The sequence below is a fragment of the Cryptomeria japonica genome, chromosome 9, assembly GCF_030272615.1.
Source record: "Cryptomeria japonica chromosome 9, Sugi_1.0, whole genome shotgun sequence".
In the NCBI taxonomy this organism is placed as follows: domain Eukaryota; kingdom Viridiplantae; phylum Streptophyta; class Pinopsida; order Cupressales; family Cupressaceae; genus Cryptomeria; species Cryptomeria japonica.
In genome coordinates, this window is record NC_081413.1 from 44,377,565 (window position 1) to 44,449,653 (window position 72,089).

Genomic DNA, 72,089 nt, shown 5'->3' on the forward strand with positions numbered 1-72,089 from the left:
CAGGCTATTATATTTGAGCAGTGAGCTCTACTCAGTGTGACTGAATGCATGTGCATTCCTCATTGTAATATTTTCACATACTACTACAGAGTATCATCTTATTGTGGGTAGGTTCCCACCATGGTTTTTTCCTTAACTGGATTTTCCACGTCAAAATATTGGTGTTGTGTGTTGTGTTCTCAATTTGCTTATCTTTGTTGTTACTGCAATTTATCAAACTATGTTTTGTGATTCAGTTTGTTTTTCTGGTGAAGACTGATTGCCACCCCCCCTCTTAGTCTTCCTTCTTGGCTGCTGCTAACAATTGGTATCAGATCCAGGTTTTCCAGTAGAAGCTTAATCACTTAAGGAGATCTGGGATGGCAACTCAAGGTGTTATCTTTAAAAAGGATAAACTGAGATTTGATGGGAGTAACTATGCTATACGGAAGGACCAGATGGAAGTGCACTTGAAATGTCTTGGTGAAGATTATTGGAAAATTGCAAAGAATTCGTATGTTGTTCCTCTGAATGGACCGTCTACTACTGATGAGATCAAGGAAGTTGAACATAATATTAGAGTGAAGGAAGCATTTATCAGTGCGCTGACTGATTTTGAGATGACAAATGTGATGGGACTTCAGACTGCACATGAGATCTGGGTGAAGCTTGAGATCTTGTATGAAGGTGATAAGCAGCTAAAGGTTACTAAGTTGTAGAGTTTAAAAGGAAAATATGAGATGTTGAAGATGGGAGATGATGAGAATATACACTCTTTCATGGCTAAGGAGAATGATCTTGTCCTAGGTATCAAATGTGTCGGTGGAACCATTAAAGAAGATGAAATTTTTGTTAAAGTGTTGAGATCTTTTCCTCCTACTTATAAACATAAGGTTGCTTCAATTGATGAGATCCGAAGTGTGACTATAGTGAAAAGAGATATGTTGGCTAAAAAGATTATTGCATTTGAGCTAAGTGAATTTGGACAATCACATGGAAAGTTTGAGACTGCATTTAGAGCATTTGCATCCGTATTCGGTAAGCATAAATATGATCCTAATGAGTGAAGAATATCTATATATGAAAGAGAGAGAAGAGAGATGGAAGAGTGAGTAAGAGAGTTGGATAAACTTGAAGCATTGAATGCCCAGAGATTGCCTAAAGGATTCAGTAAGTATGATGGAAAGTTGCCTTTGAAATGTTTCTCTTGTAATAAAATAAGACATTTTGCTTCTAGATTCCCAAAGAGAATGGCTAAGTATGGCAAGAATGATAAGTTTGATAAGCATAATAGGAATGATAGATATTAAAAGCATGAGAAGTATGATAAGCCTTACAAGCCTAACTGGAAGTATAGGAATCATAAGAACTTTTATTATGATGTTGATGAAGGTATTACAGATGAAGAATTAGAATGAGATGAAGTTGTATTCCTTGCCATTAAGGAACATGGACCTGTACCTATTGATTCCACTAGATGTACTATTGAGGAGAAAGCTTTAGTTGTTAAGATTGAAGAGAAAGATGAATGGGTAATTGACAGTGGTTGTTCACATCATATGACTGGTGATAAAGAAAATTTGTGAGTATGGAAATATATGATGGTGGAAAAGTTATATTTGGAGATGAAAAAGCCTGTGTAATCCGTGGGAGAGGGTCTATTACTTTTGATGTTAACCATAACACTGATGATGTCTTGTATGTTGAAGGTTTGAAGCATAATATTTTGAGTGTTATGCAAAATCTTAAATGCCTCTGGTATAGAAATTGCATCTGGAACTAAGACTGAAGGTCAAATATTGGTGAGAAAAGCTATTTGATTGCTTAGATTGATGAGAGTTGGTTGTGGCATAGGAGAATGTGTTATGTAAATTTTGATTCAATGATTAAGATCTGTTCTACACATATTGTAAGAGGTTTGCCTAAGATTATTAAGCCTGCCAATCCGGTATGTAAGGAATGTCAGTTGGGTAAGCAAACAAGGATTTCTTTCAAGAGAAAACAATATACATCTAATAGACTTCTAGATCTTGTGCATACTGACCTATCTGGACCTACAAATGTTAGAAGTGTGCAGGGTGATAGATATTTTATGCTACTGATTGATGATTATTCTAGGATGATGTGGGTTGTCTTTTTGAAGGAGAAATCAGAAGCATTGGACAAGTTCAAGATATTCAAAGCAAAGGTTGAGATTGAGTCTGGATTGAAGGTGAAGTGTCTAAGATTTGATAGAGGTGGAGAATTTTGTTCTCGTGAGTTCAATTCATTATGTGAGAAGCATGGGATTAGAAGATAATTATCTTATCCTAAAAGCCCTTAGCAGAATGGAGTTGTTGAAAGGAAGAAAATAACTGTCTTGGATGTTGCAAGGACTATGCTGATTGAAGGGAATGTTCTGAAGATCTACTGGAGAGAAGCCATTAGCATTATTGTTTACACATTCAATAAAGTTTACATCAAAGGTGATACCAGTAAGACCCCTTATGAGCTATGGTTTGGTCATGTTCCTACTGTGAGATATTTTATAGTATTTCCAGTAGAAAATGTTATATTAAGAGAGATGAGGATATAGGAAAGTTTGATGCTAGAAGTGATGAAGGAATTTTCTTGGGATATTCAACAAAGAGAAAAACCTACCAGTGCTACAACAAGAGACTAAGAAAGATAGTGGAGAGTGCAAGTGTGAAGGTGGATGAGAACCTTGGAAAAGAGATTAAAGCATGTGGTTATGATGATGGACAACATATTGTTTTAACTTCTACTCAGACTGAAGAGCCTAAGCAAAATAATCTGGTAGAGAAAGTTAACCCAGATGTTGTTGCTGCCAGTGAAGAAGTGCAGGAACCTAATAATCAGAACAATCAGAAGACTCTGAGGTATGTAAGACTGAATCATTTTGAAAATCAGATTATTGGTGATAAGAAATAAAGGTATATTGACTAGATGAAGGTTAGTTGTTGAGGAAGTATGCTTGATTTTTAAAGTTGAACCTAAAGATGTTGTTGAAGCTTGCAAAGATGAAAATTGGATGAGAGCAATGGAAGATGAACTAGATGAAATTGAAAAGAATAATACTTGGGAACTTGTGCCTAGACCTAAGGATAAGAATGTTATTGGTACTAAATGGGTATTCAGGAACAAATTGAATGAAGTTGATGAAGTTATCAGAAATCAAGCTAGACTGGTTTGCAAAGGATATTCATAGAAATAAGGAATAAATTATGAGGAGACTTTTGCTCTAGTGGCTAGACTTGAATTTGTTAGATTGTTGCTTGCTTAAGTTGCTTATAAAGATTTAAAGGTATATCAGATGGATGTCAAATATTCCTTTTTGAATGGTGATCTTGAGGATGAAGTCTACATTGAGAAACTTGATGGATTTTCATTGTCAAATGATGGAGGCATGGTATGTAGATTGAAGAAATCTCTTTATGGATTGAAACAAGCCCTAGTTAGAGCCTGGTATGCTAGATTAGATAAATATTTGTTGAAATTTGGATTTAGTAAAGGTGTTGCTGACAGTAATCTGTACTTTAAGATAGAAAATAATAACATCTTGATTGTTGAAGTCTTTGTTGATGGTATTATCTTTAGAGGTGATGATGACTCGAGCATGAAGTTTGTTAGTGATATGCAAAAAGAATTTGAGATGTTTATGATAGGTGAAATGAAATTCTTCTTAGGTTTACAGATTTCACAGATTGGAAAAGGTATATTTATATCTCAAACTAAGTATGTGAAGGAATTGCTGAAGAATTTTGGGTTAGATGACTCCAAACCTGTTGGAACTCCTATGGTGACTAGTTGTAAATTGTCTAAGAATGATGAATCTCTGAAATCTAATCAGAGTTTGTACAGATCTATCATTGGTGGACTACTATATCTTACTCAAACTAGGGCGAACATTATGCATGTTGTGTGCATGACTACTAGATATCAAGTTGATTTGAAAGAGAGTCATGTCACTGTTGTGAAGAGGATATTCATATACTTGAAAGGAACTGTGAATTATGGTTTATGATATTCAAGGAATGATAATTTCATGCTATGTGCCTACACTGATTCAGTTTGGGATGGTGATGATGATGACCAGAAGAGCACTATCGATGGAGCATTCTTTTTGGGTGAGAAGTTGGTTTCTTGGGCTAGTAAGAAATATGATTTAGTGTCCTTATCCACTGTTGAAGCTAACTACATTGTTGTTGCTAGTAATTGCACTCAGGTAGTCTATATGAAGCAAATGTTGAAGGATATCAGACTTATTTATGATGAGCTTAATGTTATATACTGTGATAATCCAGTGCTATTAACATGTCAAAGAATCTAGTGCAACATTCAAAGACTAAGCATGTGTCAATCAAATATCATTACTTGAGAGATCAAGTCAGTGAAGAGAAGGTGAAGCTTGAGTATGTATCTACAAAGAAACAAATAGTCGATATTTTCACTAAGCCTTTGCCTATAAATACATTTGTCTATTTGAGAGACAAGTTAGGGGTATCAACCCCTCTTGGTGAGCACTAGATGCATTAAGTTGCATCAATACGATGGACTTCACACTTATCCTTTTATATGGATTGATGAGTTGGTGTTGCTCCTCTGCTGGAGTAGTTTGTGTTTTGGGGAGAGAGATTCATGTTTCATATTCTAAGGGGGAGAGTAAGTTTAATTTTTTGTTTTGAGATCTTTGGAATTATTGTCAAAGGGGGAGAGAGATCATGTGAAAAGTTGCTTTATATGTCCTGATCTTAGGGGGAGTTTGTTGGAGATATCTTCTTTCTTTGCATTGATTGTTTTTCACATTCATATGTTGTCATCAATTCCAAAGGGGGAGATTGTTGGATATTGTTGGTCGTTGTTGCTGCCAGGATATGTTATTGTCATTGATGTCAACATATTCCTATGTATTGCTCTGGTGATTAGAGATTGCAAAGATCTTATGATCTCGTTTGTTGTGTTGTTTTGTTGATCACTGTTTTGTAGAGTTCAATATTTCCTTTGGTATATTTTGTTGTGATCAGATCTTGTGCTGAGTTTTTGGGATATTTTTTGGGATGTTCTTTTGTATCTTCATTTCAGATGGATCGTGATTCGGTGCTCTACAAGTTATCTTTCTTTGTGACAGTTACTGATTGGTTGTGTTCTTGAGCTTTTTTATGTTGATCGATGAAGATTTGATAAGTGGTGTTGGTGTAGCTATTTATTTTTATGATTCTAATGTGCTTGTTGGTGTTTCCTAGTTGTGTCCCATTTGTTTTGATTATCCATGTTGATTGTTGTGCAAGTTTTTTGTGGTTTCTATCAACCGGCGATGATTTTTGTGTTATGCAATTTTCTTGGTCGTGTTGTGTGTTGTGGTTGATCTTGGCATGATTACCAGTGGAGTTCAACATTTGGGAATTTGATTTAGGTCCATGTTATGCTATGTAAATAATTATATTGGTTCGGTGGTTGATCTTTGTATTGTGTGATGTAATTTTGTAATTGAGGGTTGAGGGTTTAGCTGACCTTGTTGTCAAGGTTGATGAATTGTATATATAGGTGATATGTTCATGTAATTTAGGTTTCGATGTGATGTTTTCATTATAAGAGAGAGGTTTATGTGCAAAAAAGAGATTTATCCTTTGGTGTTGATATTGTGGAGAGATTGGTGTTGTAGAGAAGACATGTGTGCTTAATCGCAACTATAATCAGGCATTTGGTCATGCTATTCTTTCAGTTCATTTCTTCTGGATTGTAGTCTGAATCTTATTGTAAGTTAGTGAGACTTCCTTGAGGGTTGTAGCCTTCTATGCCATTATATTTGAGCAGTGAGCTCTAGGTAGTGTGCCAGAATGCACGTGCATTCCCCGTTGTAATATTTTCACATACTACTATAGAGTATCATCTTACTGTGGGTAGTTTCCCACCGTATTTTTTCCCTTAACCAGGTTTTCCACATCAAAATCTTGGTCTTGTGTGTTGTTGGGTGAATATTTTGTCACTAGTGTACCAATGACAAAATATATGTTTCACACTCAGCTATCATAAGACAAAGTCTTTCCTCTCATCAAGGGGAGGTTCCCTATTGAAAATTTTGGGTATTACAACAACTTATGCAAAACAAAAATTTGGGTGTAAGCTTAAGGCATGTAATTCTCTTTTTTCAGAATTAATGTATTCTCCCTTCACTTGGTGATATTTCTTACAACTAAATAAACTTAACCACTGAATTAAACTTCTTGACAAAGGTACAAAGATACTCAATATTTAGACAACCTTGTAAGCCCAAAGTCTTATGTAAGTACAACTACTTAAATCACCACTATTTCAACTTGAATATCAACTTGTAGCTCAAAGTCTCCAAGATGTGATCAAAGATTCCTAAAACTACAAGTAATTTGCAGCAATACAAAGCTTCCTACGCAATTAATTAATTATCAGAAGATTTCCCAAAAATGTAGATAGCACAAAGTCTATTTCCACAATTAGAAAGCTCTTTGATAAACTTTCACAATTTCACCAAAAGATTCAAGATCATAAGGAATGATTATGAGAACTAAACATAAGATTGATTCCAATCACAATCATAATCTTGAGTCTAACACAAAGTTTGGAAACTGTCGGATTGCTATCTTTGTTTCCTTGAATCAACTTTTACATGAAAAGCACAAAGTCTTAATTGAGATTAAAAATTTGGCAAAGTTTTGCAAAGAATAAAAAGATAAATATTTACAAATGAGGTTCCTCCTTATATAGGAAAAAAGTGGAGAAAAATGTGGGCATAGTTGACTAATTCAACTGCACAGTCCCAATTGACTACAACTTATGCATAAAGAAAATGTGCATCTGCAAGAAAATTTGTAGCACCTAAAGATGCATCTAAATGAAAAGATAGTGTCAGTGAGATACTTTATTCTACTTTCTCCTCCTCATTACATTTCTAAAATTATTCAAACTGAGCCAAAGCAGCTTGCATCTTAGCTTTATTTGACGCCATATCAGCAATCTCATCAGTGTATATTCTTTTCTCTATTGATTTGTTGGGAGAGGGCTCAGACATTTCAACATGGATCATTAGTGTTTTGAAAATGATCACCATCAAATGAGCAAATTTAATTGATCAGAACAAGAAACAGGAGTCAAAAATGACTTAGGGAAAAACTAGGAAAAACTTGCAGGTCGGACTTTTAAGTCGGATCTATAAGTTCAAACAAACATCATACGTAGGTCGAACTTTAAATTTTAACTTGCAAGGGAAAAACTTGACAAGCAGATGCATGTCAGGTATTAAAGTTCGATATGCAGCCTAGGTAGGAAACTCAATATTCAACATCAGACTTTAAACTCTGATCTGCAAGGAAAATCAATCACAATTGCCATAACAACTTTGCAGGTCAGAGAAAAAAACTCTGACCTGCACTCTGCATCAAACAAAATGCACGTCGAACTTTAAAGTCTGACGTGCAAAAACACAAACTAACTCCTTCATACAGGTCAAACTTTAAAGTCCAACCTGTAAGTTACAAAAGCAACCCGACTACAGGTCAGACTTTAAAGTCTAACTTGTCAATCACTTAACACAAGGGAAACTGGCACATCAGACTTTAAAGTCTGATATGCTGACATGACTCACTGAAGGTCAAACTTTAAAGTCTGACCTGTCAGTCAAAATATAAAGACTTTCTAACTTCTAAATGACCAAACATAAAGACAAAAAATGAAAAAGTGACTAATTGATGAGGTTGATTAATCTTTTTTTGATGACGTGAGGTATGAAACAGACTAGTTTCGTAGGGTTGCCTCACAATTTTGACCATGCTGAAATTGAAGACAACATGTGTTGTGTTCTCAATTTGCTTATCTTTGTTGTTACTGCAGTTTATAAGATGTATATTTTGTGATTAAGTTTGTTGTTCTAGTGAAGACTGATTCACCCCTCCTCTGAGTCTTCCTTCTTGGTTATTGCTAACATGTATATCTATCATGGGAGTCATTTCTATAGTCATGAGTGCTTGTAGGTAGTATTAATCATCATCTCCTAAATCATAAGACTAATTTGCATCTACATAAGGTTGAGCAAGAGGATAGAGAACTAATTTCTTAGTCATATTTGCATTGGAAATGATTATGTTACTAGATTTGTAGCTAAAAATATATATATTTAATATACAGACATGGTCATTCAAGAATTAATCTTCAATAAACCTCAAAATTAGCTTTTGGCTACAAGATAACAAAGCTAGTAAGGTATTCTTACAAGGAAGTTAAGGTAGTAGAACAACTTCCTAAACTAATATTGAGAGGAGGGTAGTGCATAAACTTTTTAGAACTTTACATCAGTTATAGAAACTTAACAAGAATAAGCATAAATAGCATGCATACCACAACACAATGATTCACATGGGGAAAACCCTTTTAGGAGAAAAACCTTACACTGCAACAGTTGCCAATATATTATTCAAAAACCACCAACATATTACACTATACTTGCAGAGAAAACTTCTCATGGGAGTATCACCAACTGAGATCCAAAGGCAACTCGATAGTTATCAAACTTACAAAATACATCACAATACACAACCATAATATAATGCCCTCATAAAATAGGGTTTCCTTATAGGGCAAAAAAAGCACACAAAATATCCACCATTAGATCTATGATCTAATGATAAATGATCAATATTTATAATAATAAATTATACATAAAATGTGGCTTCAAAGGTGTTGCCCCCGAAATCTCCTGCCTAGGCATACAGCCCCTGGACTCCCCACCAGGGAGGCCACCCACCTAGACCTTGCAAGGGTGATACCCCTTCCTCCCCTGTTGGTGGTAATATTGTACGGGAATAAAACATTAGTTAATTAAGTAGTACTTGTCTTTGTTAGTATGGTAACCCAGGGATGGTAGTTATGAGTGCGACGGTTGTCCCTCGCACCCCCTCGGTTCCTTTATATACCATGGAAGGTCATTTGTAAAGACATGCATGATTATGAATGGAATAGTATCTCTTATATTTTCTTGATCTTATTTGGTATCTATGGAATTTTTTTTTGCATTAAGTATTCTAAATGTATGTTCTAAAGTATTCACCCAAAGGGTAAACATCTAGTGTCGTTGCCAAAATTTATCCGAGCATAGGAGTATGCTACATGGCACATAGATAATAGGACAACCATTGGCCAAGGCCAAAGGGATAAGCAATAACCTGGATGAAGAACTTGAAGAACTATTTGAGGGAGAACTAGCACTCACGAAAGATTTCTCCTGCGTCCTCCAGGTGGCGATTGTGTAGCGTCGTAAATTGTACGCACTTGCTAGGGTGGTACAATTTCACACCTAGTTTAGCACCCGCCTTGGCGCATTTTGTATTTTGCATTGCATTTCCCCTTTAGCACTTAATTAATTAAATTAATTAGGTCTAAGGTCCTATTTTATCATCTCCCATATCATAAAGTTGGGCCCTTTCATTAAAGTGTGCCCCTTTCAATTTATTCCTCCAATACATCAAAAACCCTAATTAGGTCCTATTTTGAACTTGGGGGCTTGATTTCAGGGGTCAAAACATCTCAAAATCACTTGTCGGGATTCTCTCTAAAATCATCATATCCGATGGCCCTGAAAATTTGGTGAAAAGTTGCCGGGACCATGGCGCCCGGAGTGCACACAATCTCGGACATTTTTCCTGAAATTTTAGGAGCGCAATCCAATCATAAAATAAAGCTTAACCCCAAGAAATTGGTGGGAGATTCAATCTCTAGGTTGGCCAAAAGTTGAAATTAAGACCTAGGGTTTCATATATAAGAGCTCTCTTTCTTCATTTGAAAGGATCCAGAATTTTGGTTTTAGGGGCCTTCTATGCAGCGAAAGAGCAGATCTTTGAAAACTTCAACAACATTCAACATCCATCCATCAAGCATTCATCAATTTCATTCATTTAGGGCTTTGAAGGCATTGAAGAGCAATAAGGGATCACCGACTGAAGATTGGCTTGTACCCCTCCCTTGGGGTTGGGTATGATTTCATGTTGTTTTCATGTCTTTGCATAAGCCTCATTATATCATTTGTATTCATGCTTTAGATCACTTTGCATCTTGATTTGGAGCATTTACATTATCATTTACAAGCAATTAGGGTTTACTTTCTAGGTTGCTCTAGTTTGCTTACTTGTATTTTAGGATCTTGCACACACACAAGGTCTGCACACACACTACTTTTACAATACAACTTGGCTATTCATGGAGGTGGAAATCACCAAAGAAGGGGTTTGACTAAGGTAAAACCCTATATAGCCACCCACCATACCTTTTCAGATATAAGTGCAGGTTTCAGGATTCGGACGACGCCGCAAGTTGCAGATCTGATGGAAGCAGACAGAGACTAAACTTCACACAAAATTCCAGCCCAGAAAGATAGGATAGGGGCGTGGGGCACCCTGGTCCTGCTAGGACAGGGGTGTTGGGTGCCCTGGTCCCTAGGACAGGGGCGCTGGGCACCCTGGTCCTTCTATCAGACAGCAGTTTCAGCATTTTTGACAGCTTTCCAGGTTGCAAAACAGTAGTTTCCGGAGTAGTTTCAGGGGCAGAATCAGGACAGTGGCGCCCGCGCCCCCGTCCCAAACATTTTCACTCAGATTTTAACTCCAGGTAGACATTTGAATTCTTATCTTGTCCTTGTGTTTACATCTTTCCATTGTTTAATCTCAATTCTGTAATCTTGTTACTAGTTCATACTTACACTTTAGGGTTAATAGTTGAACTTGCATCATTCTATCTATCATTTGCAACAAAGGAATAGAAATCCTAATAGGTAGCCCGTGGCTCTCTCTTCCACAAAAAGAAGTAGCCAATTGTGTGATACCTCTAGGCTCTTTCGTATTCCACAAATGTGTGATGGAAAGTGAGATTAGGGCATGTTTGCTTAGTGTCACTTTTTCCCCCACAAAGATTGAAACACACATATGAAGGGAAGCCACCACTGAAGATGTTCCAAAGGATGTTGTGTGGAGTGCGCTTGGTGTAAGCCCAGCAGTAAATTGGTTGATGAGAAACTTGCCCAACATTCTAGCACAGGCATTTTTGGCTCTCCAAAACCATAGGGAAGACACCTATCGGGAGAACCGACGCCAGCAAATCCTACGAGAGTTTCACGAGCGCCAAGACAAGGAGCACAATGAAACCGACTGAGGGATGAATAATCCCTGAATTTGTATGGGTGAGGGAGAATAAACAAGAACACCCCCACTATATTCACATGCATTGTATACTAAGGATGAATTAATAAAAGTGTTCTTTTCAATATGATGTCTTGTTCTATTGCATAAAGAGAATTTAGAATTAATGCCCAATCTGCTAAATAAGGACAAAAATAAGAAGGAATACATAGGGGACTCTGAAGCCGCTCAATGAGCATTAATTCTTGAGCAGCAAGTAGAATGAAGAAGAAGATTCAGGAGGATTTCTGAGGAAGGAAGCGGTGGAAATGGCAACAATGGCTCTGGCGAGGGCTAGGTTTCCACACCAATAGAAACCACCAAGAAATGGTTGCTGACCTTTCCCTAACATTGGAGGAGATCGATGATGGGAGTATGGTAGAGTCGTACACACCATACAAAGGTGCCGAGACCAAGAGGGAAGACAAGACAGAGACCAAGGACAGAGAGGTCAAGGATACCGGTGCGACAGAAGGTGTCGGGAGGACACAAGGTCACAGTAGTCGAAGCAATCTGTTCGGGGCAGGCTCATCATACCTTGGTAGTTAGAGAAACTTAGTGGGACCCAATGGACCAAATCTCGATGGAGTACCTTTGGGAGGACCAGTGTCTGAGGGAGGAGTTCCTGGAGGGTTAAATGCGAGTTCCAGAGGGCAGACCGAGCCGCCACCAAGAAACGTAATGGTGAATCGACAAAAATTACCGAAGTTCACCGAAGATGGGAAAGAAGACCCCGTGCGGCATTGTCATAGATGTGAGACAATTTGGTCGGCCAATCACATGACTGATAGGGTGGAATGAATGGTGCAATTTCTTGCCACCCTACGAGGAGTAGCCATCGATTAGTGCTCGGATGCTGATAAAACCAAACTGACAACTTGGGATGAATTGTACAAAGCCTTCGAAAAGGAGTTTCAACTCCTCAGAGATGATAATGAAATCATAGCAGAAGTCCTGAGCACCAAGCAAGGGAAAAATGAGACCATCCGAGCATATAGCCGATGCCTCAAGGAATTGTTGGGAAGAATGGATAACCAGCCCGACGATGGGTTGAAGAAAAGGTAGTTTGTGGAGGGCCTACAATCGTCACTCAGAAGAAAAATGAAAATTGTACCCCCCACATCCTACGACGGTGCCTATAACCGGGCAATGGACCTGGAGAGTGAAGGGAAGACATGCAGGAAAAAGAAAGACAGATACTCTGAAGAGGAGGACTCCTTCGATGGAAGTAGTAGTGATGAGGGTTTAGTAAAAAGGTGTAAGCCCTTCAAAAGGATATGCACTGCATGATGAAGGAAACAAAGAGCATGAAGGGAAGCACCAGCAAAAATGAAGAAGTATGGTGTGCAGAATGTAAGGAAGAAGGTCACACAAGAGGCTCTTGTACAAAAAAGGCCTTATGTGATATTTGCCAAGTGTTAGGACACTCTACCCATGAGAGAATGTCCCTACAACTTGAAGACATGGGGGAACCAAGTGCTCTTCACCCTGGAGCAGCTATCAGCCACAGCAGGCACATCGCAATGCCAAGCCAACACCACGGCATCATCTGGCAGTTATAGAGGTCACCGAATGGGAGGAAGAGGCAACAATAATAATAGAAATAATCAGAGTTGAATGCAGTATGATACCAAGGGATGACTGATGATTCAGTGTCGAGCATGCAACTAGTGGGGACACTTTGCACAGGATTTGCAGAAAGAGGAGGCATCGCAACACTTGTGCAGATGGTGTAGTCCTGGAGACCACGATGAGACAAATTTCCCTAAGCTAGGGGTTAACCTCCTCAACATTGAGAAGACTAGCAAGAAAGAAGTACTGGCAATCACCCATACCCAGACCAAAAAGGCCACTTATCCCGACCCCCATACAGAGAAGGAGAGATTACGGGAGGCAAAAACCAACATTGAGCATGAGATTACGACCGAATGATAAAACAAAGAGGTGGTGAGTACATCATCCCGTACTGAAGCCGAAAATAACATAATTGGGCAAGTACTATAGATGGAGGTGTCAATAAGGGTGAAGGACCTTCTAGACACAATGCCACAGCTAAGAACAGCCATTTTTAGTTCCATACAAACCACTGGCTAGCACCTTCGGGTGCGACACGGGCGGAAGTTCCCATCAGCCCCTTGGCTGACCCAATGTTGTTGACCTTAAATAGTGGTCAGCATCCTATGGTAGTAGAGATAGGAATTCTCAGGGCTATCCTCAAAGACACCATCATGGATGAAGGTTCAGGAATGAATGTGTTCTCTAAAGATACATGGAAGAGGCTCGAGAAGCCAACACTATGGCCACCCACATTCAACTTGGTAGGTGCAGACCAGCATGACATCAAGCCGCTCGATACCCTGATGGCCCAACTAGTGACCATCCACATACAACCCTTCCTATTGTATTTTATGGTAATCCCACTCAAGAAGAAAGGGTATGATGCCATCTTAGGGAGAGGGTGGCTGGTTACAACAAAGGTGAACCACGACTGGAAGAAGAACACCCTTTCCATGGAGAAAGGAGGGCGAAAGTAGACCATTGATCTGAGGACCTAGGTTGTCGCCAAAGAACTTGCGTCATTTGACTTGGATTTAGAGGATTCAAATAGATGGGAGTGGGACTCCTAGGTAAAGATGAGAGGGAACCAAACAACGAAGGAGTGCTTGAACTCGGTGGATGCTCAGCAGATGACACTTTCTCATTGAATGGAATCTTCCACTAGCAAATGGAAGACTATGAAGTGTTTCACCCAGCTTGTCACATGCTACAGATTGAGGACGAGTTAGATGAGAAGGAGGAGTTCTCGCCAGAGTACACGAAGTATAAGGAGGGAGACACCAAAGTAGATGATGTCTCGACGTACAATTTTTCAAAGGATAGACCAATGCGGTATGAAGACCCCACTGTGAAGGAGATGATCTTAGGAGACACTGCCAACCCTCAATATATCTGGGTAGGCGTCGATTGGAGCCCGGTACTGAAGGTCATAGCATTCAAAATCTTCATGGAATACAAGGACGTATTCGCCTGGTCCTACAAGGATCTGAAGGGGGTCCTGCCAAAATTGTGCATCCACCAAATACCATTGGTCCAAGGAGCCTAACCGGTATGGAAGAGGTTGTATGAATAAGAACTATGCTCACAAAGTAAATGAAGAGATCAAACGGATGTTGGAGGTTGGCATCATATTTTAGGTGGAGACAAGTGAGTGGGTCTCACCGATTATGATCTCACTCAAGAAGGAGGCCAACGAGATCCACATCTGCATGGATTTTTGGTGCCTCAACACAGTCACCATCAAGGATCTATTTCCTATACTCTTCACAGATAGCATCTTGGAGGAGGTGGTTGGCCATGAAATGTACTCATTTCTTGACAGCTTTTCAGGATAAAACCAGATTTTGATAGCTGAGGAGGACAAGTTGAAGACAACCTTTGTGGTGGAGGATGGAGTCTATGCGTACAACCAAATGTCATTTGGGTTGTGCAATGCTCCCACGGCCTTCTAGAGGATAGTCCTTCACATCTTTGATAAGATGTCTGTGGGAAATTTTAAAGCCTTTTTGGATGACTGGTCGATTTTCAGTAGGAAAGACGCTCACTTGGTCATGCTAAGAGAGTGCATGGAGAGATGTCGAAGGGCCATGCTCACCTTAAATCCATAGAAATGCAGATTCATGGTACCACAAGGGAAGTTGTTGGGCCATATCATTTGTAAAGTTGGGCTAAAAACTGACCTGGATAAGGTACAACTAATTATAGAAATGGAGTTTCCCATTGATGTGATGAGAGTCAAGTCCTTCTTGGGACACACTGGATACTACCGGAAGTTCATCAAGAAATTTTCCCAATTTTATTTTCCACTGGACAAACTAACAAGGAAGGGCGAACCGTACATATGGGAATCCACACAAGGGGAGGCATTCAAGGAACTCAAGAGGAGACTGGTGGTGGCACCCATTCTGGCCTATCCAAATTGGGATCGAGAATTCCATGTACACGTGGATGCCTCAAACTATGCCATTGGGGCTACACTGGCATAAGAAGGGGGAAATGGGTTGGATCATCCCATCTATTTTGCTAGTTGGTTGATGTCGAAAGTTGAGAAGAACTACAGTGCCACTGAGAGGGAAGCCCTTGGAGTTGTTTATGTCGTACAGAAATTTTGGCACTACTTGTTGGTGACACCCTTCACTTTCTATGTGGATCACCAGGCTTTGATGTACCTGGTAAACAAACCCATCATCCAAGGCAAGATAAGTAGGTGGCTACTGCTCCTTCAGGAGTTCACATTCACAATAATTATACGGCCAGGCAAGAGCCATGTCATTGTAGACCAGTTGTCCTGGATTAGGTCCGGAGAGCCACCAGAGGGGGTGAATGATGACTTTCCAGATGCTCACCTATTCAAGATTGCAATACTGCCACCATGGTATACTGCCATCGGGGAATATCTCTCCACCTCCGTGTTTCCGCAAGGTATGTCACCGGGAGAGCGGAGGAAACTCGTGTTGAGAAGCTGCACGTTTCAGTTGATCAATGGATTGTTGTATAAAATGGGACCCGACCAGGTGTTACGCCGATCTATGATGGAGGAAGAGGTGCCAAGCGTTCTGAGGGAGGCACATGAGGGGCCCACGGGAGGCCATATGGGACCAGACACTATGGCAAGAAGGTGTTGCTAGCGGAGGTATGGTGGCCCACATTGTATAATGATGTGAGAGAATGGGTAGTAGGTTGTGATATGTGTCAGAGAGAAGGGAGGTCGTTGAAAAGGGATTTCATGCCCCTCAACTATTAGAGAACTGGGGGTTGGATTTTATCAGGCCACTCAAGGCCAGTTAGCTAGGAGGTGTTGCTACATTGTGGTAGACACAGAATATCTAACTAAGTGGATTGAAGTGCGGGCCCTACCTGACAACTCGGTTGTAAGTACAACAAGATTAATTTATGAGAAAATCATCACATGGTATGGTATCCCTATGCAGTTGACCAGTGACAGAGGTGGACATTTTGTGAACCATGTTATTAAACTCCTCACTACTGAATTTAAAATTTTTCATTCATTGTCCAGCCCCTATTATCCACGAGCCAATGGGCAGGCTGAGGCTACCAACAATATTCTCAAGGGGGTAATCTAAAAGTCATGTGGTGTCAAGGGAGAAGAATGGGAAGAAAAATTACCTTCAATCTTGTGGGCCTATTGCACAACCTACAAGGTGACCACTAGCCAGACTCCATTCCAACTCATGTACAGGAAGGAAGTTGTTGTGCCAAGCCTCTACATTTCATCGAGAATAGAGTAGCGGACATGGAGAGCCTAAGGGAGAGATTGTATGTCTTGAACAAGTTGGATGAGAAAAGAATGATGGCCTAGTGGGCTACGGAGGTAGCCCAACAAAGGAGGAAGTTGTGGCATGACAAGCACTTGAAATAGAGTAGGTTTGCTCCAGGACAACTGGTATTGAAATATAATGGGCATAATGAGATTAAACCAAGCAAATTCAAGGTACAATGGTTAGGACCATATAAAGTCTGCAAGGTGGTAGAGAACGGGGCAGTGAAGTTGTGGACACTGGATGGACGGGAGGTTGCAGGCATCACCAATGGGTCAAAATTGAAACTGTATCTCGAGCAAAGGAGATCGACCAACCCTAAATCCTCCTGAAGAAATAATAATTAAAAAAAAAAGCAAAAAAGCACCATACGGTGAAACTGCTTTGGAGGCACCATGTGCACACCATACGGTGGAGCCCAACATGCCCACCATGTGTTGGATACCATGTGCTCTCATGCGGTGGCATGACGTGCTCACCATGTAGTGGAGCCCGCGTGCTCCCACGCAATGGCATGACGTGCTCCCATGTGGTGGCATGACGTGCTCACCGTTTGGTTGAGCCTGCGTGCTCCCGTGTGGTGGCACAACATGCTCACCGTGCGGTGGAACCATGTGCTCACCGTACGGTGGAGCCATGTGCTCACCGTATGGTGGAGCTCGTGCTCCCATGGTAAGGGGATGTATATTATACCCCATAGAAGTGTTTAAAACAAAGGAAAAAAAATTGAGGGGCAGCAGCAGCTGGAGGAAAAGTTCCCAGAGGAAAATAGGCACGTGAAGCTTATTATTCTAACCTTATTGTTTTATTAAAGAGGGCACAAAAGACAAAGGAAGAATTATTTAATGGACACTAGCAGTGGGAAAAATTGGTAAAAGCAGTTACGACAGTTACCTGCTAAAGTGTCGTCAACCTCTGGGAATAAGAAGGTTGTTCAGATTCTACCTTTGGGTGTGAAGGTCAAGGGCGGCATGGCTGACAACAACAAGAGTAAAGGGAAAAAAGTGCAACCCAAAGTGCAGCAGCAGATGGCAGTAAAGAATGATGTGACGATGGACACCATTACCTTTAAAGATTTGGCTGGAATAGATTGTAGGAAATGGTGGAACAAGACCCCACATGATGACCCTATGAAGACACAACTTCGACAAGCATAGGTATAGTGGGCCATCCAAATGCCCATTTTTTGTATTAAGGACTTTGAGGTCGTGTTGTGGGCCATGATTGGTTCCTATGACCCACACAAGAGATAGTCCATATTTGACTACAAGCACCAACAGATTACAATGTCCTTCACCTTAACAAAATTTACAAGAGTTTTTGGTATTCTAGGGATGCAAGGAAAGAAAGTGGACAAGGGCAGAAAATCTCCCCAGATTTAAAAGATAAACTTCTAAAGCTGATGTGTCGCGATGACCTCACACAAGTGGAACTTGATAGTCTCCAGCATGCAAGCAAAGGAAGAGGTCTGAAGAAGTCATTCCTAAGAGAGGTGATATGGCAGTGCCTTGTGGATGTATTGAAGAGCCGCTTGATGGGAGCTAGTAGGGCCTTAGATATTGCCATGGCACAGGTACTGCTGGTGAATGGCATCCATAATAGCGTAGTATATGACTTGCCATCAGTACTAGCAGATAGGATGGAGGAATTCATGACCCTCCAACACAAGACCTTCTACATGCCCTACCATACGATTGGACTCTTCCTGGATGTGATACGCCTTCGGGGCTCACCAGACGCACAACACTTGGCACCGCAAGGCCATGTACACCCTAGACAACCCCTATATTTTATTGGATTCACTTAGATACCATGGCATCGAGTAGAGATACATACTCAGGCAAGAAATGGAAGCAGTGGGTGGTGGTGTCTGAGGCAGAGACAGAGTCGGAGTCTGCGACTAGTGGCCCAAGTGAGGAGGCAGAACACTCAAGTGACACATCACAGACCACCGGGGGTAGTTTCAAAATGGTGGGTAGAGGTGCATAGCAGGTGGAGGAGGAGACGATGGGGGCAACATCTTATGCAATAGCACAAATGACCACACTTCCACCTCTCTCAGTTGTGCCAGCAGCAGCCACATGACCCTCGGGTGAGCTAACCGAGCAGACGGTTTTAACAAGTACCACTTGGCCTCTTTCTGGAGTGACATTATTGGTAGTGTTAGTTCCTGGTTTTGGGAAAGGAAGGACACCCATGATTATGGTCCCCCCATAGGCAGCTACGATAGTGGTAGCCTTACTAGACCATCACGTGGTCGATGACAGGAGTCTCACGGCAGCAGTAGAGGTTGGTGACAATAGCGGGAAGGTAGATAGGGAGGCCATACGAGAAGAGTAGCTTGGAGGGAGTGGTATGCCTTCCCAGATGGGCATGAGTGTGTGGCTGAGTCAGTACAAAATGACGCCACTACCACCAGTTGGAGTAGCAGTCCTCTCCCCACAGCGGGAGTCGAGCCTGCATGAGATTATGGACCTGATTAGACAGTCCACTAGAGACAACATGATTTGTGCAAAGTGAACACTCACCCATTTGTGAGTTGGTGTTGATTCCCAGACAGGAGGAGGAGTTGATTCTGAGACCCCTGCATGATGAGCCATTCCAGAGTCCTCACAGAGATGGTGTCCTAGCATCTCTGAGAGTGGAGGGCGATAGGGAATTGGAGAAGTTCCTTGTTGATATGGTTGTGGAATCCTGATAGATGGTAGCCTTTGTGCATTCTTAAGGAGATGCTCGGACAAAGGAGGAGTTAGAGCAACTACTCAGGTTTATGAGGGGAAGGTGCACAAGACACTTTGCGCAGTGTTTTGAGTCTGGTGGATGGCCTGCTATGGAAACCTTACAGATGTTGGAGGATTGGGGCCTCTGCGAACAATTTGGCGAGACCAATAGACAGTCCTTGTTGCCAAGGATGGAGCAGGTTTTCTGAGAGACCTACTATGAGTTGCAGAGGACACAGTTTATTTTTGAGAGTACCGAGACCCAGCACCAAGAGACTTTGTTGGTACGAGACGAGTTGGTTTCTAGACTCTAGCAGATGGAGGAGTCACACATAGAGCAAATGGATCGGGAGAAGGCCTCATGGGATGTAGAGTGTGCTACCTTGGACTCAGTGTTAGTTGAGGAGAGGTCGGCGAAGGGTGCCTTGGAGGTAAAGTTGGCGACTGCCCGCGAGGACAAGGCTATGTTGGAGAGTCGCCTGGGTAGTGCCTTAGAGATGGTAGAGTAGAAAGATAAAGAGGCCTTGGAGGTGGAAATGATGGTGAAAACAACGATGAAGTGCCAGATGGTTGCAGAACAGGACCTCAAGCTGCAGACTGAGCAGGTCTATGAGTTATGGGCTCGCTTGGCAGCCACACCCCACGCATCAGCACCTTCTTCATCAGGGACGCTCTCTGCACCCCCTTAGTTTTTGCTTTTACATTCTGTTGTAGCAAGGTATTCTCCATTATGTTTTTAAGTTGTCCAAATACGGCCTTGTTTTTTGGGGGGATGATGTTGGCGGTAATCTTGTACGGGAATAAAATAGTAGTTAATTAAGTAGTACTTGTCTTTGTTAGTATGGTAACCGAGGGATGGTAGTTACGAGTGTGACGGTTGTCCCTCGCACCCCCTCGGTTCCTTTATATACCATGGAAGGTCATTTGTAAAGACATGCATGATTATGAATGAAATAGTATCTCTTATATTTTCTTGATCTTATCTAGTATCTATGGTATTATTGTTTTGCAACCCTTCGTGCTCATTTTTTCAACAATAACCTTTTATTATTGCAAGCTTGAAACACCAATTTCCAAACAATTCTTAGGTTTCCAATGTGATAACTATATCTTCAATCACCCCCTCTAATTTGATAGTTGATCTATTTTTAAGTTGTAAAACTATTGGTGTTGGTGTTAAGTTCATTAACTACAAATTATTCATTGTCTCCCTAGTAATGATGTTTATATATGTACCAAGATTAATTAAGGTGTTTTTTATAAGTGTGCCACTGATATGAACGTTTACAATAGAACTACCAGGGTTTATGTATTTAGGGAAAAGCATAATATCAACTAGTTGTCCTATAGCATGGACTGTCTAGGGATATTTCCTTGGTAGTTTTACTATAGATTGGTACATCTTTTATAGCTTGGATGAGGATAATCTTGATAGAAACATTCTTCAATTTCCATAAGAGGTCAAAATCAGGCTCAAGGTAATATTTTTGGGTAGCTAGCCTCTTTGAAGAGGGTGATTCTTTGTTTGTGAGATCAACATGTTATTGGGTTTATTCAAGTTATTTATTATTAGTGAGGTCTAGAGCTAGTTTGTCATCAAGTAATTCTGTAATTTGTGGGGATGGAGGACCAACAAGAGTCTTTCCTAAGTGAAAGTAGACATCATTAATTCCAACTCCATAGGTTGGATATTGGATGACCTCATTAGTGTAATATTGTTGAATGATCTTGTTCCTAGGATTGGGTGCAAGCTGAGCAGACAATTGTGGTTCTCTTGGTTGTGTAGAGGCAAGTGTGGTTTGGTTAGGTATAATTGCTTGTTGTTGAGATAATGTACTAGGGATGAATGTGAGTTGTTCAGTTAAAGGTTTTTGTTGTTGTCGATAAGATATAATCTATTTATCAAAGTAACTAACATTAATATTAACAATCTAACAAATAATATTTCAAAACAAAAACAAATTAAGGAACATTAATTTTAACAATCTATTAAACTATAAAGAGTATTAAACAATACCTCAAGTGGTCCTTGCTTGAGTGTTGTAACCTTAATCACAAAGCTCAGTCCAACTCAAAATAACATCAATATTCCACCTTTATTCAATAGTCAAAATAGATAAATAATTGATAACAACAATCTTTATTTGATCGATAAAATAATCTAATAGAATCTAGAAACTATAATATGATCGATGCATTCTCAGTAACTTCAACTTTGACAAGATTTGGACTTTATTCTTAATCTTGAGAATGGGTTGCTTAAGACTTAAAATTACTTATATTAACATTTGTTGATCCTCCATGGAAATTAGGATGACTTATTCTCCTACATAACTAAAAAATATAAATTTAAATAACATGATTCACAATTCTAATCACACTCTTATTATAAATAAAGAACAAAAAAGAGGGGATATGTGCATGACAGATAAATGCCATTATGAACCATGTCTCATTATACTGCGTGTTCCTCCATGTTCTTTGAGTACATTTATTCTATAATGACCATATCAAGAGAAATAATTGCATTCTATTGCACCTCCTTGGCTGTTATCTTTCAATCTACATGAGATAGTGTGCTAGGGGTGGTTTATTTTGGCTACGAGTTAGCAATCATACTACTTTTGCAAGTTAGCATCTTAAAAACAACTATTCATCCATAATACTACCATTTAAGAACCATAAGATCATATCATCCATAAATATTTAAAAAATATATGCATTCATTATATATCGAATATCATCTATTAAGCTTGAAAGGCATTAACAAAGTTCAAATAAAGTCTTAAAAACATATAGTGTCTTGTGGAATATGGAGTAAAACAGGTAAAATAGTGATCCCATCATAGTGTCTTAGTTACATATCTCAATATCATATCACAAAAACTTCTAGATCACCTTCAACAACTAGAATAGTTGTATGATGATATTACTAACATTTTGCAAGAGAGCTATCACCATAGCTTATCACTATCATTTTAGAAGTCAAATGCTAATATATGTCATGCTAGAAGTAACTAAAATTGTTGTAGATACCATACACTTGAGATCAAGTACAAGTGAATTTAATTATCATGGACTCCTTTGACATCAACAACAATACAGTGTTCAACAACATGTGTAAGGAAGTTAAAGTAGTAGAACAACTTACTACACTAATCTTGAGAGGAGGATAATGGAATTTTTTTATAGATCTTTACAACAGTTACCAAAACTTAACATAAATAAAAATAAATAGCATGCATACCACAACATAGTGATTTATGTGGGGAAAACCCTTTCAAGAGAAAAATCTCACATTCTAAAAGTCATCCAATATATTATTCAAAAATCCTCAATACATTACAATATACTTGCAGAGAAAGCTCCTCATAGGAGTATCACCAACAAAGATTCATAGGCATCTCAACATCTATCAGACTCTTAGAATACATCACAATAAATAGTTGTAATATAATAATTTCATAAAATAGGGTTGCCTTCTAGGACAAACAAAGCATACAAAATATCCACCATTAGATCTATGACCTAATGATAAACAGTTAGGATTCACAATTATGAATTATAAATGAAATTTTTTGGGGGGTCCCTACCCCCCAAAACCCCCCACGAGGCACGCTACCCCAAGCCCCTAGTAGATTAGGGTATTAGAACACCTTTTATCAACAATACATTTTTATTATTACAAGGTAGAAACATCATTTTTATGACAACATGAATATACCCAGAACCCACTTAACTATTTTTAGTCATAAGAGTTTCACAACCATCAAGAACCTTAAAAATATTCTCATCAATTTTCTTGTTAACTTAGAGCTTTGTTAGGATCCTAAAGTCAAGTTATTAGGCCATCAAACTACCTTTGACCTTTAACATTACTAAGGGATTAAGGAAAATGATATCTTAATATATATAAGGCATTGAATAAGAACACATCATTTATCAAACATAATCTACCAAAGGTCCCTCATCAAAGCATCCTAGCTTATTACAACTTATTACAGACATTTAATCCTCAAATATATCAATCTTCAATCCTTATCTTTTTAAGTAAATAGTGACACAATGTGAAAATTTTGAAGCACGTCAATCTTCACAAATATTGAGAAGTTTCAAACTTTGTAGAACCCACTTAAACCTATCTACTCCTATGTTCTTGTCATATTTTTAGGCATTCCTCAAACTTTTTAACTCTGCAACATCTATATCTTCACACCTTTTATCATATTTTTCTTTCATTATTTTATAAAGTTTAATAACTTATGAACCTTGTGAAAGGCATAATACTTAACCCATTTCTCTTTGTGGATTTCATCAAATTTACATCATAAATTCCATGATCAATTGAAACATGTGACATAATACTTATCACCTTTTTTCCCATTTTATAAAGTTCAATAACTTATGATCTTTGTGAATGGGGCCAACCAAGGCACAAGAAAGTGATAGACTTACTACTTAGCCAATAGAACAAAACATTTTCCCAACACACAATGAATAAAATTTTCCATTGTAACCAAAGTTGAGGCAACAAAGAGGGATCAAAAAATTAAAAAAAATTCAAGGGTGAGGGGAGTTAAAAACTCAAACCCTTGAGCCCCTATATTATTGAAATTTATCCCCATTTAAAAAATACTCAAGCACAAGGTTTTCATAAGAACATAAGGCCCTTTTAAAGTGAGGATATTTATATATAATATCATATGATAACCATGGCCCACAAACATAATATAATATGTAGTCACATAAATCTGTCCACTTAATTAAATGAATACTTAGTATTTATTTGATTATTTAACCATCAATTAATAATTAATTAAATTAATATTTAATTAATTCATCTTAACCCTCTTCTCCTATTAATTAAATAAATTATTCAATTTATTTGATTTAATTCACTTAACCAAATTCAGACCATTAATTAAATAAATAAATCATATTTATTTAATTAAATCTTCTCTCACATTTAAATAAATTAATATTTATTTAAAACCCCCAAAATCCCACCTCTCACATTTAAATAAATAAATCATTTATTTAAATCACCTTTATTCTCCACCCACTTGCATTTTCCTACAAATGCAAGTTGCACATTTAAATAAATAAATAATTTATTTAAATCACCTTTATCCTCCACCCACTTGTATTTTCCTACAAAAGCAAGTTGCACAACTATTTTAAATAAATTATTTATTTAAAATCCTATTTATCCTCACCCACTTGAAACCTTTAATGGTTTCCCTTAAAGTATTCAAACTTGATGGCTTTAAAGTCTTCAAACTTGATGGCTTCCTTCTATAATCTTCTTAAGACTTTAATGGCTTTCCTTAAAGTCTTCAAGCCTTTAATGGTTTCCCTCAAAGTCTTCAAGCATTTTAATGCTTTATCTTCATTTTTCTCATTTAAATAAATTAATATTTATTTGAATATTTATCCAAATGCAAATTACACCATTTAATTGAAATAAATGATTTTATTTTAATTGAAAATACCAAAATTTCTCCCACTTGCATTTTCCTACAAAATCCACTTGTATGCCTAAACCCCTTCTAGATTCTTCTAAACCCTTCCTAATTAGCCTAAATTCATCCCTTAAATATTGTCACATTCCTAAGCAAATTGGAGTCACTTCTCAAAGACTCCAAAGTCTTTGAAAAGCAATTAATGCTTTGTGTGTTCAACAAATTAACCCTCAAAGTCTTGGATAACCTTTGAAAGCTTCCAACCTTCAACCACTAAATGGCTCAAAGTCTTTGATAACCATTGAAGGCTTTCAAGCTTCAACCACTTAATCCCCAAAGTCTCCAATAACCATTAATGGTTACCTCAAACCCTCCCACATGGTTAAAACATTTGTTTTGACTCAACCTCTACCCAACCCAAAGGTCTCATCAGGCCATTAATGCTTTGACCATGATTATCTCTTAAACATTTGCACAAAGGTTTATCCTTGGATTAACTCTTAATCCAGTGGGTAATCTTAATTTAGACTTGACCCTTGCCTTCTAGATAACCATGAGGTCTTCTCAGGCCTTTAATGCCTCCAACCTCTTCTCTCAACCCAATCCTATGTTGAAACTTGTCACCATTTTATTGGTGCCAATTGTGCACATGGATCCCCAACTTTCAATCCTAACCCTTGTTAAGATTGCTCAATCTTAACCCTTCATTTCCCTATTTCTTCTATAAATAGAACCCTTCTCCTCAAGCAAAAAGAGAAGCATTTTAGAGTATTGTTGTTATACTGGCATTAGCATAGAGCTTTTTCATAGCATCACTATCTACTCTAGCATAGTATTTAGCTTTTCATTTCATATTTGAAGCTTAGTATTAAATCTCAATCCTCCATAAGCATCCATAGTGCAAAAAGCTGCTGAGAGCTACACTCATTTGGGACTTGGAGAGGAGAGGAACAAGGGAGGAGCAACTATGAGCATCTTGATTAGCTATTTCATTTTATGTTTATATGCTTTCTATTTCATGCTTAATATCTCTCTTGATATGCCTGTTTAGGATAATCTTTTGTTGCTAACACTAACGTTTGTTTCTTGTGCTCTTGTGTGTGTTGCCATCAAACAGATTTTCTAATCCTTTTTGCAGAGCATCATTTGGTGAACCCGACGTGAATCCAAACACCAAAAAGATCAATTTTTTTTTTTTTTTTTAACCAATAACATGTTTGAATGTTGAAAATGTCACACAGGTTGCGATTTTGACACTGTTTTGGTGCGTTTGGCATTATTTTGGCGCTATTCCCCCTGTTTCAGTGCTTTTCCCTTCTCTGTCTTTCCCTTTCTTTTAATACGTTTGTGTTAAATAGTGCCTCTGTTCAAACGCAGACTAGCGCTATTGTAACAAAACGTTGTACAAATCACCTTGTAACCAAAAAAAAAAAAAAAAAATTTAGGCTTGTAGAAGCCCACCAAATAGGCAGATTTTACTAACTATTTTTCTCTTTTGTGCAGATTTAAATTAGATTAAAGAGTAGATTTATATTTTTTACTAACTTGTTTTTGAAGTTGGTTTTAAAAATGAATTCACTTTTTATTTTGGTTTAAAATTAACTTCACATTTCAAATTTGGGCTTTTGAAAAAGAATCACACATTTGTTTGGGGCTATTAAAAAGAATTTCATTGTTCAAAGGTAAAAAGAACCACAAACTTATACAAAAACAACTTTATTTTTTTTGCAAGTTAGAAAACAAACTTCGTTTTGGTGCTTAAAATCAACAAGGCAAATTTTATTTCTTGCATCAAGATAAAACTCACAATCCACACTTCCATTTTTGGTGCAAATAAAATTCACAATCAACTTGTCTCATTTTCAAAGCAATTTTACTTCATGCAAACGTGTTTTTCATTAAGTTGACCAGGATTTTCAAATTCTAGTTTACTCAAACAATTGCCTTTGAAAATTAAAAAGAACACCATGATTGTTGGAGCAACATCTCCAAATAGTTAGATCACATTGCAATGATAGATTAAAAAGAACAAGTGTTTTTCGTGCTTGGCACACTTGTGCAAAGAGTTGGTCGAGTGGTCCTACTTCTAACACACACTATCCTCTCCCTTGGCTTTCGTGGTCCTAGGTGCAAGAGAAAAGTGTTAGTAACACTCAAAATTTTATCTTTTTAAGAGAGGCCTGCCAAGAGACACATCACTCTTGGGAACGACCTTGAGCGGTAAATCCTTCGAGCCGCTATAGAAATCAGGCGTGAGCGAAAGCTGTAGCCTTGGGTATAGCTGTTCCTACAGTGTAACTGGCCGAAAGGACAAATGGGCCCCACCACCAGTTACAAGGCTCTTAAGTGAGTCACTGCAGAATGAACTTATGTCCAAAAACATCGAACATGACTAAACACCTTTAAGTAGTAGCCCACCCGTTCTATTGATTGAGGATATTTGCGATATAATTTAGTGCAAGAGCATAGATGGTTTTGCTCCCAAGATACTCACCATACATATTTCCTTGAGTAGAAACATAGCTTTTTGAAAAGTCACTTGTGGCTTGATAAAAGTGGTGACTCCCCCATCATAGGGATCATCTATTTGTTATGCTCGTGCAAGACTTAGTATATCACATCCTTACCTGCCACGGCGGGATTCATAAGGTATGTAGTACCAAAGTCGAAGAAATATCAAGATGTGGGCTAAATTTATCACAACTGGCCATTTGACCATAGGGATAAAAAGTGTTTGAAGTGTGTTCGTTTTACAGACCTAGTGCGAATTGAGCCGACTTCAGGCTTTGGAAATACACCTTAAAATACATCTAAAGGAAGGGTCAAAAACAAGTCCAAGAATTGGGTTGATCTAGACCCATACTCATTTGTGCCTTTGAGGCTACAATCTTGTGTTTGTGTGCTTGCTTTGTTTTCTTGTCAAAGAAAAATCAGAAAATCAATCCCAAAAACAAAGTATTCATCCAACATCTGTCAACACAACCAAAAATACCAAAAACAAAGTGCAAACAAACAAAGAATCAAAAATTTATGACCATTCTTCACATCTTGCGAAAGAAGAAGTGTCATCAGAGTATCACCTTGAAAAGGAGACCACTAAGCTCAAAGGCTTTAATCAAAAGGAGGAAATTCTTCTATATCAATCGACAAATCTTTGTCTCCCATAGAGTCTTTCTACATCGCATGCGTCTATACCTTCAAGGTAAAACAAACGAGTTTGATTCAGAATCATTGAACCACAGAGCTTTTATGCAATATAGAGCTCTGAGTTATCACAAAAATCAAGGAGGAAAGATTAATCCCAATTTCTTCCCAAACATCTGTATCACCTACAACACAGCTCGAGAAGTGCCGCCAACGTCTGAAAGGGAAGAAGAAGAGTTTTTCCCATTTGTGACACAAAGTTTTTATTGAAAGTTGAAAACATTTTCATCCATCATCCCACTCATACATCATCACTTCATCATCAATCCATCCCAACTCTCAAAACATTAAGAGGTTCTTGTCCCAAGATTCCTTTTTAGATATTGCTTGAAATCAAACACATCACATCACTTTTGGATTGTTTCTACATCTAGGATAAGCTCATCCTAAGAGACACATCTACGCAGGTTAAAACTAGTTCATGAGTGAATCCTCTCATTGCTAGGTAGTCAAAATCTGTAACACATCTCAGATTTCTCTACACCTTATCACATCCAAACTCATCAAAACAAACAAGCAATTCAAAGAAAGAATTCTGGTTACATTTACCTTTAGAGTGCTAGAGATCTACAATCCACTAATCATCCATCTTTCATCGAACAACTCATCATCATCTTCAATCAACTTCAAAACAAACTTGCAAACAAAATGGCTCAAACCCGATCACGATCAAGGCAGCGAGAAATAGACATTGAGGAAGAAGAGGACAACCTCAATGAATTTCAAGAAGCACTTGGAGGAACTGGGAATGATGAAAACCCAGGTACACCCACTCCTTCAACAATCAAAAGGGTTCAGCATAACCCTCATTTTAACAGATTATTTGATGAAATTCTCAGGAGCAATGCGGATGCTCACTTCTTAAGACTTGCTCAAGAAGGAGCCAAACTCCCCTTAGACTTTGATCTTGCCCAATTAAGACAAGCATCAGAAAGACAAAGTCACCATGAGGAGGAAAGGCGTAGAGATCCCATCAGATATAACATCCCTCGAGGTAACCCACCACCTCCTCCTCCAAATGAAATGGAGATGTTGCGGCAACAAGTCGCGAATCTCGCCCAACAACTTCATAGTGGTGTTAAGACCAATCAATTTTCACTTAACGACATCTGTCCCTATCCGTTTGATAGGAATCTTTATATGCCACCCTTTCCACGCGGGTTTGAAACACCCAAATTTGAAAAATATAGAGGAAAGGGGGATCCCCGTGATCATGTCCGAGAATTTCATTCTGCTTGTCTTGAAGTAGCTTATGAGGACACATACCTAATGCGCCTTTTTCCCCAAAGCTTGGGAGGAACAACCACATCATGGTTTTCCCGACTTCCAGGTGGCATTAGAACATTTGAGGAACTCATCCAGAAGTTCCTATCTCATTACTCTTATAATATTGAACGCGACATCACCATGGCTGATCTATGCAACACCAAACAAAAACCAGGTGAATTATTCTCAGTATTCCTGCAACGATGGCGCCAAATGTCTAGCAGACGTTCTCTTCAGTTACCTGAAAGAGAACTAGTGGAAATTTTCATTTCCAACTTAAACGAAGAAATGGAATTTCACCTGGATGTCAAAGACACAGACTCTTTTAACGATATGATCACCAAGGGTATAAAATGTGAAAGGGAACTCATCAAAAAAGGACTCATCAAAATCTTTAATGAACCAAAAGATGCTCCTCGCCCGCGCTTCAATAGCGATAAACCGAACTTCGGGAACAAGAATAAGAACATCGTCAATGATGGGGTTGTGGATGCTCGAACTATCCAAAATGCACAACCTGTGGTTCGATTTGCAGGACAAAATCCTCCACCTCAAAATAACACAAATGTTCTTCCTAATCAAGGTCGCATCACATCTCAGGATGAACCAAGACCTCGTCCACAAAAACAAAAACGCACATACACTCCCTTAGGGGAACCCATTGAAACAGTGATGCGACAACTCATTTCTCAGAATTTGATCACTCTACCTAAGTTATCAAATTATGAGCCTCAGGTCAAACCGGCATGGTGGAGAGATACTGAACATTGTGAATTCCATCAAGGAAGAGGACACAAAACAAGTAATTGTCACCGATTGAAAGATCTCATTCAAGATCTTATTGATCGAGGAGAAATTGAGATTGAAGGACATGATCCAAAAACGACAAATAATGATCACCTAATGTTCAAGAATCCACTTCCATCACAAGATCAAAGGGGTCCTTCCACTTCCAGGCGAGGCACCGATACCACTGACTATACGCAGGCTGCGTATAACTACACTGTAAATCACCTGTATGATGCCAGTGAACAAATTGCAACCATAACCTTCAAAAATCCCACCTCAAATTGCAATGTTGTTACACGTCGTGGCAAGGTCACCATCAAGGCAGCTCCACAAGGCACCACCTCCGTCCCAAAGCAGTACAATCTTGTGGAACAATTAGACAAAACCCCTGCGCTTATATCCATCTTGGAGCTTTTGCGTATGTCACCCTCTCATAAAACAATCTTGGATCAAGCACTCCAAGAGGCGTCAGTCCCTGCAAACCTGAACACGGACCAATTTCAAGCCATGGTTGGAAGTCTAAAGTCATCACCTTGTCTCACTTTTTCCGAAAGTGATAACTCTTACTTCCAGCAACCTCATAACGCCTCACTCCACATTGAAGGCTTTGTCAACCAACACAGGATCAAGCGAGTCTTGATTGATAATGGAGCAGGCCTAAACATTTGCACACTACAGTTGGTCACAGCATTGGGCTATGCAGTAGAATCAGTGGATACTCGTAAGAAGATCACCATCAAAGCCTATGATGATGCAGAGCGTTCATCCAAAGGAGCTGTGGTACTACCAATCCGAGTAGGCCCTGTGGTAAAGCACATCATCTGTCAGGTTCTGGACCTTCCTCTGCCATATAATCTATTATTAGGGAGACCTTGGATACATGCCATGCAAGCCGTTCCATCTACCTACCATCAATGTATCAAGTTCCCACATAACGGTGTAGAGATCACAATCCTGGGCGATGCAAATCCCTTTGCATTTTGCCATAATATCAACCAGAGATTACCGTTCCTAATAATAGAGAAGCCATTTCCTCCACATCATATATAAATCCCGCCTCTCTTGCCAGTTCAAACACCCCTATGCCCAAGCAAGAAAAGCTAAAGATGAAAGTAGCAGAGGAAGGTCCTGGAGAATATAACTTGAGTCAGCTCTTTTGTGTGGGACAAATGCCCACTTCTCCTAGAACACATGGTAAACCACAGCAGTTGCTCCAGCAACCACTAATCACACCAGCATGTGCCTTAACGCCTTTCATCCTTGGAAAGAGTCAAGAGGAAGAAACACAAGATGAGGACCTAGCGGACTGGATCTATAAGGATCCCATCACCACTGATAAACCGCAAGTTACACTTCCTACGGAACAATATGGCAAAGGCCTCCTCATTATGCAAAGAATGGGGTATGATGGTCAGAGTGCTTTGGGATACTGCAAACAAGGACGACATGAACCACTGCTGCCAGAGTTCAAGCCCAAAGGTAATACAGGCCTAGGCTTTGAAAAAGAGATCCTTCCTAAACTCAGATTTAAAGGAAAACCTAGCAAACCATTTTGCCCACCTACTGTAAAGAGGACACCTTTCATAATCAAAGCACCATCAAGCACTATCCCCACTGCCCCCTCAAGGCTCACAACTCCACCATCACCAATGTCACTCATCCCATCAAACGAACCAGTAATCCTATCAGCAACACCATTTGTAGCAGCAACTATATTGGAACCCGCAGCAACATCTATGGCACCAGTAATTCCAGCAGAAGCCACTGAGTCACCATTGCCGATACTTCCAGTGACAAATCCTTTAATCCCCATCACGGTTCCTACAGCACCGATCACCACAAAGGTACATAAACCAATCACGCCTGCAGTATTCAACTCCAGCGACATCCCAGTATGGTATAGCAATCAGATGCTCGAAAGTGATTCAGAGACTGACTCACATGAGTGGGAATTTGATTCTGTACAGCTTAACACTTCAGATGAGGAAGACACGTCACCACCTCCGCCACGCAAAGACATTCCTATTTACGGAGAAGCACAGATAAAGACCACTTGGGTACCTGAGCTGGAAACATCTTCCACAGACCCTACGTCTCATCCTACGCCGGATTCTGACAGGGAGAGTACCATCAACGACCTTCACCACACTGTCTTAACCCTCACTAATACATCTCCCGCACTTAACTTAATCGATGAAGTAATGCCCATTATCCACCCTGAACTCATTGAATGGAACCAACCAAATCCCCCATGTCTTGACCTCTTCCAGAACGATGAGGCTATCATTGACTTTTTGGAATTAAGGGATAATCTACCAAGCGGGGATCACAAAGCTGGATTCGCCATTGAACTTAATAGCGCAGCATACTTCGGGGCGGATGCCAAATCCTTCAGCTGCAAAAATATAACAATAAAACATGGATCTTCCAGTGAAAACCACACTGTGGCACTATTTGATCCGACAAAAGTAAAAAGAAAGAGCGTATCCAATGGTGAAAACCTCTCTGAGGCGCCTGAGGATGAAGGGTTTGACATTCTCCCTGCTAATACACAACAGGAACGATCAACGATCCTCATTGAGGAGACCAAAGAATACAATGTGGGGACTCCTGAAAACCCTCATATGATACATCTGGCATCTCTTCTCACTCCAGAGGAACAACCTCAATTTATAGAGTTCTTCCAACAACGTCAGATCAACTTTGCATGGTCATATGCAGACATGCCTGGGCTTGATCCTGATTTAGTCATGCATCATCTCACAGTAGCAAAAGGAGCCAAACCTGTCAAGCAGAAGCTTCGTAAGATGCATCCTCAGATTGCCGTGCTAGTCAAAACAGAACTCAAGAAACTCCTGGATGTTGGTTTCATTAGACCAATTGATTATGCAGAATGGATCTCCAACATTGTACCAGTTGGCAAACCAAAAGGGGGCATCCGCATTTGTACAGACTTCAGAGATCTGAATAAGGCATGTCCTAAGGATGACTTCCCTCTACCAAATATCGACATCATAGTAGATTTGACAGCTGGACATGCCATGCTTTCACTCATGGATGGCTTTTCAGGATACAATCAAATAAAGATCGCACCAGAGGACCAACATAAGACAGCCTTCACATGTCCATGGGGCACATACTGCTGGAATGTAATGCCTTTTGGTCTAAAGAATGCAGGAGCGACCTATCAAAGAGCAATGACCACCATCTTCCATGACATGATGCATACTATGATGGAAGATTATGTGGATGACTTACTAGCAAAATCACTTACTAGAGAAGGACATCTCCACATCTTAGATCAAATCTTTGATAGACTGGAACAATATCATGTTCGACTCAACCCAAAGAAATGTGTCTTTGGAGTAACCTCCGGGAAGCTTCTAGGATACATTGTCTCAAGCAAAGGCATTGAGGTCGATCCAGCAAAGGTTAAAGCAATCATGGACATGCCACCTCCAAAGAATATCAGTCAGCTAAGAACACTACAAGGACGGCTTCAATCTATCCGCAGATTCATTGCACAATTAGCCGATAAGTGTCACCCATTCACACACCTGCTACACAAGAACATCCGCTTTCAGTGGGATGACAGATGCCAGCAAGCATTTCAGTCACTCAAAGACTATCTCATGAACCCACCATTGTTGATGCCACCAGATCCAAGTAGACCATTATTGCTCTATATCTCAGCAACAAGTACAGCATTGGGTGTACTACTGGCACAACATAATGAAGAAGGTAAAGAGTGTGCTGTTTACTACATCTCTCGCACATTGGTTGGCTATGAACTCAATTACACACCTATTGAGCGAGCTTGCCTAGCAGTAATCCTGGCAGCCACTAAATTGCGGCACTATCTGTTGACACACAAGGTACAACTCATCGCAAAGATTGATCCACTCAAGTATTTACTCAGCAAAGCAGCATTGACAGGTCGCTTGGCCAAATGGGTGATGATTCTAAGTGAATTTGACATCGAGTACGTGGACCGTAAAGCTATCAAAGGTCAAGTTATTGCAGATCAGTTGGCCGATGCACCACTCATAGGCGATCATCCCCTCATTTCCAATTTTCCAGATGAAGAGATATTCATGATCACAGAAGCACAACCATGGAAACTATATTTTGATGGTTCATACACTAGGCACGGCTCGGGGGCAGGCATTCTGTTTATCACACCTCAAGGTGATAGCATCCCGAAGTCTTACAGGCTCACATTTCCATGCACAAACAACATAGCAGAGTATGAGGCCTTGATCACAGGACTCAGGTTAGCCGTACAATGGAAATTAAAAGAATTGCAAGTATATGGCGATTCCCAACTAGTCATTCGACAAGCAACAGATGAGTATCAGACCAAAGATGATAAACTCATGCCATACAAGCAAATGGTGGACAATCTAAAGACATCATTTACTACTATCACTTTTGAGCAGATACCAAGAGATCAGAATCGAGCTGCTGACGCTATGGCTACCATCGCATCTCTACTAGATCTTCCACAGAATTCAACACGCTACGAGTTCTTGGTAGAACAACTTTGGATCCCGGCTTATGATATCCCCGAATCTGAAATGATATGTTGCCTTGTTGGTTCTGAATCCCCATGGTACGGTGAGTTCTACACCTATCTCCGCGATCACACCCTTCCTCCCAACCAATCAAATAACCAACGTAAAACCTTCATTCGCCAAACTGCTCGATATACCATTATTGCCGAAACCCTATACCGACGCAGTCTTGATGGTACTCTCCTTCGATGTCTAGAACAAGGTGAGATAACAAAGGCTTTGGAAGAGGTACATGAAGGAATTTGCGGGACTCACTCAAGTGGTCCGTCACTAGCCAAGAAACTCATGCGAGCTGGATACTATTGGCCATCTATGGAAAAGGATTCCTACTACTTTGTCAGGAAATGCAAGAAATGTCAAGTTCACGGCGACCTGATACATGCACCAGCACAGGAACTGCAACCAATCACAACACCATGGCCTTTTTGTCAATGGGGCCTTGACCTTGTGGGTAAGATACACCCATCTTCATCCAACGGCCATAAATTCATTATTACCGCCACCGAATATTTCACCAAGTGGATCGAAGCTGTTCCACTTACCCAAGTCACCGGCAAGCAGATCGCCTCATTCATCCTCAATTACATCATCTGCCGGTATGGTGTGCCCATGTCCATTGTCACAGATAACGGTCTTCCTTTCAAAAATCAGGATGTCCGTGAACTTTGTGAGAAATTTCATATCCAACACCGCTTTTCCACTCCCTATTACCCACAAGGCAATGGTCAGGCCGAAGCATCCAATAAAAACATATTGAGGATCCTAAAGAAGACAGTCAATGATGCCGGTCGTGATTGGCATGTTCAATTGAATCCAGCGCTATGGGCATATCGAACTAGCATTCGAACCCCTACAGGTGCAACTCCTTATTCATTGGTCTATGGTGCAGAAGCTATCTTGCCTATTGAGGTCGAGATACCATCATTAAGGGTTTCCTTGCACAATCTCATTGATGATGACGCATACAGAGTCTCACGCCTTCAGGACTTGGAGCTACTTGATGAGAAGCGACAAGCTGCATACAACCATCTCAAAGCCTATCAGCAGCGCATGAGTAGAAGCTACAATCACCGAGTTAGACCTCGTACATTTGAGGTAGGTGATCTTGTTCTTTGAGAGAATCCTCGCAACCAACCAAACAGAGAACATCAAGGCAAGTTTGAATCAAATTGGCTAGGCCCATATGTTGTCACTGCTGTATTTGGGTCCGGGGCATATCAGTTGGCTACATCAGAAGGAGAACCGCTTGCAGATCCAATCAACAGCATGCACCTCAAAAGGTTTTATACCTAAGGTGTACAGAGCATCAGGCTCCACTGCACATCAGAAAATACCAAAAACATTCAGAAAATGTCCTGAAGAAAATACAAAAACATTCACAAAAGTAAAGAAAAAAATCATGCATCCAAACGGTGAACAACCACTCCGGTGGCACCTTGGGTAAGTGCGATGGTGAAAACCTGGCAAACAGACGCCACTCGTAAGGGCTATGGCTCCATTATCTTTTCAGACTTGTTGCGATCACATTTACTTCATACATACATCCATCCATCCAAAGCCATGGTTGTTATTCATCTATCATTAAGAAAGTACTCCATGCGTCTAGCATCCCACCTTTTCATAGTCAGGTCTAAAAACTGGGGGCAATACCCTTAACCTATTGATGGAAGTGGATTCTACATTGTCTTATGTGTCATTACGCTCTTCATTCAGGCAATCATCAAAAATATCAAAAACATTCAAAAATGACTCACAAAATCCACAAACATTCAAAAACTATTACACAAAATCCAAAAACATCGAAAAACCATTGAAAATCACCCAAAAAACATGACAACACCTTGTACATATTCATCCGATCAGATACAAAATACTCACACAAATGACCACTTATCACTCGACCAACAAAATCAACATCAACAATCCAAACTGTCTTAAACAAGGATGCATCCTTCCTTATCAAAACAAAGACAAGATGACATTTTCTTTGACAAGAAAATTATGTTAAGCTATCAAATACTTGGTTGATTTATGAGTACAATCATTTGTTTATCTGTATCGGGATCTTTCAGCATTGTTTTGTATCGTTTGCGCATTACTTCCGATGAAGTACTGGGGCATGTACTAATGGTGTCTACGTGGGAAGTTCACCAAGCTACATGATCTTATGCAAAATGCAGTCATAGATCATTACGGCTTGCTGACTACAGCGTATACCTCGACCATATGAGCATGAACCATTACCAAGGATCCATATTCTTTATTCTTTATGTATATATTGTTTGTTTGCAGGTACAATTCTCTTTCTTTGGTTCCTCCTACCTCATCCAAACTGGATAAAGGTTTTATCTCTTATTACGGTATGCACTTGTCTCAGGATATGATCCGTCTAAGATCAAGGAGGACGTTCCAAGTCATGCATGAACGGAGATAATCCTTGTCTATCCCGCAAGCAATACTCAGGTCAACTTGATCCATTATATCAAGTTGCTTGTATTAACTTGCTATATCAAATCCATGTAAGAAATACTCTGGTCATCTTGAATCTTTATGTCAAGTTGCTTGTATTTTCTTACAACATTTTAAAGCTCAATGATGAAAAATAAAGCACTATGGATCGTCATTTCATCTCATCTGTATATATTGCATTTCGTTGCATTCCACCCATCCATACATTCATAATAGCTGCATATCATGCATACGTAGTCATAATAATGCATACTCTATTTTACTCATCTTCTTCCATAGGACTCGGTCCTAGTCCTCCATATCTTCTATCTAACATCGAATCCCCCCTCACCCTCCCCATCTCGATAATCACCATCACATACCCTACATCATGTCCCAATCAACCTAATCAAGCCACGTTCATCACCATCCATCTCTAAAATAGGAGGGATTGTGTTTCCTATCCTAAGTCATCCAATAAGTCAAGAAAGTTACTCTATTTTGCACAGATACATCGACTCCCACACACCTAGACTATCAACAGATACTCTGATCAAGTATCTTCGGGTCTCAACAGGTAATCGATCATGGTAATCCTAGACTACATTAGGCATTTATCATAATGACCTAGTCTCAACGGGGCTGCTATGATTCCCCACAACCATCCATCACACGCACATACTATCAATTGATCAACCAATCAAACACAATCCAATGGACAATTACATCAATTGTCTACGTCTCAACGAGTATTTTTCTTCATATACCTTGACTTCATCGGGCAATTACATCAATTGTCTAAGTCACATCAGGTCACTTTGATTCACTTACTCAGACTTTATCATGTCCAAGCGACCAACTGACATCAACTGTCACGCTTTGACTTGACCGGGGCAATTCAACTGATTGCACCAGATTGTCCAACCAATTTTGATCAATTGTATAGCATCAATCAAAACCCCACACTACATCTGCTATGTATCTCTTGCATGACCTCAGGGTACTCGTTGGCTTGTTGTTTCTTCATATTCACTCCATTTTCTCCCATTCTTTCATCATTAGTTCTAATTTCTTCTATTCTACCTCCCCTCCACTTTTCATTCTTTTTCGAGAGATCGCCCGATTTTTCAAAAAAAATCGGCCCATCCCTCGAGGGGGCATACCACCCATTAAATTTACATTTTATGGGGCATTTCTTCACACCTATTTTTCTTTCTTTGAAACAACGCGATAAACCGCACCGTCTCAAAGAGGGGCAAATGTAGTCACATAAATCTGTCCACTTAATTAAATGAATACTTAGTATTTATTTGATTATTTAACCATCAATTAATAATTAATTAAATTAATATTTAATTAATTCATCTTAACCCTCTTCTCCTATTAATTAAATAAATTATTCAATTTATTTGATTTAATTCACTTAACCAAATTCAGACCATTAATTAAATAAATAAATCATATTTATTTAATTAAATCTTCTCTCACATTTAAATAAATTAATATTTATTTAAAACCCCCAAAATCCCACCTCTCACATTTAAATAAATAAATCATTTATTTAAATCACCTTTATTCTCCACCCACTTGCATTTTCCTACAAATGCAAGTTGCACATTTAAATAAATAAATAATTTATTTAAATCACCTTTATCCTCCACCCACTTGTATTTTCCTACAAAAGCAAGTTGCACAACTATTTTAAATAAATTATTTATTTAAAATCCTATTTATCCTCACCCACTTGAAACCTTTAATGGTTTCCCTTAAAGTATTCAAACTTGATGGCTTTAAAGTCTTCAAACTTGATGGCTTCCTTCTATAATCTTCTTAAGACTTTAATGGCTTTCCTTAAAGTCTTCAAGCCTTTAATGGTTTCCCTCAAAGTCTTCAAGCATTTTAATGCTTTATCTTCATTTTTCTCATTTAAATAAATTAATATTTATTTGAATATTTATCCAAATGCAAATTACACCATTTAATTGAAATAAATGATTTTATTTTAATTGAAAATACCAAAATTTCTCCCACTTGCATTTTCCTACAAAATCCACTTGTATGCCTAAACCCCTTCTAGATTCTTCTAAACCCTTCCTAATTAGCCTAAATTCATCCCTTAAATATTGTCACATTCCTAAGCAAATTGGAGTCACTTCTCAAAGACTCCAAAGTCTTTGAAAAGCAATTAATGCTTTGTGTGTTCAACAAATTAACCCTCAAAGTCTTGGATAACCTTTGAAAGCTTCCAACCTTCAACCACTAAATGGCTCAAAGTCTTTGATAACCATTGAAGGCTTTCAAGCTTCAACCACTTAATCCCCAAAGTCTCCAATAACCATTAATGGTTACCTCAAACCCTCCCACATGGTTAAAACATTTGTTTTGACTCAACCTCTACCCAACCCAAAGGTCTCATCAGGCCATTAATGCTTTGACCATGATTATCTCTTAAACATTTGCACAAAGGTTTATCCTTGGATTAACTCTTAATCCAGTGGGTAATCTTAATTTAGACTTGACCCTTGCCTTCTAGATAACCATGAGGTCTTCTCAGGCCTTTAATGCCTCCAACCTCTTCTCTCAACCCAATCCTATGTTGAAACTTGTCACCATTTTATTGGTGCCAATTGTGCACATGGATCCCCAACTTTCAATCCTAACCCTTGTTAAGATTGCTCAATCTTAACCCTTCATTTCCCTATTTCTTCTATAAATAGAACCCTTCTCCTCAAGCAAAAAGAGAAGCATTTTAGAGTATTGTTGTTATACTGGCATTAGCATAGAGCTTTTTCATAGCATCACTATCTACTCTAGCATAGTATTTAGCTTTTCATTTCATATTTGAAGCTTAGTATTAAATCTCAATCCTCCATAAGCATCCATAGTGCAAAAAGCTGCTGAGAGCTACACTCATTTGGGACTTGGAGAGGAGAGGAACAAGGGAGGAGCAACTATGAGCATCTTGATTAGCTATTTCATTTTATGTTTATATGCTTTCTATTTCATGCTTAATATCTCTCTTGATATGCCTGTTTAGGATAATCTTTTGTTGCTAACACTAACGTTTGTTTCTTGTGCTCTTGTGTGTGTTGCCATCAAACAGATTTTCTAATCCTTTTTGCAGAGCATCATAATATATATTTCTAATTTATTATAAAAGCATATAATAGTGACTTTGATTAGGAAAATGTGTCTCTTGCAAGCATGTCAGGGATCCATATCTTTGAGCAAAGACCAAAATTTTAGAACAATAAGGATTGTGACTCATTTATAGTTTATCATGACAAACAAGGTTTGTGACATCACAAAAACAACAATATTTACAAGGCAAGACAAAAGAAGTATTAAAAAAATTATATTAAAGAGGTTATAAGAACCATACCCTTAGGAGAAATAGTGCTTGAGATGTTGACCATAAAATAGCAACTCCATTAAATCTCCATGAACACTCATAAGGTAGAACATTCCTTGACCAAAAAGTAAAAAAAATTGATAAGTCTCAATTGATATGGCATCAAATTTTCAATGTTTATCCTAACTTCTAATCTAGAATCTCATAAGAGGACAAGGTCACCAACTTGGAACTCTATCTTCACGACCAATTTATTGAAAAGGTACTTTATTTTCTACTATCTCAATGAGTTTCTCTCATAAGAAACCCTCCTTGTCTCTTACAACTTAGTTAACCAACATATCTTATTGGGAATGGGATTTTCGTCTTCCCCATTGAATTACTACAATAGTTTCTACATTGACAACTTAGCCACAACTCAATGCACCAAATCAGTTATACTATTACTAGTAGCCTTTATATGTTATTGTCTACCAAAATAAAACAAAAACATTTTATCATCCCACCTCCTCTTGTTAGCATCCAAATTTTTCTTCATGATATTCATGATGTTGTTACCCAATGGATGATAAGGGGGTGAATGTGTTAATAGATCCCATATAGTGAGAACATGTCAAAATAATCTTGTGATATAAGACATATTGCATCATTATCCACTATTGTAGATGGTGCATTAGACCTGATAGCAATATTATTTAGCAAAAAATGAATCACTTGTTGAACATACTGGAATATTGAGAGGGGGGTAAATCAATATTCCCAAAATAAAATGTTCTTATACCACTTGTTAGAAGTACGGTTGTTGTTGCACCAAAAGATAGACCTATTAATGCTCGATACAACCACTAGACTTATAAAATCCATAGGAGGCTGTTAAGCCATGTCATAAACCCGAGCGTTACGCTACACAACACAAAGAGACCAAGGGTACACACCTTGCAACAATTCCCCCCAGTGCAAGCGAGGGGGTTTGAACTCGTGACCCAGACTCTGATGCCAATTGTTGAACAAAACAGAATACTAAGAGGGGGGTGAATCAATAATCCCAAAATAAAATGCTTTCATACCACTTGTTAGAAGTATGGTTATTGTTACACCAAAAGATTGACCTGTTAATGCCTGATACAACCACTAGACTTAAAGAATCCACAAGAGGTGGTTAAGCCATGTCACAAACCCGAGTGCTACATTGCACAGAACAAGGAGACCAAGGGCGCACACCTTGCAACATCACTAATTTCAAGGAAGAATTTATTCTAGGGACTACTTCTAGCCATTTTATAAAGTAATCAATAGCTACCAATTTGAACTTGTATTATTGTTATATTTTTCTATCATTTCCCCTATAAAGATTTTTCTCCATTGTTGAAATGGGGCCTCTATTGAAATGGTAGTGAGGGAGAGTGTTCCTACAAACTTCAACTTTCCAAAAAATATTTAGCAATAATCAAATCCTCTCAAAAACTAACCACGTCTCCTAAGAATATTTGTCACTAATGTGCCACTCTTGAAGTTTTATGAGTAGAGATTTTTGGCATGTAATATTCACCATACAATCTTTGGTGACATTCCTCAATCAATTATATATATTTCTCCTCATGTAAAAGTCTCTGTATATGGTGAAATTTGAAAGATTAAACTATAGTAAAACCATAAAAGATCCAACCACATAAAAGCGTAGTTCAACAATGAAAAATCCACCACACACCAATGAAGAACCAAGAACATGCAAATCACAACAAAATAGAAAGATTATACCATTCACATGCTTACTAGGGTTTGATATCCATTGTTTCTTATCTCCATTGATCTTGTTTGATATATTTGCTCTCATATTTTGAATCGTGTACAAGAGCTCAACAAAGAATGGATTGTGCTTGTGAAGTCTCGTGATCACTTGAAGGCTTGATTGCATATGTCATTAGTTAGCTAATTAGGGTTGACAAGGATAAGATTTTCTTATATAGAAGACACCTTAGGGAATGGAGGGATAAGATGAAGAGGTAAAAGGATAAATGGTCGGCTAGGATTAGAGGGTAGGTAGAGAAAATAATAAAATGTGAATGGGGTAGTTAGAGGAAAAATTAAGAGATAAATGAAAAGTGTCATGGAAGGAAAAGGCTAATGAATTAATTCAATAAATAAATATTTATTTAATTAATAGAGGAATTCAGACCAATTAAATAAATAAAATATTTATTTAATTCAAGAAAAGGATAATTTAAATAAATAAATAAAAATATTTATTTAAATAAGGAAAGGCTAGAAAACGATAAGTGAATTAATTAAAAAAATAAAAATCTATCTAATTAATAGAAGGCTTAGGATAAAATAATTAAATAAATAAAATATTTATTTAATTATGATAGGTCAATTTTAGGTGTCTACATTTTGCCCCTATTTGAGACAATGCAGCTTGTTGCATTGGCTCCAAGAAGATAAGATAAACTGATACAAAGTTACCCTAGGATGGTAAGGATATGCCTCCTTGAGAAATTGGATGAAAATTGTTGAAAAAGATCACAAACAATCTCTCGATAAGAAAGAAAGGCCAGAAAAGGAAAGGATAGAATGACAAGGTCATGTGGGTGAAAAACTAACTCAAAAGGGATGAACAGGTGGCGGGAGATTGACACAAAGGACTAGGGTTACACAACCTATATATACATGCCATGAGGGAAAACATCCTCATTTGCATCCACGATCTATAGAGAAATCAGAGCATAGAGTACTAGAGAGAGCAGTCAGTAGTCTAGGAGAGATGACAGGTAGATCACACAGATTCGAGAGAGTTCAGTGATTCAAGAGGCCAGAGGACATGGGTGAGATGGCATGTATCTCAAACTTGCTCCTTAATTTTTCATGTATTGAACTAGATAGGTAGAAACAAAATCATGGAATAGGGGGTTAGGGCTAAGAATGCATCTAGGTCATGTTAGGACGCATCTGCAATGCGTAGGTGCTTATGTGTCTAGTATGCACATGTTTATGAATGTAATCACATTTGTGGTCATAAAACCACGTCTGGGTTGTAAAATAACGTCTATGTGATAGGGGTTACGTATATGCATAACAACATTGCATCTGTGTTATGAAAACATGTTTGTCCAACAAAAAACAACGTCTATGCAGTATCAATGCATCTGTGTTAAACAAAAATGTGTTTATGTCCTAAAAGGCTAGAATTGATAGTTCTATGATAAACATATGTTGTCAATTGGATAAGCTCAATCCTTGGTGACATTCCTCAATCGGTTTTATAGATTTCTCCTCATGCAAAAGTCTCAAGAGTGCACCATTGATGCCCTCCACATTAACTAAACTCTAAGAAACACATACCTTTGAGCTTCAATATTTAATGTTGTTCTTTTCTTATCATTCAACTTAGGTGGACACTTTATATTTTCTATATAAATTATAATATCCTTATGCCAAGGACTGCCCTTCAATTGACATGGGATAAAATATGGGTCAGATCTCACTTGGTGGACCTATAGTACATCTAAATGTTTATTAGCCATTAATTTTTCTAGGCCATAACCACCAACTAGTTTGATTGTCTTCACATCCACATCATACTTTTGGATCATATTGATGTTGGAGTAGAGATGCCAAGCCAAGATCACAACTGCAAACAACTTCCACAAAAAGAGAGAAATATTTCACTAGGAAATATAATGATGCATTATACTAAGATAATTTACAAATGTACAATAGCCTTGCTTATATAGGCAAGAGATGATGAGGTAGTTACAAATTTACTTCATACAAAATCAAATGCATGATGAATTGTGAAACTAATATTAAATAATGAGATATAACTCATCTCTATCTAGAATGACACCTAAGATAACTAACATGAACAATATTAAATGATATTTCCATGTGACAACTAAGCTTGTGATTAGGTGCTAACTAAGAACTAGCTAGGACATGTCCTTATTCACACCAACACCCCCCCCCCCCCCCGCTAATATGAAGATAAAATATATGTGTCCTAAAAAATAGGTCATATTAGGTACCCATGCAAAACTAATCATGCAACTAATCTCTTATGAATGAGGAAAAGGAGAAAACCTCATGGGACAAAACACCTCTAAAAAAAAGAGATATGCAAATCATGTACATGTGAGGAATGAAGTGATGTATTAAGGTCTCGACACTAACACTCACCAAGAACTAAATCAATCAATAGAATACAATTGATAAACCCCCACATAAAAGGAAAAGAGACTTTGTAGCTCCTTAATAAATAATCACTCATAAGAATGGTTAGTTTTTTAAGGAAAAACATGCTCCAATGCATACAAACAACATGTTGCCCTTTATGAAGAAATAAAACCATATGTAAATACATGCAAGTATTAGGATGATGCACTCACCCAATAATATCATTGTCCAATCAAATGATAATAATATACATAGTCTAAAATATTGAAGGGAGATGATAATGCATTCCCACAAACAGACTAGAGGAATATTGATGGATTTAACCTAGTGAAATATGGAACATATTGGGTGAAACAAAATGAAATGGTAGAAATATATATCGCCAATCTAAAGACTCTTGAGATCTCAACAAGGTTGGTGAAGAGTCTTAGAATAGAAAGAAGAGCATATTGAAAGGATTTGATACCATGTTGGAGTAGGGCTCTCAAGCTAGGATCATGACTACAAGAAAATTTGATAGAAAGCTCTGTAAATATTTGATAGGGAAAGATAAATGATATACTATAATAAGATGATGTACAAATGTACAATAGTCTTTCTTATATAGGTAAGAGATGATGAGGTAGTTACAAATACCCTTGATACAAAATTAAATGCACGATTCATTATGAAACTAATATTAAATAATGAGATATGACTCATCTTCATCTAGAATGACAACTAAGATATTAAACATGAACAACATTAAATGAGAGTTCCATGTGAAACTAAGCTATCCAAAGTGAACTTAACACATGTGAATAGGTGCTAACTAAGAACTAGTTAGGATATATCCTTATTCACACCAACAATTGATTAATCCATATATTTTTCTTAATACCTCCTAATACTCAACAAATATTAATCCATTGTATGTGGCACAATGGTAGTAATATATGCTCCTACTTGAGATATATTATGAAATTATTCATTTCTTTAAAAAGAGCATAGGCATACTTCTCCATAATGGAGTAATTTAATTTAGCATCTCATAAGTACTTGTTACATAATTGTATTGTCTACTCATATCCCTCATCATTCTTCTATTGTAGAATAAGAGTAAGTGTAGAATGATGCAAAAGAAAATAATTAGAGATCATAACAAACAATGCAAAAATTATTATCAATATTACTTGAAAATGGAGATCAATAATACATTGTTTTAATAAGAGAAACCATCTAAAGCATGACTTCTTAAATTAAAATATAGGAGACCAATAATATTTAAAAATCTTAAACCATTAATAGTGGTACAAGGAGAGTTTCCAGTTGTTTTTAAAGTGGAAAATGAGGTCCAAAGGGGGTTGAGGGATTGGAAAATCCTTCTTGGAACTAACTTTCAAGAGAGAAATTTTATCCCACCACTTTAAGTTCTCATATTGAAACTAAGTTAAATAGGAAACTAAAACCCTTGACAAGCTTTATGCAAAATGGAAAAAGTCCTCTTTTGAGAGATAAGGAGCCCGAACTCAAAGTTGAGACAATTTTAATCTTTCAACTTGTTATTCTCAAAGATATAAAAAATAAATCATAAATTACTCTATTGAACCATGATTTTGTAGAACAAACTTTAAGTAATTCCAAAGGTTTGTTTTCATACTAAAGGTTCCACCAAATCAACTTGTAGATATTACTTTGTTAAAAATAATGCCAATTTGACAATCACCTTTTATATAGTTCCTTAATAGTTCCCATGCCTTTCATATAATTCTAAAAACCTTATAACCAAATTGATAAGGAATTTACCAAATAAAAAATCCTAGTGATGTAGACCCTTCCACTGCCTGGCTTGTTTGGGAACAAAAATTTAAACATTATTTTAGATCAACACTTCCCAAGGTTCTTCACCAAAAAATAATGTTAAAATCCATTTGATTCTAAGAGAGATTCCTTGAATCTTTAAACCTTCAAGCCCTAAGCCCCTATATTTTTTATAAAGGCAACACCATTTCCAATTAACTGTAGATCTTTTTCTAGAGCCTTTCTCATTCAACCACAAAAAACTTCCAATCGTCCTCCAAATTCCATTCAATTGGTAGCTATTAAAAATCCAATTATATGTATAGTAAATACTATAAGAAGACATTTTTCTGGTAGAATTGAACTTTATTAGGTAGGGAAAGATATTGAGAAGTCTAACACCACATCTCTTTTAAGGAGGAATCACCAGAAAAGGGATACCAAGATACTTAACTTGCTTATTAGGTCCTCCCCATTAGAAACAAAACTTACTTAGCTAGGATGGGGGGGATCTTTCTAATTGAGTACAATTGATTTGGCTTCAAAAAATTTAGCTCTTGATGTTCTATAGAAAGTGAAATATGGGAAAAATGATCCTAGACTAACATGTGCATTGACATAGGATTAATTCCTTCTCCCATAAAACATTAGACGTGTGAGTGGTCGTCTTGTTGTTCACAAGGAAGAGCCACATTATCCTTGACTCACACTTTTGCATATTACATGTGATTGGAATTGATTGAGTGTGCGTATGCAAATGGACTAGGATAACAATGGAAAATTGACTAACATTGACAAAATGTAATATATACAAAATAAAAAATAGAAACAATAAGGCAGATTTGGAATGACAACATAGAGAAGAACCTAGCACTGAAATTTGTAGTTGACTATCTTGGACAAAAGCTCTAGGTGCCCTATTTTAAAGGTAATGGATGTTTCAAGAGACGGTTGGAAATAAAATAAGGAATCTTTGTACACCTATCTCCTAAAGTATTGGTTACAATAGTAGGGTAGGGGCTTTAGGTGCCCTAGTTTGATGTTTTTCATTTGTTTAAAGTTTGTCAATGTCCATCATTGTTTTCTTTTCTTCTTTGTAACTTTACCCCTATTGGATATACACCTACACACACATAAAATAGGGAAAATGGTTGTGTTGTATAGGGGTTTGCCTAAATCAAACTTCATGTTGGTATTCCCACCTACACAAAAACAATTATGAGATAAAGGGCACATGCTCACAAGGGAAGAAGCTAAATCAATGATAAATGCCTAAATAATAATATTATCTTAGGTGTGAAGCCCTCTCAAAGAGATCCACATAAAGGTGGTGATTCAATGCTCTTTTGGAAGTCCTACAAATGTTAGCACAATAACATAATGACAATAAATGATAAACATGAACCCATACTCAAGTGCAAAATGATTGTAAAATGTTGTCGTATACCTTGATAGCTCATTCCTTGTATGATTTCTCTAGATTGGATTGGACCGTAGTGCTAGTGCTCGAACTTGTGAAGATAAAATATGTTCTCTATATAGGGATAAAATGGTTATTTCATGTATAGACTAATAAATAATGATCAAATGAAAAGATTGAGATTAGATATCAAAAGATAAAGGCCAACACTCACAACACCCACAATTTAGTCTCTTTTGGTAGGTTTAGAGCATTAGCATTTGGGACCATCTTAAAAGGGGAATTTGAAAGGGAAAGCCAAGTATTGAGGCCCTTAACATAATACCTAGTCTCAAATCTTGTGTTTGATGATAATTAAGTTGTAGGTTGATTGATAACATTTAGGATCATAGATCATGAATGGTCTCAAAATGAACTAGGGTAAACTACACTTTAAAGTAGTTGTAAAATAGAGGACAAAATTGTTAGGGTAAACAATTTACAACACTAAAAAAGTATTCAAAGCATCCATCAAATTTGCAAAGTTTATTTTCTCAGTGTTAACAAACAAGGTAGTGTCATCAATAAATTAAATATTCAATAATGTGTTATTATAAGGAAGAGATATGACTTTGATGCAATCCAAACCATTAATAGGCCTTAGCAAATAATGGAGAGCATCGACAACTATTACAAATAGAGTAGGTGCAAAGGGATGCCCTTGTTTGTTGGACCTTTACCAAAGAATAGGGTAAAAAAGAAAACCATTTATATCAATATTAGTGTTGACATCTCTAAATAATGTATTCATTGTGTAATAGAACTTTTCAAGAAAATCAAAGTTCCTCATCACCAAAGAAATAAAGGATTATTCAATCTTACTAGAAGCTTACTCAAAATCAATTAAGATTATATCAAAATCCTTATCAAAATGTTTGACCCATTCCATAGCTTTCTAAACGGCGATAAGATTTTCTAAAATATATCTACATTAGATAAATCCAATATGAGAAGAATCAATGAACTTAGGATGAATACCTTTCAGGTTAATTGCTAAAATTTTAGCCAAGATCCTGTAAGAAACATTAGAAGGGTAATAGGCCTCCAATTCTTGATAAGTGTCTTATCCCCTTCCATGGGAAGGAGCTAAATGTTCCCTTAGTTTATTTCACCTCCAAGAGATCCTTTATAATTTCTTCATTGTACACAAGCATGAGATCTTGACTTATCAAATTGCCACTTTTTTTTGTAAACTTCAACAATTAGTACATCTATCCCTAGAGATTTTTCATTCTTGAAAGTGTTGATTGTCATTACCACTTCCTCTTTAATGAAATCCCTTCCCAATATTTCAACATCTTTCTTCTCAATACTTTTCGAAATAATCTTTTTACAAGTTTCTTAAGCATCTTTACTTATGTTATTCCTATCTTTAGTTGAAAAAATATTTTGGTATAAATTCACAAATATTTCTTAATGTTGTCTAGATCTTATGATTGCACAAATCTATTATTGGTAGGGCCAATTTCTTCTTTTGCATTCTCAAATTTCAAATAGTTAAAAAATAAAATTTTAACCTCTATCTCCCTCCTTGATCCACTTTGATTTAGTTCTAGTCTTCAACCCTTGATTTTTCTAGTTTGAAGCTTTCCCAATTCATGCTTAGCACACATCAACTTCTCCACCAACAAATCATTATTGTGATCATTCTAAATCATTCTTTCACAAGAAAGTTCTTCTTGAATCATTTTTCAACAAATCCACTATCTAAGGCAAATTTCTTTAAAATCATTTGAAAAAGACTCTTCCAACTCTTTACATTGATGTTCTACTACTCAATATAGGACAAATTTATCATTATCCTTTTGTTATTTTATATAATAGTTTAAATGCCTTCATTGCAATTTTGATTCCAGACACACATTCAGCTTAACACATTTCCTTGTCTAATTTCTTATACTTGCTTGTTGCATAGCCATCTAATTCTGGCTTCATTTGGATGGTGGTTAGACAAAGTATTAGTGTAAAGTTTAATATTGTTTCGTTCACCGGGGCTCTCAAATTAGAAGTGATCTTAGCTATCATAAAATCTATCAAGCCTATAGTAAATCCTTTTTCTACTATTTTGAGAAATATATCATACAAATCAAATCTATTTGCTTTCTTCTTTTCACTTCTCCAAGGGGTCTTGTAGATATAATGCTCACCAAAATACCCTAGAAAAAATACACTTGATAGGACAAGGGTTCTGTTGAGTGCCCATATGACCACCACAACCACGACCTCGACCTCTACCTCTAGAAGGCATCTTGCCTAACCAAAATGCAAAAGAATCTATAAGCTAAAGCTAGGGAAACAAATGCAAGAAAAATAACAAGCAGGGATAAACCACTGGGCTACCCCATGCTAGGTGCTAACACACACAATGGGCTCATGTGAAACCAGAGTACCCAGTGTATGAACATGGGCTTTGATACCAGATGTAATGCCCGCTAAAATACCCTAGAGAAAGTAACTAAACTAACTAACAAATAGAGATTTTTTTTTTTTAAAGCATCTACTAATACACCCCATGCTACCAAGTTCATCTAACATATATGTATCAATAGCAACATTTACCATCTTAAAATAACACATAGAACATCACGAATATAAACATAGGTCATATAACGCAAGCAAAATAAATGCTAACATAACATCTAACATCTTGTTACACATTTCTTTCATGTATCCATTCAATCTTTCCCTAGGGTTTCTTAACGACACTACTTACTAGTAACATCTTAATAATTTAACCATATCATGAAAACAATAGCATAATTTTCATTTAATGTCTACTCACATATTTCTTAACATGATATTATGAATTACCAATGCATATCTCTAAAAAAATACATTAATCTAAGATCTTTTAAAGCACCAACTCAAATGTTCCTAATACCCATTCATTCCATTTACATATGAAAGAATATAATAATGAGTATTATTCTACTTTCCAATTAGAACATCATACCCTTATCAAAGTAATAATCACATGATATAGCAAGAGTGCACTAAATATAACATTTGATTCTCTATTCCATCATAAGAACTCAAACCCATATATAATGAATAATTTCCACAACATGAAACATATGGTAAACATCTTCTTATTTCATTATAGTATCATAGTATTTACAACAATATCATATCCTATTACAAAGAGTACTTCATAGAAGTGCATAATCTTCTTATATTTACAATGTCATCATGAATACACATTACAATCTCAATACATAGAATTCATTTGCATGTCCATTGTATGAAGGAGAATCATAGAATCCAGAGCAACACATGCTAACATCAAGGAAGAACATCCCAATAGAAGAAGGCATAAAACCACCTGACCATGTGGAACCAAATAGGAACCACTCCCCATGCTAGGAGATGACATGGGGTTCCAACTCACACTCAAGACCTAGGCTGACACCTAACAATCAAGGGACTCAACATGACATCCACAAGATAACATCAATAATTAAAGATCAAATCACAACACATGGACAAATTATAAATTAATAAACTTATAGAGGCATGAACAACAAATAAAGGCATAAGGACAATGGACACATGTAGGAAAAAGTGTCATCACATGCTAGACTAGTGTGGAAACCGTCTCACCCATGGAGCCAATCAAGAGAGATCGACCTGTACTGTTTCAACGGTCTTCCCAAGCTCATCCCAAAACCACCTCCCTGGGATTCTCTATTGGGGCATACATAAACCAATTTATTATCTTGATTAAGTGAATCCTAGTTCCCAAGCCTACTAATCAGTTATTAAGGTTATCACTTGCAATTACAAAAGAAACTCTTCATGTGGAACCATAGGTCTATACCCCCTTCTAGAGATCTATTGCTCACAACCTAGGTCCTATACATGCAAGAGCCCACTCTCTCATTCATGGACCATAACCTCAAGGGGAACATACATAACATAACATCAACTTGAAGGCTCACAAAGAATATGAATACAACCATGCAACATTACTGAGGATGAACCCAATACATAACATGAAGCATACACCCATAAACAAGCAAGAGCCTCCACAAGAAATAATACAACAATGCACCAAAGCATAAAAATGGGAACAAGAGATAAACCAAGGCATATCCAACCCTCAACAGTGAGCCAAAACACATCCCATTGGAGCTCTAATAACATCCCTCAGCAATGAGGAAGTCTCCCTCAAGTTGGAGAAATACAACATGAATGCAATCTCCTCAATGGTAAGGTGCAAAACCCTTAACTGGAGTACTAATACACTTAAAAATATCAATATGAAATCATAGGAACCTCAAATAATCTCAAATCAAGCACACAAAGCCTCTAGAAAATCCCCATAAATTGACTGACAAAACCCAGAATTCAGAAACCTTGAAAACTGCAAAATACAAGCAGAATTGCACATCCAAAACCCATAATAGCATATCTGGTACTTACATTAGTGCATATGATCCATGAATTAGTGCATATGACTTTGAAACAATGCATTTGAAAATAGATAAGAAAATTGAAGGAAAACAAGACAGTTAAGGCATGAGATTGCCCAAATTTGCATAAGGACTGATCAATCGACTAACGGACACCTCCAGAAAGAGTAGGAAGACAAAACTAGAGCCAAGGAAACATAGAATCCAAGGAATTCAATCAAACATTGAGAAACTGATATCATTTCCCAGCCACAACTAGACATGGTTTACATAGAAAGCTCCCCTATTACACATAACACAATGGGGGGTCTCAATAGGACAAATATAAGCATACATTCACATCACAGAAGATTTAGGAAACTAAACAAACCATACTAAAGCTTCAATATGAATTACAAGATTATATTCCGACATATGAATATCAAATCCGACAAGAAGACAGTGCATGTGTAGAGCACAATCACAACTCCTTCCTATACAAAATAACTAGATACACAATGGACACAAGAGGTCCTAAAATAAGCATTCATTAACCATCAATCCTCAAGAAAAAACCAAACAAATTCTAATTTCACACGAAGAAACTCATAGCAAGTTACTCAATATCTCTTTCCGACAATGAATACACACAAGAACTCAAAACAACCAAATAGAGATTCCCAAACCAACCAAATTTATTTTATTCACTTGAATGTAGATAAAATACTATTATTCCTATTCAATTCAATAAACAATTCTCCCATTCCCACAAATAGAGAGCATACATAGAGAAAACACTCATTTTCGGAAGGGAAATCAAAATGCAAGAGCAAGATCCTCCAACCTTGAAAATCGCAGAAGAGGCAAGAGAATTCATTAAAGAGCAATCAATCCAACAAACCAAGCCAAGTAATCTTCAATCCAACACAAATCCTCAAATCCAATCTTCAATCCAACCACAAAATCTCATAATCAAAACCCAAAATTCTTCTAGATGGTAACCTGACAACCATTCCAAAAACCCAATAAATAAAAATTTAACTCTAAACTATAGAAAAATCCTGACTAATCAGAAAATTCAATAAAACTATATTTCATACCTAGTGTACATGATTTCAAGGTAAACATTATTTACCTGATATTATTTACCAACCTCTACAAAATCAACCAGTAGGGTAAGAAGGTAACTAGACAATATAACATAATCAAATAACTTTATAACAACAAGGGTATTATATTTAATAATCTTATTGTTATAAACTTAATAAACAACTAATAATTAAATATCAAAAAGATGATAAATCAAATAAATAAAAGCCAATGTAAATAAAGCTCAATTAATAAATAAATAAAAGCTAATTAAATATAAAATCAAATAAATAATAAATCATATGTTAGGAATTGCAAGCAGAAAATATCAATTATATGAAGATAAATATTAACACATAAATGAAAAACATACAAATAATAATAGCAAAGAGACAATATTTAACGTGGTTCACCCAATCTCGGGCTACATCCACCAAACAAAGAGTCCAATATTATTATCCAGTAAATCAAAAAGTATTACAACCAGCAATCCCTTGCAACTCAATACCGTTACAAAATGCTATAAAATTCTCTATAGAAAACCCTAACCCTTAGCCTTTTTCTCAAGACTTATGTCAGTTACAAAATTAGGGTTACAACATGTCAGCCAATAGAAAAATAATATCTGATGCCTTTATAAAATAATAAGTCTTTTTGGCCTCACGGGGCGCTGCCCCTCGACCCTGCCTTGTATCGTGTGCAAGGGGTACTGCCTCCAAACCCCCGTCAAAAAAATATGGGGGGAAACCACACCGATAGAAGTAGGGAAAATTTAACCTCCAAGTCTAATTATGATCCATATAACAACAATCTCCCACTTGGAGAATGATCAGACTCCACAACATATCATCTCCCACTTGGACATTGATCATAACACCACTGACCCCGTAGCTCCCACTGGAATGAAACACCTTGGACTCTCCTGTTTTGTTTTATTATTTTCAGTCTTGAAGACCAATCGAAGCTGAAGAGGAGCTCAACTTCTCCTTTGTCACTGCCTTGGTAAACATATCCATTGGATTTTCATCTGTATGTATCTTTTCCAGCCGTAATTGTCCATCATCCAACATTGATCGAATGAAGTGATACCTCAACTGTATGTGTTTTGTCTTTGAATGCAAGGAAAAATTCTTTGCAAGATGGATGGCACTTTGGCTATCTGTAAAAAAAAATTATTATCTTGTCTTTTGCCCAATTCTTCCATGAAAGATTGCAGCCATATCGTCTCTTTACTTGCCTCTGTTGCACCTACATACTATGCCTTTGTGGTGGATAAAGAAACCACCTTTTGTAACCTGGAGAGCCAACTCACCATTGTCTCACCGATAGTAAAGACATAACCTATAGTACTTCACCTAGTATCAATATCCCTTGCCAAGTTTGAGTCTGCATAACCTTCTAAATTAGTATTAGAACCCCCAAAACATAAATGCTTATTGGATGTACCTCTCAAATACTTGAGAACTCATTTTACAAAATTCCAATGCTCCAATATGGGATTACTCATATACCTGCTTACGACTCCAACATCATGTGCAATATCCGGTCTTGTGCATACCATGACATATATTAAACTTCCTATAGCTGAAGCATATGGTACCTTGGACATTTTGTCTTTCTCTCTTGTGTCTTTGGACACATCTCCTTAGTCAATTTCAAATGACTAGGCAAAGGTGTGCTGAAAACTTTTGCATTCTCCATATGGAATCTCTGCAATACCTTTTCAACATAATCAACTTGAGATAGAGTCAATTGTTTGTTCTTCATATCTCTGCAAATTTTCATACCATGGATTTGTTTTGCTTCCCCCAAATCCTTCATAGCAAATGATTTTGCTAACTGTTGTTTTTAACGCTCTAATGTGATCCATGTTAGACCCCGCTACAAGCATGTCATCAACATATAAACATAAAATAATGTAGCTTTCATTATCCAACCTCTTAAAATAAACACAATGGTCAGATTTACACTTATTGTAGCCTTGTTCAACCATAAAACTATCAAATTTCAAGTACCATTGTTGAGGTGCTTATTTTAAGCCATATAAACTCTTCTGCAATCTGCACACCAATTTCTACTTACCTTTGACCTCAAATCCTTGGGGATATTCCACATATATCTCCTCCTCCTAATCACCATGGAGAAAGGCAATTTTCACATCTAACTGTTCCAAATACAACTCTTTAGCAGCCACAATACTTAAAATAGTATGAATAGAAGTCATCTTAACGACTGGAGAAAAAATCTCAGCAAAATCAATTCCCTTTTTTTGTGCAAATCCTTTAACAACTAGCCTGGATTTAAATCTATGCTTACCTCCATCTTCCTCTTTCAGCCTATAAACCCATTTGTTTTGTAAAGCCTTTTTACCTGCAGGCAACTTACATAATTTCCAAGCCTGATTTTTGTGTAAGGAGTCCATTTCTTCTTTCATGACAAGCTCCCACTTAACCTTTGCATCCACCTGCATAGCTTCATCATATCCTTCTATTTCACCAGCATCTATTAACAAAATAGAATACAAAGAGGGAGAGAACCTGTCAGGAGGTCTACTTAGCCTTGTTGACCGTCTAACATTCATAGGAGTTTGTGGTATTTCTAGTTGTTGTTGTGGAACATGAGGAATCACTTGAACATTACTATCTCGAATATCATCCAACACAACAAAATCATTTTCTTTCTTCTCATGTTGCTGCAACTAATCTTTGTACAATACCTTCTCATTGAATACAACATCCCCGCTTCTCACAATTTTCAAATTTTCAACATCCCAAAGCCTATAACCAAATTCATCAATGCCATATTCAGCGTGTTGAGCATCAAATCTGAATTAAGAAAAGTATCTTGATTTGTGGAATTAATTCATAAAAGCCCTCTATTTTTAGAAGAAATCATCATTTTCATTGATATTATAATAACCCATAAGTTATCGAGCAAGTGTAATAGCATTCTATTGAAATATCCAAATTCAGATAGTATCGATGAGACACAGTGATGTCTCATTGATATAGAAGGGCTACTGAAGAAAGGGGATATCGATGAACTCTAGAAAGGACTCACCGAAAGCAATGATTCCATCGACAGACGATATCAAAGAAAGAAGAGACGATTCTCACCGATGGAAAAAGGCTTTCGAGGAAACAATACTATCGATGCAACATGAAGGAGACTTACTGAAAGAAACTTTCCTATCGAAAGAATGATATCGATCAAACAGAAGGAAGCCACACAGAGATTACTTTAGTGGTGAATATTCGCCAATGGCGAATTTTTCACATCGGCCCTGTTGGAAATGGCAAATATTTTGTACCGTCTGGGGGTGGCCATGTTGCCAGAACATTATCAATTTCCGTCAACGTCATGGCCCGATCGCCATATGTTTTATGCAATTAAATGTTTCTATGCGATGATTTCGCCAATACAATATATGGTGGACACACGGTAAATTTAATTATTTCTCCTACACTCTCTGAGGTTGCCTTAATAAATGATCTTAATTCGCCTATAGGCATGTGAAGATTTGTTATCTGGGGGGACCCAATTCACCCGACATCTTGCCAACGCGTGTCTCCAGTCACCCCAACTTTCACCAACTATATTGTATTTGCTATTCGCCTATTATTTGGACGACCTATAATTGCCTTGAAAATTACGTAAGTCGTATTTGGATGACCTATAATCGCCTCAAAAATTACATAAGTCATATTTGGACGACCTATAATCGCTTCAAAAATTACATAAGTCATGTTATAATTACACGGGATTCACCAAATATTTGTATACTGGTAAATTCCCCCGGAATTCACCATATAAGGATTGGTATAAATACATGCAAAGATCAGATCTATCTCAACACAATCTGGTGGGTTCTAAGCTCTGAATTCTGATCAATAGCAAAGTTTCAGACCAAGGAAAATCATTGTTGTTGATTGTATTGGCGACTGCTAGTTACCTAAAGCCTAAAGGTGAGAGATCATATTTTTGAACTGGTATATTATACATTATAGTCTATTATTGCTTCTTCAGCAAATTGATATTTTTTTGGTAGCCTTTATTTCGTTGGAGATGTCGAACAGGAAGAGGGGTAGGAAACCTGAATGTGGGGAAGGCCAGGAGAGGCCAACAAAAAGCAGAACGTTGTCTTCGTACTTTGGCATTGGAAAAGATTGTGGTACTCGTGAAAATCAAGAAGGTACATCATCACAAGTACAAGTACAAAATTCGCCACCTGCACCGCATGTTGAAGATGGCGGTGAACTTGATATCTCAGATTAGGATGATCTTGAAGAAGATTATCTGGTAGATACCCAAGTTAGCCGGAATGATATAATCGACTTGGGTGATAATTCCATTGATGATAATGCACGGAAGGGGAAAAGAAAAGCCATATCAAAAAATAGTGAACCACAATCAAAAAAGGATCGGGAGTGGGATATGTCAGTCAGGAATTTTCAAATTAATTGGGCATCGAAGTATCCATTCATTGAACCAGTGGATAATCCAATTGAAGGTGAGCCTCCAATAGAATGCAGGTGTAAGATTTGCACTTGGAAAAATAAGAAGGAAATTAGGTTGCAGCTAAAATTTGACACCATAGAAAAGCATATGGGTAAAGTTTATGAAAAACAAATGATAGACGGGGTTGAAAAATCAGTGATAAGATGGAAAACAAAGGATGAATGTAAGCATGTGAGGAATGCCGAAGAGTATTATTTTCATGAGAAATTACAGATGAAGCCTGCTGAAGTTAAAGGTTCTATTGAAGCTATTTTTGGAAAAGCAATGCAAATAGAACAACTAGGAAAAGTTGTTCAGTTAAGCGTTTTATTTCATATTTTGAGCAGAGGGCGTGCTATGACAGATTTCCCATCAACTAGTGGTTTATTACACTTTTTGAAAGTTCCTAACTATCCTAATAGACACTAGTCAGTAAACAGTGGATGGGAATGGGCAAGTTGTCTTGCTGAGGTTGAAATAGAAGATGTATAGGAAAAAATAAGAGAGTCAAACTTCATTGCATTTTCTTTAGACGAAGTTACGGTAGTAGACAATACTTCATGGGTATGCATGCATGTTTATACTGTAGAGAATCATACCCGCCAACCCCATCTACTATCTGTTGCTAAAATGAAGGAGAGTGCGACAGCGAAAAATTTATTTCAACTAGTAAAGAGAAGTTTAATTGAATATGGAGGTATGGATGACATGACGGTAGCCAAAAAATTGGTTTGTGTTGGAGTAGATGGAGCTTCAGTAATGCAAGGTCACAGGAACAGTCTTTGTACAAAGATTGAAACTTCATTTGCACCATACATTACTGCAATTCACTGCATGGCTCACAGAATGAATCTAGCTTTTGGAATTGTGAGCAAGTTTGCTTCGGTTAAAAAAATTGAAATTTTAATCAGAGAGCTCTACTCACACTTCTGTCGAAGTCCCAAGTGATTTATGGAATTTCAACACTTTGCTGATGGATTAACTGATGGGAACAAGCTTCTCAAGGATAATGATACCAGATGGATCTCTTTGGATGGTCCAGCGCATCGAGTGTTTTCAGAATATCCATCCTTGATTGGACTATTTCACACAACTCGTGACAAATCAGATCAAGTGAAATTTCCTGAACTTCTTGGTAGGTTAAGTAATTTAGAGACACTCTTAACTTTAGCAGCCCTTCTGCCCATGCTAGAGGAAATGAGGAATATTATGAAGGCTGCCCAAAAAAGAGCTCTGTATATTGCAGAATATGCTACGCTGTGTAAGATGACATGCATGACCCTCGACAATCTCTATCAAAATGAACCAACACTATCTGATGAAAAATTTGTTAAGTGGCGGACACTCACATATTTGAACAATCCTGATAACTTTTTACAAATCGGTGCAGATGCGGAGGTATGTGCCAATGTATGGGGAGTTGAGATACCAATGCACTTCTATGCCACAGTTGACCCTGAGGAACCAGGAAAGCGCCCCAGGAAGAAACTAGCAAGAGTTACAAAGGAAGATTTCGACAAGATTGTTGAGACTGTAACTACTTCTATGAAGAAAATTTCATATGATCTTTCCTCAGAAATTAGAAGCAGATTCCCTCCTGACAACCTACTCGAAGCCATGTCTATTGTGTTTCCTCATTATTGGAGCCTCAACAGTGCATCTGATTTTCGAAGTAAGCTACTGACTTTGATAAAACAATTTTGCATATCCAGAGAATTGAATGGAGTAACTATAAATGGAATATTAGACGAAACTCATCTTCGAGAGCAATCATCTCATTTTGCATACACTATGAAACAACAATATGCCAAAATGGAGAACCCCCGCAAAGAGGGATCAGTAACAAGGGTTTGGAAATATATAGCTGAGAATGCATCCTTGTGTGATTCAATGCCAGAATATGTGAAGCTTGCTGCTTTATGTCTTACCATGATATTGGGTTTGGTGGAAGATGAGAGAGTTTTCAGTGCTTTGGGGTTCCTAAAATCAAAGCTAAGAAACAAACTAGACAAAAATTTGGAAAATTGCTTAAGGCTCTATACATCTAGGTATGATGTCCACACTTTTCCTTACGATAGGGCACTACAAATCTGGAGGTCCAAATGTGAAAGAAGAGGTTTGGGCAACACTTCAAACCAAAGTGCCAGTGGGACTAGTGGACCTACTAGTAGCATTGAGATGTAGTTCAGCGAAGATATGCAGACTCAGTCTCAGAGTAAAGAAACCACAGATGAGAATCAAGAAAGCACTAAATTTGATGAGGATGAATGGCAACTGTAAGAGATTGGTATTTATTAATCTTATTACTGTATCTCATCATTCATATTACAAAAGCATATTACTTTTTGCAATTAGAATTAAATATTGATTTGTAATTTTATTTTTCAACTTTCTATTTCCAGATTTAAAATACCATAATGTGTTTATTGATACAGAGATGTTTATTGTTTATTTATACATGTTTGAGTCTCAAATCTATGTGATATATTTCAAAACCATATGATAAATTTCATTCAATAGTAATACACATGTCGAGAACTTAGATTTTCATTAATTCTTTCAAAATATAGTCATATGATACAATTCATTCAATAGTAATACACCAATCTATGTGATTCTACATGCCAATTGCAAAAGTGAATACAAAGTTTCAGAACCCTTTGCAAATGACCCTTAATTCTCTTTTATAGAAACAAGAGAGCAACAACAACTCCCGTGTGATTCTCCAATGTCCATGCAAAAGTGAATACAAAGTTTCAGAACCCTTTGCAAAATTGCAAATGACCCTAAATTCCCTTTTATAGAAACAAGGGAGCAACAACAACTTCAGGTCGAATTGCAAGTTTGCAACATGTGAACACTGAACATCAAAATCACAAACTCAGCACATATTTATATGGCCATCACAGGCCATATTAGCAATTTAACATCTGCTACATGTTTGATGTCTCCTGTTCAAAAAACAGAGTTCAAAATTAAATATTAATTCACGCCATGAATCATGACAAATTAAACATAGATAATAGCTATAGCAGTGCCTAAAACCTACTAATCAGAAATAGAGAAATGCATAAATATTAAAGCAAGGGAGAATTTGAGAATACAAATTTATTGGCTGAAGTTTTGCACTGTGCATCATAGATTCATAGGCTGGATTAGCAAAATAGCAATAGCGAGTGTTGTTTTTTTCCTATTCATAAATTAGATTCATATGCTGGATTAGCAAAATAGAAAATAGGAAGAAAAAAAAAAACCTTGAAATTAAGAATAAAAGAAGAAAATTGTGCAATACATACTATGATTCTTAAGAATTATGTGCCAGTTTTTGTAGGGTGCTCCACTCTTCGTCTGATGGAAGGTCAATATTCTGTAAACTATGGAAAGTCAACTCCAACTTCGTCAACATTCCATATTTAGAAGATTTACTTGACATCATTGTTTCATCCAATAGCGAATTTAGAGTTGTAAATGGTTGGATGAATTCCAGAAAGCTTTTGGGAGTTGTGTCCTTTGGAAGCAAGTCTAAATCAGACTTCATTTTTTTCTCCATGATTTTTTTGTAAGCTTCTTCTCCAATGAATTTATTTTTTGTGTCAACAGGCTTAGGCAAACCAAGTTTAATCAAATTATTTTTCTTTTCTTGCAGCTTCATTATCTTTTTTCCACAACTGTCCATAACTTCTGATGTTTCCCTTAGCTTCTGGCCTTTTTGAATGATAGATGATGTCTTAACTGTGGCATCAATGCGGCTCTTAATTCCCTTGGATGCCAAGTAGCTGTCACTGGACCTGTAGACTATTTTCAGAATCTTTTTTGCCATTTCCTCTTTTGAATAAACATGTGTGCTCTTCTCATAGTGCCCTTTGATTTTTTTTAAAAATTGTCTCATACTTTCAATCAATTGAAACCATTCACACAACTTCTCACTCCTCTGCATTATTTGCCGCCAAATGTTTTCTTGTATATACTTCGTTGTATTTTTCATATTATCTTTGAATCTATCATCCAAAGTTTTTATTTTATCATTTGCATTATGCAGGTCTTCTTTCATTTGTGCACATTTTTTTCTTTCTTCCTCTACTTCCTCTTGCAAATGTTTTTCTTTTTCCTTCCCATGATCCAATAGGTCCTGTAATTTTTTCATTTCAGCAGCAGTAGACTCATAACTTTTGTATAATTTTTGAAAACTGGCTTTTTCCTCAACAATTTTATTACTGCTTTTAGCCAGTTTTTGTGTCAGGTCCTTCAATTCTGCATCCTTCTTGTCCTGCTCTGCAATTTCTACTGCAGTGCCCAAATTTTTTATCCTTTTCTGTAATTCATTGCACTTGCTATCTGCTGCTTTCCTCCTTGATTTCTCATTTTCCAGGTCTACCTGTAACTTTTCTATTTGTTTCTCCAGTTTATTTTTTTCTCTCTCCACCTTTAGCAGTGAAGTGTAGACCACTTCATTAGTCCTTTTTGACACACTAATTTTGTCCACATTATGTACTTTAGAGAAATCCATTTGGAGGGTGCTAACTTGAAATTGAGAGGGATCTATCTAACTGTGTGGTGGATTTTTATCTTTAGATGGGCCCGGGGGCATAACAACCATGAACTCCATCATATATTTCTATGGGTTATATGTTGGAAATACCCTGTTCCTTGCAGGTTGTTCGTTTACAACTTCAGACACAGAATTCCTAAGAAATGCTTTCTTTTTTTCTTTATTTGCTTTTGTCCTATGTTCAAATTTTTCATAGTAATCATGAAATTGAAAATCTGGGGTTGCTGAAGCAATTGAATGTTTGAAAGGTGACATAGGAATACCATAGGCTCCAGTTCCACTTATTCCTGTGGTTTTAACTAATGCTTGACTAGGATTAGGATTACCAACAACAGTTCTTGATGCTGTCCCACTCCCACTGACACTTTAATGTGTAGTTTTCATAGTCTTTTGAGGTGTGTGATCTGAAGCTACAAATGATTGATTTGTAGTGTCAGTGACACTTGATATAGGATTCTCAATAGTATGAGATTGAGTATCTACCTCTAGTGGCCTCTTGCGAGAGATATTTTGTTGTTGCCCTTGTCCAACACCAATCACAGCAACACTTGACTGAACAATAATAGGAATACTATCCCCAAATTCCCCACCAGTGGCAGTGGCACTTAATTCACCACCAATGGGAATACCATGATGTGGTGGTGGTTGTGGATTTGAACCAGAAACAAATGTAGGTGGACCCTGAGGGTAATGAGTAGTACCTATCCCTGATGAATCTGAAGAATCAAGTCCAATGACTGGTCTATAAGGACCTTTTGATTTTGACCCTGATGGATTTTGTACCTGAAGTGGATACCAAATGCCCTCTCCTCTGGGACCTAGACCACCACCTTCAAATCCCATTTTTTCCACAATGCTTGACCCTTTGATATATTTATCTTTCATTGCCTCATTGACTACACCTAATATTTTAGGGACTTTAGTAGTTGTTTGAGTGGGCTCAACCTCAAGCTCATACTGATCAACATCTTCACTCCTGTCATATGATGTTGTGGGATGCTCCATATTCCACAATTTGCTAAACTCTTCATCCTCGTCGATGCTATCAAATTCTGCACTTGTCTTTGGTTCACCGAGATTCCTCCTCATAGTCCAAAAATCATTTATTTTGGTTTGAGTCCAATAATTCTCTTTACATTCATGCAGAATTGATTTGGGAATAGTTTTCTTAGATGGATTAGTAGATTTTATGTAGAAATTGTAGGACCTCCTATTTTGGATGCCCTGGCCCTCCATAATTTGTGATGAAATTTCTTCTGTTGAAATGTTATTGTCAGCTGCAATTTTCTCCATCTCTTTTTTAACCTCATCCCAGGAGTCCTTGTTTTTAAGCTTTTCTAGCAATGGTTTACTTTCATGTTGACATAACACTGAAGAGTTCCCATTTTTCTTAAGCCTTGCTTGAACTACACCGATTGGATCATACTGCCAGAGACCCTCGTCACCAAAGTTAAAAACTGTCAAAAAATCATGTGCCACAATGAATTCTTTTCTCTCAAATGTGAACCCTCCACATGAGAAAGGCAAGGAAGGAAATATGCTCTTCTTTTGCTGACCATGGAAGTGCCTATCTGTGCTCTCCAATTTCCGTACATACTCTAATGCAAAAACCCTCTCTGTCACATGTATTGGAAGTCTATATGGTTTTATTGCCGATCTGTAAAACCTTAACACAGTGAATTCTTCCATGAAGAACCAATCAGCCAATTCTATTTGACTTCCGAGTTGAATGCAATCTCTACAAGACATAGGCAACCTAGGCATTGGAGTGCTTGTAATTTCATTATACATTGGTGCCAAAAAGAAGTCTACAAAATGGTTGTAGTTCTTTCTGTTATCATGCATTCTTATCTTTGGGCTCCAATCATATATTGGACAGTCTGTTCTCTTCCCAGTCTTCTCATCAATCTTATAGCTCACAATTTGAAGCTTGTTGGTCTCAAATATTGCACGATACTTGGATAGAAGGAGATAGCACAAGTAGGATGAGAACCTAAATGTCTTACAAGAACCTTTTTTGATCATAAGTAATTATTTTTGCATGGATTTTACAATGTGATCAATAAAATTATATCTTACTGGCTGACTTGCACAATGGATATTATAAATCATTTCAAGAAGGCTTGCACCCACTTCCCTATCATTTTCCAATCGCAGGCCAAATGACAACAAGGAAATAGTATCCTCAACCCATGGAACAAAAATTTTAGAATCATAAGAAGGCTTATGATTCTGATCCAACACAATACTAGTACCAATCTTTATTAGACCTTTGATAAATGAAACTCTATGACTTGGATCGAGACTCTCATATTTCCTTGCCAGCTTTTCAAGGTCAACTTGGACGTTTGAATTTTGGGCTTCAAATCCTAGGTTCAACAAACGATCAAATTCTCCCTCGTTTATGGATAGAATTTCCTCTTTTGTATTTTTATTGACAATTGCTTTTTTATCTTCATCATAATTTTTGGCGCAGACCATGACAAAATTAGGGCAAGGGAATACTTCAGGTAACACCATGCTTCCCAATCCAACATCCCATGATGCGATTTTATTTGTTTTTTGTTGTAACATTGGGTTGAAAATAGTAAATTTTGCCCTGGATGCATCTACCACCTTACTAGACAATGTATATCTAATATCTATGATGCGCTTTTCACCATGGATAGCAAGGTCATAAATATCATGGTATTCATCAGTGAAACCTGGTGTTTTAACCAATTCGGTTAGGTTAAGGTACATTTTGTTTTTCACTTGGCTTCTTGTTGAACTACTGCTTCCTGTTTTCCCCATCACTATTATTGTTAATAATTCAAAATAATTCTAGGCAGCTAGATAAAAACTTGAAAATGCTAACCCTCAAATTGGATCAAGAGATTACCAAAAGCAAAAAAGGTGGGATGTAGGTGTTCTAGATTTTACCCAGAAATTGGAATTTCTATTTCACTAGATTGGCACAGATGGTCTCTGTTGCAACTTGCATTCCTCAATCTAGTAGTTGTTTCTCAATCTCCCTCGATTTACAGGTTTATCCAAGAAATGAAAGACGATTATGATTTACGAGTCTCTTATTTTGAAAACTCTAAAAAGTAGAAAAGTAAAACCTAAAGGGCAAAATATCAAGAATCATGTTGTAATTTTATTAATTACTATTAATAACTATTCGATGCCGAAGGACAAAACATTCATTACTTCAGTATAAATTCTGAGGACATTAAGAATCATGTTGTAATTTTATTAATTATTATTAATAACTATTCGATGCCGAAGGACAAAACATTCAATACTTCAGTATAAATTCTAAATTTCTGAGGACATTAAATGTAATACATTCAATTCTAAGCGAAGTTCTCCCAAATGTGTTCACTTCCCACATTCGGACTGAAATCCACCCTAAGCCGTTGATCTTTGCTCATCCAACGAACGAGGGACCAAGGTACCTATTATGACTTTACGGGTGTGTTTTTTAAGTCTGTTTAATAATTTTAAAATTCCGTATGAAAAAGTGCTTTATAGACTTACTTATATTTAATTAAATTTAAAACATTTCAATTCCGGGCGACGTTCTCCCAAATGTGTTCACTTCCCACATTCGGGCCGAAATCCACCCTAAGCCATTGATCTTTTCTCATCCAACGGACGATGGTACCTGTTGTCAATTGTCATGGGTCCCATCACTTCTGCTAGTTTTCAGGCACGTCACCATACTCGTGTCACTTTTCCGGTTTGATTTTTAGTCTATTTAATCATTTTAAACCTCCACCCGAAAAAAAGCTTTATAGACTTAATTGTATTTAATTACATTTAAAATGTCCAATTCCAAGTGAAGTTCTCCCAAATGTGTTCACTTCCCACATTCGGGCCGGAATCCACCCTAGCCGTTGATCTTTGTTCATCCAACGGTCGCGGGTCGATGGTACTTGTTTTAAGATGTAGTGGGTCCCACGACTTCTGCCATTTTTATGGCACGTCACCATACTCGTGTCACTTTTTTGATTTGATTTTTTAGTCTATTTAATCATTTTAAAATTCCGCCCGAAAAAGAGATTTTTAGACTTAATTATATTTAATTAAATTTAAAATGTCCAATTCCAGGCGAAGTTCTCAGAAAGGTGTTCGCTTCCCACATTCGGGCCGAAATCCACCCTAGCCGTTGATTTTTGTTCATCCAACGGTCGATGGTACCTATTTTAAGATGTAGTGGGTCCCACGACTTCTACCATTTTTCTAGCATGTCACCATACTCATGTCACTTTTTCAGTTTGATTTTTAGTCTATTTAATCATTTTAAAATTCCGCCCGAAAAAGAGATTTTTAAAATTAATTATATTTAATTAAATTTAAAATGTCCAATTCCAGGCGAAGTCCTCAGAAAGGTATTCACTTCCCACATTCGGGCTGAAATCCACCCTAGCCGTTGATCTTTGTTCATCCAACGGTCGATGGTACCTATTTTTCGATGAAGTGGGTCCCACGACTTCTGCCATTTTTTCTGCCACGTCACCATACTCGTGTTACTTTTCTGGTTTGTTTTTAAAGTCTACTAAATCATTTTAAAATTCCGCTCGAAAAAGAGATTTATAGTCTATAGAGTCATAGACTATAAGTATAGACTTTCACTTAATTCTATTTAATTAAATTTAAAATGTTCAATTCCGGGCATTGGGCAATAGTTTGAGATAACTATTAAAAATAATGTTAATATTATTTGTAAAAATTTTAAATTCAAAAATAGTATTAAACATGAAAATTAGTTTCTAGAATAAAACAAATAACTAAATAAAAATATAAATTTTGATATGCAATTTGAAAGGTAAAAGTTTAATATTAAAAAGAAAACATTCAATATTAAATATAAAATATTAATTTAACATTTAACAAAATTCTTTGAAAATATGTTTACGATATATCATTTTCAAAAATAGTTTTAAAATATATATAAAATTTCAACATAAATTTAGTCTATTAATTTAAAAAAATGTGTAACTGCAGTCCTCAACCTGTTAAGGTGAGAAAATTTGGAAAGTACAAATGCCAAGGTGGCGATTAATTGTTGCACAAGGAGTTGTCTACGGCATGCCGCACGAAAGGAGGAAGGGGAGGATGGCAGGAAATCTTTTTCCTGATCTCATGGCATTAATGTCTTATTGTGCACATTCATTACTGGGCCTATAAGAGTTAAGACAGAGGTAGATTTTTTTACCTTTTCATCTGTGTACCACTTTTTGCTTTGAAGCAGTTGCAAGTGCAGAACAAATCTATAGTTCATAGTTTGTAGAATCATACCTTCTATAAGACAATGGAGGCCAATTTCACACTTCAAACAGACAAGAAGTTGGTGCCCTTTTTGGGAAAAGTATCTGATAAACGAATGCAAGGACTATTCAGGTTTAAGGAGGAGAAGTTGTGGGCGGCAGCTCGACTGATGCTTGCGGAGGAGGTGGCACATATCAGTCACCGATATTGAACTAACATGGAGGTTTACTCTCTGATTATGGCGTGGGCCTGTGAATTCGAACCGAAGCTGGAAAAGGTAAAACTCAGATTGGTCAAATTGATTGATGGGGAGTTTTTGATTAACCTAGATTCAATCTTGGAGTGGGTGGTGCTAGGAGTTGGCATTCGAATTATGGAAGGGGACGACTAGGAGGAATTGCTTCCTTTTATTCGTGGCCCAGAGGATGAAATCAAATACTAGTGTCGTGAACGAGCCCGAGTGGGGTGGGAAGCGATGAAACTCTTTGTTAAATTAACGAGGCTGGATGAAGTCCTGAATGCTTTGCATGTGGTGGAAAGGATGGAGGTTGGTAGGGCATTGAGAGATAGGGCTGAAGAAGGAAGGGCCATATAGCTACTAGCAAGCTTGGAGGGCGACCCTGACTTCAGGTTCCTAAACTGCATTCCAAAAATGAAAGCTGAAGTGGCAAAAGGGAAAGCCAAAGCATCGACCTCTGAGGAGGGAAGGGACTGGGAGGACCAGGGGGATAGTGAGACTGAGTGAGTGGCCTATCGGCAATGAACTAGTTTTTTTGTCTGCTTGCTATAAGCTATGGACAAATTTTGTATCTTGAAACGTTTCAATTAATTGAATGAAAAAACCTTGACCGATAAACTTTTGTATCTTGCAACTTTTGAAATTTTGTATTTTGAATGACTATATAGTAATAGTATATATTTATAAAATTATAATCAACCATAATCAATGTACAAATAATTAATGGAACGAATTGAATTTTTTTTTAATAGCTTTACATAAAAAGATCACGGTATTAAATTTATTTCCATTTTTTAACAAATAATTGAAATAACGTAGCTCATATACAAAAAGCATTTGAAAGAAATTAATTAATAAAAATGAAATAGAATTATAGAAAGCATTTTTACATCCATAAGAATGTAAGAGGCAAAGTGAAACAAACTGAAATTTGAAAAATTATCATTAAATTATTTATGCTTTTGAAATTTACAATTTTTTCATCAGAGACTTGAGTCCCCAAAAAACTTAAAAGCCAAAATGAGTGAGCCTCTGGCACTCAACCTGTTAGGGTTCAAGGACATAGGAAAAAAAAACTACAGGTAGTGGAATTGTTTACAATTTTTCCCTATGAATCTGGCCTTCCTTCCATGTAGAATTCTTCAAACAGCATAAGCTAAGAGAATTCTTCAAGCCACATGTAGTTTGGAAAGTCGTCCAGGAGGAACCATTTCCGAAGGAAGTCCCTACCAATCTGCACCCATTTTCTATGATGCGTCAGCTGCTCCGCATTCAGGTTTAGGAGAAACAGTTGCCTGGCCACTAGCAGTGTTTGGTCAGGGGGGAGAAGCTTGGATAAATCACTCGCCCAAGGGATCCCCACCCCTACTTCTGCAAGAACGACAAGAGTAATGTCGTCTTCAAGGAAGTCTTCCTTAAAAACCTTCCTCAACAGCATCAGCATATCCACCTTGTCTCCTCCCAAGTCCAGAAGAGACACTAAGAAGCAGGATGTAAGGTCTGTGTTAACACGGTACCTATTTTCGTTTCGCAGAAATTCTCTGCCCAGCACCATCCGCACAGCTTCATTGGTGAACAACCCAACCTCCTTGTAGACTGATTGGAGGGTTGGGTCTCTAACGGAACCTAGAAAGGCCCTCTGGTCCTTTGCAGAAATGCTTCTCAAGCGGATGGGAGTGTCCATCTTGAGAAGACAGATTAACAAATTAAACAACCTGAGCAGTGAGCCTATAAACCTAAAATACAGTGAGCTCTGACGATTTATCTACTAAATGGCAAAGGCTAATTGAAGATGAAAGAAGCAGAGATCGTATATAAATTTTTGAAGCTCTTGATTGTAATAATTACTTCTTTAATAGTATTAACTGCTATAAAAAATTTTAAATCTTTAGTATCTCTGCAAATCTTTCCCATAAATGCACGAGTGTGCGAAATTGGAAACAGCTATGAACCAGTACCAAATTGGCAAGTATCACATTGGAAGTCATGGGGACAGAGTAGATTTCCGTAAGTGAAAAGATATATATTAAATGAACGAAATTATCGATCGTGATTCGTGACATTTGATACGTATCTATTGAATCCAATTCCATTCCGGGCACTTTCTAGTGAGCTATGTTCTCTTCAGAAAATTGGACCGAAATAAAACTTCAACCATTGATATACGATCATCGAACGGTTTAAAATCATTGATAGAATTAGGTATGTGTCACCCTTTATGTGTCAAAGAGGCCGCGCTTATTGATACATTGTGTAGAGTCCGGACTCAATGTATTATGTGATGTGATGTGCCTTGTCTATTAATGGCAATGAATTTATGAAATCACTAATGAATTATATATTATACCATAAATAACAAAATATTCGCCAAAACATTTAAATAATTTTCAAGCAGTGGATAAAAATCGCCAATACATTTAAATAATTTTCAAGTTGTGGATAAAAATCGCCAATACATTTAAATAATTTTTCCTTTGGAGTAAAAATTTTCGCTCATACAATTATATATTTGTTCCTTTTAACAATAATTATTTGCCTCCCACAATAAATATTTTCCCCATAGAACAAGGTATTATTCGCCAAAAATTTATGGCATTTTCGCACACTAGAAAAAAAATCACCAATACAAAATAATTTTTTCGTCATTTAAAAAATAAAATTCGCCATCGATATGAAAATTTCCCCTCGAAAATAATGTCTGATTCGCTAGGATTTTACACAATTGCCCAGGGGGGGTTTCTTAAAGTTATCCCTAAAGCCACATCGATAAAAGATATCGATGATATGAGTTTCGAGGAGGCTAAAAGGCATGTTACCGATGCATGTGGTTTTACTGATGCAACTTTATCGAGGAAGATTACTAATGAGCTCATCGAAGAAAAATGATGGTGGAAACAAGTCATCAAAGGAAAGAGGGCATCGATGAAATGATAGACCCATTCATCGAAGGGGTGTAGTGATGTCGATAGAAAAAGTGTTTCGATGGAAAGATAAAGGAAGTCACTAAAGCCCAAGGTTTCTTTGACATGAAACCCGATGGACATCATATATATGTCAATGAAGAGACATCCATAATGACCGAGTGCAACATTTCAATGAAGGGAGAAAATACCTAATCGAAGTAAAACTCGAAACAAAAGTGTTGTCGATAGAAACAAAGAGATCAATGGACTGAAAAATAAATGATCGAAAGACATATTCTCATCGAAATGATTATTGATTGCCGCGAAGATCAGAAAAAAATCCTAGGGGGGTCATATCACCATTAAATTCAAATGTGTGCCCAAGTAACCATTGTTAAAACTGCCATTACTAACTGATTAAATTCACCATAAGTAATGAGTCGATACCAAAGGACACAACATTAAGGAATTCATAGGCGATGAACTAGAAGCAAAAATTGGGTGAATTCACAGATAAAGCTCAGTGATTCCAAGTAAGTTATCCATAAACAAAGCCCCTTTGTAAATTCAAATGGAATCATCATCTAAGGCTAGTAAGACCAGAAAGGGAAATGAACCTCTTGCTGCAGAGGAAAAACCCAAGAGATAGAAACGAGAAGGGCGTTCTTTGGCCCGGGACCTGATTGACCAGTGGCCATCATCCAGTTTAAGGTCCAAAATGATTAGAGCTGACGAGGAAGGCCTGAAGGACCAGTTTGAGGATCTTGGAGACACATGGACTGAGTCGAGAGGGTATGAATTATTCGTATATGGATACAATAGAAGAGTTTCCCCTCAGCCTATAAACAATTTATGGCGATTGAATTTAGGCAGGTTAGCTGTGGCTAATGTCTTCATAAATGTGGAGCTCATGAAGGCATTGGCAAACAACTATGACCCTAAAACCAAAACCATATATAACTATATGGGTGAGACAATTCTCACAATTACAAAAGAGGTTATCAACACTGTGTTTGAATTGGACTGGGGGTTCAAAGAATTGATTGACCTCAAGAAATTGACAAATGAATATTTTAACCTAGAGCACATTTACAAAACATGGAGACTCCCCATACACGTTCCTAGAAATGCCTAGGTCGGGATGACAAAGCCCCCTATGATGTCAACTCTTTTCATCCATACTTTAAATATACTTATTACTGTGTTGCTCAAGTTCTAGGGATAAAAGCCCATCCTTTAATGGATATTGCAGCCATGGTCATCTGTGTCAATTTGCAGTCTAAGGACCCCCACTTCTTTGATTTTGTTGCTTACTTAGTTGAGGTTTTGAATCATGGGTTAGAAAAGTTAAAAGGGGATGTCACTAATGTGCATTTTAAGCATTATTCCTTGCTTATGCATATGCTATTATATGTTGCCCAAGATGAAGGATT